Source organism: Panthera leo, chromosome A2 (assembly GCF_018350215.1).
Source record: "Panthera leo isolate Ple1 chromosome A2, P.leo_Ple1_pat1.1, whole genome shotgun sequence".
Taxonomy (NCBI): domain Eukaryota; kingdom Metazoa; phylum Chordata; class Mammalia; order Carnivora; family Felidae; genus Panthera; species Panthera leo.
In genome coordinates, this window is record NC_056680.1 from 114936036 (window position 1) to 115008124 (window position 72089).

Here is a 72089-nt window from a genome sequence, read left to right on the forward strand (position 1 = left end):
GCATGGATAATGTCCCATGCACAGGAACAGTGAGTGCAAAGGCCCTCAGCAGATGGTGAAGTGGCATTTTGGAGGTGCAGAAGGAAGGCCAGGGTGGTTGGAGTACAGTGACCAGTGGGAAAGGTGCAGATATAAGATGAGGCTGGAAAGATAAGGTCATGGTAAGGCTCTTACTAATAAATAAATGTCCAGGATATTCCTATATGTTTGTGACAAGTTTTGCTCTCGTGAGTGTGAATGTATTTTACGTGTATGAGAAAGCAGTTATTCTCATTTCTTTGCTTTTTTGGATTTCATAGCTGTTTTTCTGTCCTTGTTTTGTTCAGATGACTTAAGACTACAGCCATGTTGAGACAGACATGTTGACTTAGCAAAGCTGTCTGGGAAAAATGTGATTGTCAACTTCTGTAGAGCTGAATGAGTGGAAGGAACGTCCTCAACCAGCTAATGTACTCCAGCACGTGTCAGAGTGTGCCGTGACATCATTTGGTCTGCATCACTGACTCTTCAATGTCTCTGCTGCCCTTATAACTTAATGTTCTAGGCAGCCCAGGTCCCAATTTATCAGTAAGGACGATAAATTGCTAATGACTGTTGGCCTCTCCCTATTCTTAAGTTATCTGCTAACACAAAGAGACAGATTCATTCAATTTGGAAAATGTTAATAAGATGCCAAAAATGTGTTCAGGGAGAATAAAAGGGAAAGCATTTTCAAATGGCTGTATCATTTTTTCCAAAATTGAATTCCAACTATCCCTGTTTGTGCAGGTGAATTAAAAGACTATCAAAACCTTAAATGTTTCTATTAACCTAATTAAACAGTGTCTAAATAGAGAAATGGTAAAGATGAAAGGCATTCATGCTCTATCAAATGAACCTCTGTGACAAAAGATAATGAACACTTGCTTTCCTTTCCCTCCTCCTCCCCAAAAAAGTCAGTTCTAATGCTGTGATTTGACTCTTTGGGGAGTACTGATTTTCTACGATTTTAGGAAACTGCTTTAAGTAGGTTTAGCTCATTTTTTTACTTTACAGGAATGGACTTTAGTGTTTTCAATACCTAGATTCCTGATGTTCCTGCTGTTTTTTCCATTACCCTACTCTCCAGTTTGTGAACCATGTAACTACTTACTGAGATCCTTCTATGAAGAGATAGGAAAATCTGGGTGATAGGACTGAAATCAGTTCAGTTTTGAAAGCTGAGAGCATTTCACATTGTTGCAAAAAGGATGATGAACATAATTTTCCAAACTGAAGTTTGGGGGTTATAAATATTTCAATAATCTGCTTTGTGCCCAAGTAGAAGTGAATATTCCTATGGAAAAAGTCCCCCAGACATTGGATCCAATAAAAAGGATGTTGAAGATATTGTTTGATGGACTTTGTATGAGGACATAGAAGGTAAATATCTTTTAGAGTTTTATACAGGAAAATGTTTTCCTCTCTTGAGGAACTTATTTATGGAAAGATTTATTTATGTACTTATTTAATGCTTTTTTTGGGTTAGGAAATGAGTCATTTGTAAGCCATCTTATTCTCCTTTTGCCTTTGCTGCAAGTACCATATGTAATGCTCAACAGTGTTGTTTACTGATATCTTATATATTTAATATATTATCTTATTCTACACAGTGTTTTTTTTTTGTATGTATGATTCTTATTATAAACTTCTTGATGTAGTTTTGGAAGTAGATCAGATACAAGTAAAATGCACACATACATACATATATACAATGTTTAGTTCTATGTCCTTCAGAGAGAATTTCCTACTGGATTTTGTTTGTTTCTGATATATTTTACTATGGTAGTGATTTGTTATATTTGCTTTCTCTGAGTTCAGTTATTTGTAGCATGATTCCCTCTAAATGGTGGGAGAAACATTTACGACTGTATTTCCAAGTAGATCCTTTGATTTGGCATCAGTCATTAGGACTTAAAAAATACCCTCAATTCCTTTTGATTTAGTACTATAAATTACAGCAAAGAGTAGTAAGGACATTTTAGTAGGCATGCCAGCCATCAGGTAAGGCTTTGACATGTTGAATCATGCAGTTGGGCCATAATAAAGTTTACTTCTCCTGACAGCCATGTAAATAACGATGCAATCAATGCCTTTCTGTTATAAATGGCATAAAGAACTGCTTTTCTGTACATTGATTTTTCAAATCAAGATGTCTCAGAGTATCAGATAGTTAATATAGTTCTGATTGCTCAAGTGTTTGATGAGTCAAGTAGAAACCTCTCTCTATCAAACTAAGGAAGTGCATTTAGATTGGAGCTGAATGCATAGTGGCAGCTAACTCACTCATGAGTTAGGTGACTCATTGGCTAAACTGTGATTTTGTAATTTTGATGTTGATACCTGGTAATATAAGCTTACAACTCATGACAACCCAACCAGTGGTTGTTCAGCTGCCTCAGGGGTTTGGGTGAGCTTTAGTAGAGAATTACAATTACTTTCTCACTAAGAGATCAGATTTCTCTCTGGATGGCTCCTTGCCTCCCTCATTCTGGTAAAATATATGCTAGTCTATACATCATGAGACAAAAAAAGTTTTGGCACATCTTCTTAGCTGGAGTTAAGTTATAGGTCTTTATGGTCCCTCTCTTTGGGTTTTTACAGTTTACTCCAACAAACCAAAAGCATGTGTCTTTGACATTACTCTCAACCAGATATACCTTGAAGTTTCAGTTTCTCTCTCTCTCTCTGTATGTATATGTGTATGTGAATATATACATATATATACATTTATAATTGGTTACAGATGTGTATGTGTATATGTAAGTGTGTACACCTTCCCATCATGCTTCTTCCCCCATGCCTTCTTCACATCTGTGCTCCTCCAGGTAGCTCTTTCTGGATCTTTCTCTCTAGATCTTTCTCTTTTCTCAGCAATGCAACTTATTCCTCCCTGGGCTTCTCTAAAATGTATCCCTCTATGTCCTCAGCCAAAAAAAAAAAAAAAAAAAGAAGAAAAAAGAAAAAAGTCTTTTCTAATATCTACTTTCCTCACAAGGTGAGGAGGGATGAACATAAACAACGAGTAATTTAATTCTTTATTTTGAATATTCTTCTTTTATTTTTTGAACATTCTGAAAGGTCGCTAGCTTCCCACCCTATGTGTAAGATGAAACTTTTGAAACCATTCTTTCTTGACTCAACAAGAATTATCTGTTATTCATGAACTAATAACAGAGAAAAATGTAAAACCATGTGCTCATTCTTTTCCTCCTTTTCTCTGCCACCCCACTCTCTCCCCCAATCCCTGTCTTTCAGTAAATGTGTCTATTTTCACACTCTCTCTCCTTCTTCTTGACTCCCCTCTATTTCATCTTTCTGTCTTTTTAAGTGATGGAAATTGCAAGCCTTCCTTTCTTGACAGTTATGATTAAAGGACTGTGCACCTGCTCAGGTAGAATAAATGGGGGAAATGCTGAAGCAAGTATTTATGCTAACTAATATAGTCTTCTTTTTTGCCTTCAAAAACAAGCCTGAAATTCAGAAAAGCTGCCCTTCAAACAAGCACAGTAAAACCTTTTACATTCAAGTTCTCTCTGATGTCGATGAGGTCCTTGAGTTTCAACTTCATGAGGTTCATTGGGGGCACAGGTGCCATTTTCTCAGAGATGAATGGATGTTCAGTTTAAAGGAAAAGGAGAAATTGTCTTTTCTTTGTAAGAAGGAAATAAGAAAAGCAGAGGAGAGGGCAAAGACAGGAATGTTTTAATAATAAATGGCGTAGAAACACCTTCTTTCTCCCCAAGATCTCATAAACTCCAGGGTTTCTAGGTTAGATTCAAATACACTTTAAAAAATAGAGTACCAGGGGCACTTGGGTGGCTCGGTCAGTTAAGCATCTGACTTCGGCTTAGGTCATGATCTCACAGTTTGTGGGGTTGAGCCCTGCCTCAGGCTCTGTGCTGACAGCTCAGAGTCTGGAGCCTGATTTGGATTCTGTGTCTTCCTCTCTCTGCCCCTCCTCTGCTCTCAAAAATGAATAAACGTGAAAAAAATAAAAAAAGATAGAGTACCAAATGCTCATTAAGTTTGCATTCTCACTTTCAAAGCCTTTTCCAACTCCACTTACACTTCTCATCTCTTTTTTTTACTCTCTGATGCAAAGAAGCAGTCATGCTATGACAACTAGTCAATTAGTAGGTAAATCTTATTGAATAAACAGTCTTTTCTTTCAAGGACAAGTCACTTGAAAATAGGACAAAGATCCCATCTCCTCCCTCTGTTCTCCTCCCCTCTGCTTTTCTTCCCACTGCTTCCCTCCTTTTCCCTCATGGATAATCAAAAAAAAAAAAAAAGTTCATTATCACAGCTGATTAAAATGTCCTTTAGTTGCATAGTATTGTCATAATTTGGAATTTGCTGATTGCCTCCCTGGAGTAGGGTTTAATATGTTCCTTATTACTTGCATTTCCTGTAAACTGGTAGTTAGGTCTAGAGTCTTGATCAGATTCAGCACGAGTTTTGGGAAACAAAACTACATCACAGGTAATGTTGTGTGCTTCCAATACGAGGCATATCAGGATATCCAGTTGTCTCTGTTTTGAGGCTAGAAGTCATTGATGATCATTGCCTATTATCATGCAATAATTCTTTAGTAGTTTTCAAATGATGATATTTAATTCAATCATTTCTTCTTCATTTATTTGTTGGAGGTCTTCTATTAAAAAAAAAAGTTTCCTTGTCCAATATTTGTTATTTCATTCTATATAGGATAGGCAGGATAAATGCTTGTTTCTTTCTCCTTCTTTGCAAATATTTATTTATTTATTTATTTATTTATTTATTTATTTTTCCAATATATGAAATTTATCATCAAATTGGTTTCTTTCTTTTTTTTTCAATATATGAAGTTTATTGTCAAATTGGTTTCCATACAACACCCAGTGCTCATCCAAAAAGGTGCCCTCCTCAATACCCATCACCCACCCTGCCCTCCCTCCCACCCCCCATCAACCCTCAGTTTGTTCTCAGTTTTTAAGAGTCTCTTATGCTTTGGTTCTCTTCCACTCTAACCTCTTTTTTTTTTTCTTTCCCCTCCCCCATGGATTTCTGTTAAGTTTCTCAGGATCCACATAAGAGTGAAAACATATGGTATCTGTCTTTCTCTGTATGGCTTATTTCACTTAGCATAACACTCTCCAGTTCCATCCACGTTGCTACAAAGGGCCATATTTCATTCTTTCTCATTGCCGCGTAGTACTCCATTGTGTATATAAACCACAATTTCTTTATCCATTCATCAGTTGATGGACATTTAGGCTCTTTCCATAATTTGGCTATTGTTGAGAGTGCTGCTATAAACATTGGGGTACAAGTGCCCCTATCTTTGCAAGTTTTTAAAGTAATGAGTTGTTTTTCCAGCAGCTCTGAAGGTGTCTGTCTTAGATAGGCTTCTGGAAAATCAAACCCAGATACAGGAGTTTGAAAGCACAGGAATTGCCAGCAAACAGAATAGAGAAGTAAGAAAGAGAGAGGAAGGCAGCCCAAACAAGTGCGAGTGGGTGACTGCCCAGGGAAACTTGCAGGGGCTAGAGTAGAATGCTGCCCTGTTGTCCTTCTTGAGGAGATAGGTAGATGGATGTTTTATACTTTGGCTTTTATGTCCTGATGCCAGCTCTGGAAGCTAGACAAAGCTCTCAGGTGAAGAAATGCATGTGCTGGCAGTTGGAAGTCAAGTCACTATGCCCTGACATAGTCAGGGTGAGAGGACGTAGACAAGGAGCTGACAGAGACTGCTACAGTTCACCGCTTCCCCCACTCAGAGCCCTATTCCTATCCCTGAAAAGCCAAAGCCCTCAAAATGAAGGTAGGACAGCCTACTTTCCTAGTGCTGTTGGGGGGAAGCTAACACTGGTGAGAGTGGAGCAGAAAAATGAATGGAGGTCCTTGATGGCACTGCTGAATCAACCAACCCTGAATTCTGCCTAACCTCTCAACTATGAGATATGTGAGACAATGAATTATTTTATGGTTTATTCAGTTTTGAGTTGAGCTTTATAGAAATTGTATTCAAAAGCATGCTATTATAGTAGTATTATTAACCCCCACTTAATGGATGAGAGAACTGAGTCAGAAGTTAAAGGAATTTGCCAAAGGTTAGTACAAATAACAAATGACTAAGCTGGAGTCCGAGTATGTCTGCTTCTAGAAACTTAATTGCATAATTTCAGTGTTCTTTACAGCAAGATGTGAATCTCTAAGAGAAAGATAAAGCCTCTTTAAAGGAGTTTCCTCAGTGTTCCTTCTAATTTATATACGGGCTTCAAGGACCCATGCACATATGAATAAAACCATTGGGGGATGGAGCCTGCCTTCTCAGTCAAGTTCTAGTCATGTGAAGGCAGTCATGAGTCACCTGCTAAGAATCCTGAAATTGCCTTTATTGATGGACCAAGAGTGTGCACAGCACCCTTCTTAGGCTTCTGGGTAAGACTTGCATGGAGAATGTAGCTTGGACCTAAGGCCCAAGTGTGGTTCTCTACTTTTACCTCCCAGAAGTCTGAACAGAGGGACTTGCTAGTGGCAGAGCTGACTTGGTAAAGTAGACCTCTGTCTAGCACCTGGTCTCATAAACGCACTCACCAGGCACAGCCAGTGGGAGGGAAAGAGCTGACTTTCCTTCTGAGCAAAGTAATGCCAGCTCTCATTACGTGGGACAGAGCCCAACTTATGGTGTTCCTCACCACTCATTAACCATTCATTTCTCAGGAGTAGGAATGGGAAAAAAGTGGAAGCTCTCACCCAACACTTTTCAAAGAGATGGGCAGGGTTGGTGGGCTGAGGTAGGAATGTGGAGAGAAGGAAGTATTTTCTCTCAGGTCAGCCAATTTATTTTTTCTGTAAACACCAAATAGTACTATTTTAAGCTTTTGAGGTCACACATAGTCTATGTTGCATATTCTTATTTATTTGTTTTTCTCCCAACCCTTTAAAACTGTAAGAAACTATTCTTAGTTGATTTGACAGTCCAAAAGAAGGATGTGGACTAAATTTGGCTGGGGATGAGGGGGGTCTGGCCCCTTCATCCACTAATTGCCAAATCAGGTGCCAGTGCTTAATGCCCTCTGACATGGGTCAGGACAGGATTTGACTTAAAGCAGCTCCAAGGCCATAGTGTACCCTAGGCCAAAAATTCATTCCCTTTTCTATATCCTAAATCCACTTAGGTCCAGGCATGCAGCTCAATACAGCTCGCCAGAGATGATTAAGTAAACTTAAAAGCCAGCCTGCCTAAACTTAGCTCAAATAACACAGTGCCTGCAGTGTTCCAGTGCCTCAAATTTGAATATGCACTCTCATTTTTAAAGTCCTCAAAGACTCAAAACTAAAATTTTTGGCTTGCTAATTGCAGTTAAAAGATTAATGCCCAATTCCTGCTTTCCTGTTTTCTCTCTCTGCAGTAAGAAAGACCTCCTTCTGCAAAGCCTGGCTTACTCTGCAGTGCTGACACTCTGGGCACATGCTAGAATGTCCTATTCTCTTCAAAGTTGATGTAATCTTATGCAGTCAGTAGGATTAACAAGATTATTATGGCACCAGCACCAAACTCATCATACTGAAGAAACACATATACACAAGCTCAAGTTTTGTTTTGTTTTGTTTTTTTCCTGCCAATGAAAGGGCGGGCCTACGCTGGCCGACTCCATCTTGTTCTGTGTTCTCCACCTTGAGTGACTATGTCCCCAACATGACCCCTTTTCCGGGAAAATCACAGAAACCTCAGACTGCGCCTCCTCCCGTTGAGTAACCTCCCGCTCACCCGTTCAAACTTCCTGATCAAAACACGCCCAGCGACCTGCGTAACAGGACTCCGACCCTTCCCCAGCCAATCAGCCGAGGCCACGACCCTTCCCCAGCCAATCGGCTGAGGCCACAGCCATTACCTCACCAACTGCCCCTAGACCCCTATAAAACCTTTGTGCTTTTGAAACTCGCTCTCTCTCCCTGTATCTCATCGCTGCGTCGGTGCAGGTAGGGGATTGAGCTCGAGCTAGCTCGAATAAAGGTTCTTTTGCTTTTGCATCGGACTCGGCTCCCTGGTGGTCTTTGGGGATCACGAATTCTGGGCATAACATTTGGGGGCTCGGCCCGGGATCCCCAAGACCCCTGAGGGACCCCCAACCCGGAGAGCCTGACTGGCCACGGTTAGTGTCTGTCTGTTTGTTCTGTCTTTTCTGTGTGAGCTCACTTCTGGAATTCTGGTAGTGCCCGACGCGGTCTAAGTGGACGCACTGGAGGACCACGGGCTGGGAGTTTCGGAAGACGTTCCGATTCTCCCTTCTGGAGGGACGTGGAATCCCCTCAAAGGTCTGAGACGAGGCGGGTCGCTCCCGCTGGTCGGCGTGAGGCCGTCGTATTTGGAGGGACGTGGAATCCCCTCATCGGTTTTGGAGGGACGTGGAATCCCCTCATCGGTTTTGTAGGGACGTGGAATCCCCTCAAATGTCTAAGCTAGCTTTCAGTTTTGCTTCCATGGAGTTGGAAGATTTTCTAGGGGCCCTGTGTTTGTCTGTTTTTGTGTTTCTCTGTTTTGTTCTGTGGACTTACTGGACGGACGTTATGGGACAGACTCAGACTACTCCTCTAAGTATTATGATTGATCACTTTAAGGATGTGAGGGGAAGAGCTAACAACCTCAGTGTGGAAGTCCGAAAGGGTTGGTGGCAGTTTTTTTGTTCTAGCGAGTGGCCAACTTTCAATGTCGGATGGCCACCAGAGGGGACCTTCGACCTCCCTACCATCCACCGAGTCAGGAGTATCATCTCTCAGCCTAAGACGGGCCATCTTGATTAGCTCCCTTACATTATCACTTGGCAGGACCTTGTAGAAGACCCACCCTCTTGGCTTAAGCCCTTCCTAGCCCTGCTCCCTCCGGAGCCAAAACCCATTCTTGCTTTGCAGGGGACAGAGAAGAAGAAAAGTCTTATCCAGCCTTCAGCACCCCTCTACCCTGTCTTACAGGGGGGTACTGAAGAAGAATTAATTTTTCCTCCCCCGTATAACCCCTCTAGGATGCTGGAAGAACACCATCCTCCCCCTCCGGGGGAGACAGACGTTGTTCTGAGAGCGGGAGGCGGAAAGGCTCCAGTGGGAAGCCCGCCCTTCACCAGACAAAGGGCTCAGAGGGAGCAATCCGCCTCCGCCGCCGACTCCACTATTCTGCCCCTGCGAGCCACCGGACCCCCAGACGCGGAGGGGAATCAGCCCCATCACTATTGGCCTTTCGCCACTAGTGACCTCTACAATTGGAAAGCTCAGAATCCTAAGTTTTCCGAGAAACCAGCAGGGCTTATTGATTTATTAGACTCTGTTCTTTTTACCCATCAGCCCACGTGGGAAGATTGCCAGCAGCTTTTGCAGGTCCTGTTTACGACTGAAGAAAGAGAAAGAATCCTCAATGGGGCCCGAAAACTAGTTCCGGGCACAGACGGGAATCCCACCACCAACCAGGCTCAGATAGATGCCTCCTTCCCCTTAACTCGGCCCCAGTGGGATTTCAACACGGCAGAAGGTAAGGAGAGGCTCCGGGTCTACCGCCAGACTCTAATGGGGGGTCTCCGAATGGCTGCTAGAAAGCCAACCAATTTGGCCAAGGTAGGAAATGTACAACAGGGAAAAGATGAATCTCCAGCTGCCTTTTTAGAACGGATCATGGAGGCATTCCGTACCTATACCCCCATGGATCCAGAGGCTCCGGAAAGCAAGGCAGCTGTTATCATGGCCTTTGTAAACCAATCGGCCATAGACATTAGGAGAAAATTACAGAAAATAGATAGACTAGGAGAAAAAAGTCTGCAGGACTTACTGGTGGTAGCCGAAAAGGTATATAATAACCGGGAGCTTCCTGAGGACAAGCAGGCTCGCGCCATGGCGGCTGCCAGCAGTAAGCAGACTCGAGACCTGGCCAGAATACTACTAGCTACCACTGCTGACTCCCCTGAGGAACGAGACCGCCGTCTCCGGCAGCTGGCAGACAACACAAGAAAAGGTAAAAGAACCACCAAGGGGGGGAAGCAGAGGCTGCAGAAGGATCAGTGCGCATACTGCAAGGAGATAGGGCATTGGGCCCGAGATTGTCTGAAAAGGGCCGGCGGGAAAGGAAGCAAGACTGATCGAGTAAAAGTCCTAGAGCTAGATGAACTAAGTGATTAGGGGAGTCGGGGTTTGGACCCTCTCCCCGAACCCAGGGTAACTCTTAAAGTGGAGGGGACCCCTGTTGACTTACTTGTCGACACCGGAGCACAACATTCGGTCCTCCGCACCCCACAAGGAAAACTAGCCAGCAAGAAGTCCTGGGTACAAGGGGCAACTGGTATGAGCCAGTATTCATGGACTACCCGAAGAACAGTAGATTTGGGAACGGGCCGGGTATCCCACTCCTTTATGGTAATACCAGAATGCCCCTACCCGCTGTTAGGACGGGACTTACTGACCAAGATTGGAGCTCAGATAACTTTCAGACAAGGGGGGCCTCAGGTCACCGATGGCAAGGGCCACCCCATCCAGGTACTGACCATGAAACTGGAGGATGAATACCTCCTCCACCAGGAGGCGCTCCCGAGAGAGGATAATATAGACAGATGGCTACAAGAATTCCCCTCAGTTTGGGCAGAGACTGGGGGGGGATGGGACTAGCTGCTCATAGGACCCCAGTCCTGGTAGAGCTCAAGCCAGGAGAGAGTCCGGTAAGGATCAAACAATACCCCATGTCCCAGGAGGCCCGGAAGGGGATCCAGCCACACATCCGGAGACTACAAAGCCTAGGGGTACTAGTTCCTTTCCAGTCTGCCTGGAACACCCCCTTACTGCCGGTCAAAAAGCCTCACAAATGACTACCGACCGGTACAAGACCGCCGGGAAGTAAATAAGAGGGTCGCGGACATACACCCAACTGTTCCCAACCCATATACTCTCTTGAGCTCCTTGGCGCCCTCCAGGGTCTGGTATACTGTACTAGATTTAAAGGACACCTTCTTCAGTCTGCCGCTGGCAGCCCAGAGCCAACCCCTGTTCGCCTTCGAGTGGCATGATCCGGAGGAGGGCTACAGTGGGCAACTCACCTGGACACGGCTACCTCAGGGATTCAAAAATTCACCCACCATCTTCGACGAGGCACTACACGAGGACCTGGGTGAGTACAGAAGGGAGCACCCTGGCCTCACCCTCCTACAGTACGTAGATGACATCCTGATTGCTGCCAACACGGCCAAAGACTGTGAGCGAGGGACCCAGGACCTGCTGGCTACCCTGGGGGCTTTAGGGTACCGGGCATCCGCGAAGAAGGCTCAGATATGCAGGGAGAGGGTAAGTTACCTGGGATATATCCTGGAGGGTGGACAGCAGCGGTTATCAGATGCCAGAAAAGAAACTGTCCTAAAGATCCCTACTCCCACCTCCCGAAGAGAAGTGAGGGAATTCCTAGGATCAGCCGGCTACTGCCGCCTCTGGGTTCCAGGTTTTGCTGAGATCGCCAGGCCCCTATATGAAGCTACCAAAGAGGGGAAAACATTTAAATGGACTGAAAAAGAAGAAATTGCCTTTAATCGGTTAAAAAAGGCCCTCCTAAGTGCCCCAGCCCTGGGCCTACCAGACATTACGAAACCCTTCCACCTCTTTGTAGACGAACATAAGGGAATAGCAAAAGGGGTTCTAACTCAAGCCTTAGGCCCCTGGAACCGCCCAGTGGCTTACCTGTCTAAGAAACTAGACCCAGTGGCTGCCGGCTGGCCGCCATGCCCAAGAATTATTGCGGCGACAGCACTCCTAGTCAAGGATGCAGACAAACTGACCCTAGGACAGGAGATCTGGATCACGACCCCACACACCATTGAAGGGGTCCTGAAACAGCCTCCGGATAGATGGATGAGCAACACATGTGTGACTCATTACCAGAGCCTCCTACTCAACCCTCCATGAGTGCGGTTCCACCCCAGTGCAGCCCTCAATCCTGCAACCCTGCTGCCCGACCCTGACCTAGGTGCTCCACTACATGACTGTGCGGGAATCCTGGAACAAGTACATGGATTCCGGATGGACCTGACCGACCAGCCCCTCCCCGATGCCGAGGCTACTTGGTTCACTGATGGCAGCAGCTTTGTGCGAGATGGACACAGGTATGCGGGTGCAGCGGTGGTCACCGAAATGGACACCGTATGGGCGGAGGCTCTACCCTCCGGAACGTCAGCCCAGCGAGCGGAGTTCATAGCCCTCACCAAGGCGCTGATGCTGGGAGCTGGAAAACGGCTTAACATCTACACAGACAGCCGTTATGCATTTGCCACAGCTCATATTCATGGGACAATTTATCAGGAGAGGGGGTTACTGATGGCAGAAGGACGGACTATAAAAAATAAGCAGGAGATACTTAACCTGCTTACGGCCTTATGGCTTCCTGCCAAGCTAGCCATTATCCACTGCCAAGGGCACCAAAAAGCTGATAACCCAGTAGCTAGAGGTAATCGAAAGGCTGACCAGGCAGCCAAGGCAGTAGCCCTTACTCCAGTCCCCACCATGACCATACAACTACCGGACCCGGGAGACCCAGTTTTACCAGACCAGCCCAAATACTCCCAGGAGGAGTTACAGCGGATCAAGAAACTCCCCATGGCCCAGGAGATAAAGGAATGGTGGTATACACCTAACAAGGAGCTCGTGCTGCCAGACCGGCTCGGAGTCTCAATATTAGAGCATATGCATCGGTCTACTCACATGGGGGCCCGAAAATTAAAAGACTTAATCCGACATGCCGGAATCAAGATTCACCAACAGGACACCAAAATAGAGCAAGTTGTATCTGCCTGCAAGACCTGCCAACTCACCAACGCGAGAGCCACATCAAATAAAAAAGGAACCAGGCTCAGAGGCACCAGACTGGGAGCCCAATGGGAAGTCGACTTCACTGAAGTCAAACCAGGAAAGTATGGTTATAAATATCTTTTAGTATTTACAGACACCTTCTCTGGCTGGGTGGAGGCATACCCAACCAAGCATGAAACGGCTCAGACGGTGGCTAAGAAGCTACTAGAAGACATCTTACCCAGGTATGGTTTTCCTGCCATGGTAGGATCAGACAATGGACCAGCTTTTATCTCGCAGGTAACACAGGCAGTAGCCAAGGCGGTGGGGGCAAACTGGAAATTACATTTTGCTTATAGGCCCCAGAGCTCAGGACAGGTAGAAAGAATGAATAGAACCCTAAAAGAGACCCTTACCAAATTAACCATGGAGACTGGCGGGGACTGGGTGACTCTCCTACCGTACGCCCTTTACCGGGTTAGAAACACTCCTTACACTCTGGGTTTTACTCCCTACGAGATCATGTTTGGCAGGCCACCCCCTGTTATTCCCAGCCTTCGAGCTGAACTTCTTGCAGAGTTTAAAGATCAAGAACTTTTTCTTTTCTTGAGAGGGCTCCAGAGGGCGCACGAGGACATTTGGCCGCGCCTCCGTGCCATCTATGAGGCTGGCCCGACCCCGACACCTCATCAGTACAAGCCGGGAGACTGGGTCTATGTCAAGAGGCACCACCGAGAGACTCTCGAGCCGCGCTGGAAGGGACCCTACATTGTAGTGCTGACAACCCCCACCGCTCTCAAAGTAGACGGCATCGCGACCTGGGTCCATCACACCCACGTTCGGCCAGCGGACCCCTCCTCGATCCGGAAGGACTTCGTCACGCGATGGGCCATCAGTCGGGACCAACACAACCCGCTCAAGCTCAAGCTCAAGCTACAGCGCATTCGACCCACCTAATATTGGTAACTCTGTTAACTCTGCTTGTCATTGCTCATGCTGCTGGGAGTCCCCACGTCCCCCAAAACATCACCTGGCAGATCATAGATACCAGCTCAGGGACAATACTTAATTAGACCTCCCAGAGCCACCCCAGGGACACATGCTTCCCAGAACTTAGCGTAAACCTCCAAACTCTGTTCCCCTTGTCACCATAAATGCAACCGGTCCCATGATTGGGTCCGTAAGTTACATGACAAGGGGGGAATGAAAGGGCGGGCCTACACCGGCCAACTCCATCTTGTTCTGTGTTCTCCACCTTGAGTGACTATGTCCCCAACATGACCCCTTTTCCGGGAAAATCACAGAAACCTCAGACTGCGCCTCCTCCCGTTGAGTAACCTCCCGCTCACCCGTTCAAACTTCCTGATCAAAACACGCCCAGCGACCTGCGTAACAGGACTCCGACCCTTCCCCAGCCAATCAGCCGAGGCCACGACCCTTCCCCAGCCAATCGGCTGAGGCCACAGCCATTACCTCACCAACTGCCCCTAGACCCCTATAAAACCTTTGTGCTTTTGAAACTCGCTCTCTCTCCCTGTATCTCATCGCTGCGTCGGTGCAGGTAGGGGATTGAGCTCGAGCTAGCTCGAATAAAGGTTCTTTTGCTTTTGCATCGGACTCGGCTCCCTGGTGGTCTTTGGGGATCACGAATTCTGGGCATAACACCAACAAGGACTTCTTCCCTTTCAAGCTGGCTCAGTTTCTGACTCATACGGGCCTCATGGAATTCTCCATTGTTTAAAGAAATCCTGCTACCTTCCCTCCCTAGGTTCAGGCTATTAATTCCACAATACACCCAGCCTGTAACTCAGTCCAGGACTCAACCTGCGAGTATCCTGCCAGGCTGTACGTTACCCCATCGTCTTTTCTTCCGTACACCTACTCCCCTGCATATCTCAGGCATTTATCTCTCATGATGCAAGCTCTGTCTATATTCAGGTCTTGACCTTCATTTACTAATTCCTGAAGTATTTCATACTGATTTTCCTGGTCTTCCCCTCTCAAGTCAGTGCACATGTCCTGTAAGTCTCCTGTGAGTGTTCCAATCACTTAAGGGTAGTTTGCCCATTGTTCATATCAATTTGCCACCTGAGGCTTAGAGAGGGTGGCCCTGAAGAGTTTCCCGAACCATGGTGTCCCCAGGTCATTATTCCCTTGCTCTCTGTGGTCTCCCCATTTTCCTCTGTGGGGTCACCCTTATTCCATCACCCTCTCTGATCTAGCAATAACCAAACCATCCCTGATTGCAGCTTTTTGAGAAGTTAGGTCTGAGTATAGCCTTTTTTCCTTTCAAATCTGTTTTGAGATCTCTGGCCTTTGTGGCCTCCAACTTTTCTCCTAAGGCAAGTCTTTTCTCCCTGCAGGTTAGTCAGTATGTCTTTTTATTTTATATGTATTTTTTTCTTTTCCTTTCCCACAGCCAGTGTTCTGATTGAAGGACTAAAACTTGTTTCTTAAGCTGATCTGATTCTCCCTTGAGTCACTGAGTAAATCTAATTTGTAGAGACAGCATGTTCCTGCTAAAGTCTTTCTAATTCCTTTCTAAGACTCTGGGTTTGAAATAAATTTCATGGACTTTTTTTTTCTGATTTTCATTCTAGGAAGATGACTTATTTCCTCTGTGATAAACCACTCCACCCCTCTTGTGCTAGCCACTCAGTTCCTCTGTATTTGTTCATTCATAAAAATCTGCCACTTCTTGTATACTTTTTCTAGAACTGCAGGACCTGAAATAGGAGGACATAATTTGGGGCAGTTGGTGGTGCCTCCTACGATGCTTTGCACTAAGGGTTTAAAGATCAAGTTCACATGTTAATGTTCAGTGGCCCATGGGGAACTTAAGTACTCTTTACTGTTTACAGTAGTTCTGGCTAAGACACATTTAGAAGAAAGAAAACGTGCTCTGGTTGCAAAAATTATTCCATACACCTGTCACTAAAAAGTCTGTATGCTAAAGCTTCACCTTTTTTGGAGGTGAGGATTCCCTGGAATAAAGAGACTCCCTCCCAGGGACATACCTGCTCAGCTGAGGCCGCAGACCCAGAACCATGTCCAGCCGCTGTTCCAACAGGGATCAAAGGTTTGTGTGCACTCCAGCTGGCTGATGTGGCCCCAGCATGGGGCTTGGTAATTCAGATGCTGGGCCTTGTATTTGCTCACAAGGTTTTCTCTATACATTGGGTGCTAGGACTGTGAATCACAAACCTTCACAACCTTCACAAAACTTCTCTGAGTTTTGACCAGTTGAGATCAGACACATGGAACCAAATTAGGGACAAACTGCATCATCAGGTTTAGGCCCAGTGTGGCAGGCCCCTTCGAGTTCATAATTGATGGGACCACTGGGTGGCTCAGTCGGTTATGCATCTGACTTCAGCTCAGGTCATGATACGATGGTTCGCGGATTTGAGTCCCACATTGGGCTCTATGCTGCCATCTCAGAGCCTGGACCCTGCTTCAGATTCTGTGTCTCCGTCTGTCTCTGCCCCTCCCCCTCTCGTGCTCTGTCTCTCAAAAATGAATAAACATTAAAAAAATTCATAATTAATGTGCCATTTCCTGCTTGACATGGTACAGATGCAAACCTTTGCAGCTAACCAGTGCGGAAGAGAAGAGCAGCCCCTGGTATCTGGAAGCCTGCCTGGCACTACTGATTAAGCCTTGGTGTTCTCTTGCTGAACATGATCAATATTACAGAACTTCAACATTAGGCGAGGCCACTCTGTGGTTGTGATGGAGCAAGACAAAAACAAGCCCATTTTATAACCATGATTGACTCCCCACAAAATATGATTGTGTTGCCTAAACCACAAAATAGGAACCATTTCCTCTTCTGGCTAATGTGAAAGACTGTTGTTCTTAACCAAATATGATTTTAGCCTCGATCTAGTCTTCTCTCCTTCCAGAAAAGATTCATTAAGATACCCAAAGATAGAGTTATCTTACCCCTGCTTTCTGCAGTAGCCAGTTCAGAGCAAAAGTCTGCTTTCTTCAATCCTCCCCCAAATCACCTAATATAAGCCAAAATCCTATAGCAAGTTCTTAATAACCCCCTTTTAATGAGATGTAACACAGTTCTCCAAAGTGTGGCTTCCCCTACTCCTGCAACAAGCAATAAACTCAACTTGTTTAACTACAAATGTTAAACAAATGTGTTCCTGATGGTCTTTGGCTGGTGAACATTGACACCAGGAACGGTTTACCTCAGGGCAAAGACACTTTATTTTTTAGCTTTTAAGTTAAAAAGCAAAAGCCCCTTCCTCTGATGTGGTACAGTATGGATTTACTCACCAGCATGGACAGACACAGCAAGGGATTGGTACTAGATATGCACTGAGGACTAGAGGAAATGGGCTAGAGACTGGGGAGAGGAAGAGAAATTTGGATAGAAAAAATAGGGGCACCTGGGAGGCTCAGTCAGTCAAGTGTCTGACTCTTGGTTTTAGTTCAGGTCATGATGCCAGGGTCATGGAATTGAGCCCCACATTGGGCTCCATGCTGAGCTTGGGACCTGCTTGGGATTTTCTCTCTTTCTCCCTCTGCCCTTCTCCTCTGCCTTTCTCTTTTTCCCTTCTCCCCTTTTTGTGCTCTCACTCTCTGTAAGATAAAAATTAAAAAAAAGAAAAAGAAAAAGAAAAAAAACTAGGAACTGCATTCTGACCCTTCTCCCCCCAAACCTTCAGAGGTTAGCAGGAAGCAAGGGTCTGGGCTCAAAGCAAATGCAACCTCAACATTTGGGGATCCAGGAGTGAATGATCACTCGTGCCCTGCTGCCCATGGGGTCTTTACAAATGACAGCTCCATCTGTGCCATTGCACATGGGTGATGGCACAGAGAAGTAGAGATTTAGTGCATGTAGACAAGTGAGGACCCCTGGACCCTACCACATCACAAAGAGAGATCTCATAATTTCCTCTGTCTCTTGTGGGACATGGAGATTAGCAAAGAGAGAGACATGCTGGCTCTCTCTCTCTAACCCTCCCTCCCTCTCTCTCAGAACGGCAAGCTCGCAGTAGAGCTCTCTTTCCTCCCCTGGTTACCATACCCATGGGGTTCCCCTACTAGAACAAACCCCACTCCAGCTTTCTTCTCTAACACTGGACTTGTCACCTGGAGCCAGATGGAAGGCAGGAACTTCTGCCATTCCTTCAATGAAGCTGTACTAGTGTGATGGCATGAATTCTCACTTCCATAGGCAAATGCACATGTGTGTGTATTAAATTTCTAGAACTGAACTTATTTAAAAATTTTTAAAATTTATTATTTTGAGAGAGAGAAAGAGAGACAGAGTATGAACGGGGTAGGGGCAAAGAGAGGGAGACACAGAATCTAAAGCAGGCTCCAGACTCTGAGCTGTCAGCATGGAGCCCGATGCAGGGCTTGAACCCACAAACTGTGAGCCTAATTGGATGCTTAACTGACTGAGCCACCCAGGTGCCCCTGTAGAACTGAATTTAAATTCTAAGCACCCAATATCATAGTGTTTTTCCATTCTGATTTTCTCCATCTGCAGCAGCAGTGACCTTTGAAGTCACTTCATGCACATGCTTCTGTCACCGTCTAATCCTTCCTTCCCATTCCCATTTCCCACCTCCTGGGTTGACTCAAATGCCCTGGGAAACTTTTTCTTTTTAATTTTTTAAATGTTTACTTATTATTTTTGAGAGAGAGACAGAGTGCGAGCTGGGGAGGGGCAGAGAGAGAGAGGAAGACACAGAATCTGAAGCAGGTTCCAGGCTCTGAGCTGTCAGCACAGAGCCTGACGTGGGGCTTGAACTCATGAACTGTGAGATCATGACCTGAGCTGAAGTCGGACGCTTAACCGACTGAGCCACCCAGGCACCCCGAGGCTATATTTTTTGCAACCTGACTTTCTCTGGAGCAGTATATTATGAATATTTTCCTTAGTCATTAAATGTTTAAAAATTATTTAAAATTTTTATCCATGTATACATGTATATTTAAAATTTAAAGTGATAACTTAAGGCTTATGAGGAAGAATATCGGTCATCCCTGTATGTCCCCTTCCCCAAACTTTTAGCTGTTGCTTTTGGTAATTACCTTTAAAACAGTATGCGTACACTACTTCTTAATTTATCACTTTTAAACATGTCTAATGAGTTCCTGTTATAAAAGAAGAAGAAAAAGTGCCTGGGTGGCTCAGTCGGTTAAGTGTTCAACTCTTGATTTCTGCTCAGGTCATGATCTTACGGTTTGCGAGTTTGAGCCCTGTGTAGGGCTCTACACTGACAACACAGAGCCTGCTTGGGATCCTTGATCTCCCTCTCTCTCTGCTCCTCCACTGCTCGTGTGCTCTCTCTGTCTCAAAATAAATAAACATTAAACAAAGAAGAAAAATTTGGGGTGCCTGGTGGCTCAGTAGGTTGAGCTTCCAACTTTGGCTCACGTCATGATCTCATAGTTCATGGGTTCGAGCCCCATGTTGGGCTCTGTGCTGACAGCTCAGAGCCTGGAGCCTGCTTCAGAGTCTGTGTCTCCCTCTCTCTCTGCCCTTCCCCCACTTGTGCTTTGTCTCTCAGAAATAAATAAACATTAAAAATTAAAAAGAAGAAGAATTAGAGCTCTTCTATCTCCCATGCTTCTACTTCATACATCCTATGAATATAATAGTAGTCTTTGATTAAAAATATTCAATGTTCTCCATATTATGAAAATGTATTGTCCACTGATGAACCAAGATGTATGCTATGATTACATTTCCTTTTTTGTATAATCCACCCCCCACCTTTACTTAGCTTTCTATCACATTAACCAACAGAATTTTAAACACTTTAAAACTTCTGTATCTGGTTAAACACATCAGGCATGGCAATCACTTGTAGACACCTCTCTCTTGGAGGCCCCCATCTAGACTAGCTGTTCTCTGTACGGGGCTTTCCATCAGCTCCCCCACTGTGTTAGCTTATCTGTGTCTCAAATACCATGCCTCCTTTTTTCTTGGTTTTCTCCCTCATTTAGTGGAGTGTATCTTTCATTACACTTCCAGTTGCCTAACCAATATTCATTATCCTCTTCTTGCCACCTAATGGAATTACATTATTAGGTTCAGCAAGTCACAAAACCATGTTTCCTAGGCTCTTTTATGGATAGATGTGGTCAATGAAACATAAATAGTAGGATTTCTGAGTTAGCTTTTTCCCCCTCTGTGCTCTCTTCTTTCTTCTTCCTGGGATATGGATGTGATGCTGCTGCTCTGATAGCTATATAGTGTCCATGAGGATGAATGTACTAATAATAGCAATCATAAAGACAAAATATAGTATGTCCTTGATGATTTCTTGGAGTCACATGCTGGCTTGACTATCTCTAGACCTACTTTCACTAGAGAGACAAAGAAACCTTTATGTGTTTAATCTGACAGTAATTGGTTCTATACAATTGTAACTATATAATTCATGACTGATAAAATTGCTTCCTGAGAAAGTGCATTGGGATATCTTTTTTTAAATGTTTATTTATTATTTTGAGAGAGAGAGAGAGAGAGAGAATAGGGGAGGGGCAGAGAGAGAGGGAGAGGAGAGAATCTCAAGAAGTCTCCATGCTCAGCTCGAAGCCTGACTTGGGGCTTGATTCCATGAACCTGAGTTCATGACCTGAGCCAAAACCAAGAGTTGGATGCTTAACCAACTGAGCCACCTAGGGGCCCCAAGATAACTTTTAAAAGACATTGTAGGTCTGAGGGGTGCCTGGGTGGTTCAGTCGGTTGAGCAATTGACTCTTGATTTTGGCTCAGGTCACAATCCCATGGTTTGTGGGTTTGAGCCCTGTGTTGGCTCTGCTCTGCTCTGGTGGTGGGGATCCTGCTTGAGATTCTCTCTTCCCTGACCCTGTCCTCTCTTCTGTATCTCAAAATAAATAAATGAACTAAAAAAAAAGACATTGTAGGTCTGAAATGATCTTATTTCCCCATACAAACTGATAGTTTAAATGGGTGTAGAGTCATAGAAATCACTCTATATGACTTCTGAAGGTGTTGGTTGATTGCCTGCAAAATTCAGTGTTTCTGTTTGCAGAATCTTTCTTTTATAACTAATTTCAGAAACCTCACAGTCATGTGTACTAAAGGGGATCTCTTTTCATTAATTGTGCTGGGCACTCAGTGGGCCCTTTTACACTGGAAATTTATGCTCTTTTGTTATTTTCTTGTATTATTTAATAGTGATTTGTTGTTTTCTCTATTTTCTCTTTCTTTAACTATGAGTCAGATTTGGTCATGGGAAAAATTCTCTACTTTTCTAGTCTTCTCCCCCACCCCCACCCCAATTTCCCTTTTCTTTGTCTTTTGCTTCTACTTTCTGAGAGATTTTCTCAACTTCATCTTCCAACACATTCTTTCTAGTTTTCAAAATTTCAGGGGATTTTTTTTCTTTTTTTTTTTGGTCAGAGTTTTTCTTGTTCTTGTATATTCTCCTCTCTACTCTTTACCCTCCCTTCCTTTATCCTTCCTTTTTCTACTTCTCTCCTTTTTCTCTTTCTTACACACACTGATCTTGTTTTGGGGATCCAATATCTTCTCTTACTGCTCTGATATTAATTATAGTTTATGTTGGTCTGTTATTCATATTTCACTTTTTGGTTATTGCCTCTCTTTCATTTGAGTTTCTTTCTTCTCTTTGTATGTTTGGTTCTTAGTCTTTCATATTAGGCTATCCCCAAATATCTGAGGATGCTTTGATGTTTTCATATTTAGGAGCAAGGTCCTAAAAAGTTAACTGAAAGCTGTGTTTATGTAAACTTTCCATTTGATAGAGTTCATATAGAATGATTGGCCATCTCTTCGGGAAACCCAAATCCTCAGCACTTATGGATCATTTTTATGGATTATATAGGGTATCAGAATAGGCCGTTCCCAAATATGACACTTTGGCATGAGGATTATTTTGGGCTGAAGGCAATTGGGAAGAAGCAGATAAAAGGAAAGCTCTCTACCCTCCCTCTATTTGCCCAAGAACTGGACATATATTTGTAAAGCTGTCTCTTTTTCCTATATCAGGAAGGGAAGAACTCTTAATCACTGGAGAGAACTCTAGACTCTTATTAACCCACAGACAGGCACCAAGAAGAATCTACCTAACAGATAATTAAATAATTCTTATCTTCCATTAGTTTCCCCCATTTATTTACCTTCCCACAGTCTGCCATCTCTAAAAGCCTAAACCTCTTTTCCTATGTCCCCTCACTTCTCCAAAATTTATTGTTGTTTGTTAAGATGCTTCATAAACCTCACGTTCTGACCACTGCTTTGAGTGATCATCACTGAGTTCTCCCACACATATGCATGATACACATATTAATAAATTCTGTTTTTGTTTTGTTGATATGTCTTCCTGTCACTTTGTTTCACAAACCCAGGCACTGAATCTAAGAGAGTAGAGGATTTTTTTCCTCCCCTACAGTCATTTTTCTGGGACCATTTTATTTCTCTAGAGAAGAATCTACCAATGCCCTTCTGCCTGGCTACCCTCTGATTAGCTGGGAAGTTTTGAAGTTGAGTAGGGGGCTGGTGGTCTTCTGGTTCAGTAGGTAGAGTTCCAATTATCTATTTCGCTGTACTTTATAGTAGATGCCTCTGCTCTAGCTGGTGCACTGGGGTTTGGAGACATTCTAATTCAATTCCCCACCCCACCCCAGAATAAAGCTCAGTGTTCTGCAATGGAAGACAGGAGGGGGGTAGGTATGTAGACTGGCTGGTGGGCAGGAGGGGGCCGAGGTTCAACGTTCTGCTGATGACTTGCTTTTTTTCCTTTTATTCTTTTTTAAAATATGTTTTTATTTTAAGTAATCTCTATATCCAACATGGGGCTCAAACTCATGACTCCAAGATCAAGAGCCAGATGCTCCACTGACTGAGCTCACCAGGTGCCCCCCTGCTGATGACTTTCAATGCCCTTCCCTTCCCCTCTGTCTTTTCAGCCTCCTGCCTTGTCCCCGCCTTCTGTGGCTATTTGTCTTCAGTTTATGAGTCCTCTGAGGGTCTGCAGTGTGAGATGACTGGTTCTCACTTTCATCCCTCTCTGGTGCAATCCTCACTTGGGATTTACCTTCTCTATTAATTCCTTGATCCACATCTCAGCTTCTAAATTTTGTGGACCTCTCTTGTCTGCTCTTCCTTTATTTTCTTTGTTTCCTTTCCCATGTACTCATTTTAGTGTGCCTTTAGAATAGAATAAAGAGAATAAGTTTGTATTTGTAGCTCTAAGTTAAACAGAAGACCCCTAATCTTATAAACAAACAAATAAACAAACAAACAAAAAACTGCACTCAAAATATGATTTGACTTTACTCAAAGTCACTCAGTTACTGGCAGAACTAGAACTGAACTCTAGAAATTTTGAATTAACTTCTGAGGTGAGATTTACTGATCTCAGTAAAGTGGGTTCAACTAGTCGTCTTTTATAATTGAAAAAGAGGACCTGATTCCTCCCTCTTCTCTTTTAAATTTTGTTTTTAAAGCTAGAATCTGCTTTGAGGACTAGTTCCATCTAAACTCCTTAGGCCTGCAGGGTCAGGAGGCCTGACCTCACTTAGGTCTCACTTAGGACTGTCTCAGGACAGTTAGAGACTCCTGGTGGCACAGGAGAAAGCTCTCATCTTCTAACATTCCTAACATGCAAATGTGTCTGGACCAACTGGAAAAGGCATCCTTCCTGTCAGCCCTTCACCCCCTGTGGAATAATACAGCTTGAGACATTGTGGGCTACAGTTTTAGCAAAAGTGCTTTGGAGGGAGGGCAGACAGGAGGAAGGGGGCTGGCATGCTCCCGGAAATTAAAGAATGTCTGAACAGTGAAGTGACAAGATGGTAATCACCACTAGGCTGGCTAATTGAGACTTGGCTTACTGGGATGACAGCAAAGGAAGAGCAGCAGTCTGGTTTCAGAACCAAGATTAACAGGAGGAAAAAAAGATCTAATTGGGAGCTGCATTAACTTTTTGAAGAGGCAGATAACAGCTGAGAGGCAGGGTGACTATGTTCATATAGACCGGCTCATAATGGAAAGGAAATAGAAGATTTATCCACGGTGGATTTTCTATGCTTGGGCTGATTTAATGTCCAAAGACCTCGTCTGAGGCTGCCTTCTCTTTCCTCCCTCTCAGGGTCATTTTTAAACTGGAAGGGGAGCATGCTGAAAGAAGCTTGTGGGGCTGAAAAGGGATGATAACCCTCTGGTGCCAGAGAGATGGCTGTGTGTTACTGCCAGATGCAAAAAACAAATCCTTAGAGTTGTTCAAGGCTTTCTAGGACCTTGGGGTAGACATCCCATGGGCTGTAAAGGGGCAGCTGCCTGCTAGTTGTAACTGTGCCAGGGTCAGGGTATCTAAAGCAAGTTCACAATGAGTTTGTCAAGGCTACTTTGCAGGGGCTACATGTTGAAAAGCAGGGGGTTTAAATGTGGAAGGAAGCCACAGAGACAAAAGCATTTAGAACAGAAAAGGAGCTTACTTGCAAAGAGATTCTGCACGGGATTCCAGGCTTTTAGAGACTGCTCTCCAAATAAAATACATAACAATAATTTAAAGAAAATAAAGTTGCCAAGACTACTGTAGTATGTTGATGGTAGAAAAACAACACTTTTCTTACTTGATTATCATATACTCCAAGGGATCCTGTATCTGGGGACAGCAGGATTTCATAAGTCATGAATAAAGTTTTGTTGTTGTTTTTAAGGAGTAGTGACTTGGTGGCTCAAAGTCTCATTTATTTTGAGAATCAGAGCTAGACAGGGCAGTCCTGGTTGTTTTCTTGTTAGTATTGTTCTCAGGTGCAAAGTGCTCAATGGCATAGTTTGCGGTAACTCATCAAAGATGCAAAGCAAGGTGGCAATTTTGCTTTCATAGACCCTCCTCAAAGCACCTTCTTCCTTAAAGGTGCTGGTTTGATCACATATGTTTGCTTAGAACTTTTATGAAAAACATAATTAATTTGATGTTTTATTTGGCTGATTTTATAAGTATACAAGGAATGTTGATTAATGCACAAATATCTCCTTTTGAAGTGATTAATAAAACTAGAGCCATAGGATACTAAGGCTTGGGAGTTAGTTTCTCTCTGAAAATTTTATGAAGGCTTCAGGGCTGAATTTTTATCCTTTTTATGTGCAAGAATGACGTTTACTCCCTTATTAGTCTTCTGAGGTACAAAGAATTGTCCAATTCTCTTTTCCCAGGTTGTACCTGTAGTACTTATAAACTCCAGGGCTTTCCTACCATTTTTCATTGTTCTCACCAGTCAGGACACTACATTCTGTAACATCAATAAAGCTAGGATCTCAGAAGCCACAAGACAGGTGCCAACCCAATAAAATGTATAGACATCATTTTTACCTATGATGTATAGTTTCTACTCCTTAATCATATGCTTATTATTATACCCAATTAAATGACATTTGTTTTTCTATGTGACATTTCTAGCATGGCAAAGGTTATAAATTTGATTTTTTCAATTATATTCTGGTAGAAATGAGGACACATTCTTATTAAATCTATGTAAATAACATGATCTGGGAAAGTAAAAAGATTTAGTAAAGTACTTTGCATAATATTTAATCATGGTTATCCCTTTTTTATTTTATAAAAAAGCCAATCAATTTTTGTCACTTTTTCCAGAATCATAGATCTTAGATTTTTTCTGATTATTTATTAGCTTATAATTTTAAGATCTTTCATAGATTTTTTTTCTGAATTTTGAGTTTGATTGAAACAAGGTACTATTTGAAGAGTATTTTATTTTAGTTTAATATATGTATATGTACATATGTATACCCTATTAAATTGAGGTATAAAGACAGATTGAGAGGAAAGGATTTTCTCATGTTAAAATTACATCATTAATCACACCTGAGTCAGTTTCATTTGTCTCCAGGCAATTCTTGTTTTGCTGATCTTAGGTTAGTCAGCAGCCGGCTTTCATGAATTTTTCTGCTTCTGGATTAGGAGTCCTGGTATTACTGATTTACATCTTTGGTACAGACTGATAGATGTCTGTTAGTTACGACAAGGTCAGCTTACCCTGGCAAGCCTATGCCCATTAGTCTATTACTTTAATATAACTAGTTAAAAGAACATAGAATTTACTGAAGCTTTTTTGATATTTCTTCCAGAAGACTCAAATTCCTGCTCTGAATTTTGTAGCAGAAAACTTTAGGCAACTTTGAGGGAAAAGCAAAAAATACCTGTCAGTGATAAGATGAAATGACTTCAGTTGATTTATTATGACAAATAATCTCACAAAGAACGGTGGACTCCTCTCTTGATGTATAATGTATTATGGAATTTATAAGGAGTTACTCAGTGATTACCCGTAGACTAAAAATATGTTGTGGACATTGACAAATTTTCAGGTCCTTTTACGTCATACTGTATTGTGAGCTAATTAGCAAGGATATTTAAGCCTAGAAACAATTTTAATTAAAAAACTTCATTTGTGGGGCACCTGGGTGGCTCAGTCAGTTGAGCAACTGACTTCGGCTCAGGTCATGATCTCACGGTTTGTGAGTTCGAGCCCCGCGTCGGGCTCTGTGCTGACAGCTGGGAGCCTGGAGCCTGCTTCCAATTCTGTGTCTCCCTCTCTCTCTGCCCCTCCCCTACTCATGCTCTGTCTCTCTCTGTCAGAAATAAATAAACGTTAAAAAAATTTTTTTTAATTAAAAAAAAAAACAAAAAAAAACCCTTCATTTGTTGGGAGTTATTGTGCCAGTCTTTGTACATGACTGTCAATATATTTCTATCCAATCTAAAAGATACTCAATTCCAAAACATATTTATGTTAATAACATTTTACTTGTATATAATTAACTTAGGGAGGTTGAGCTTCCCTTTTGATAGTAGCTTATTCATTATTATGGGCTTTGACAAATATTGTGGAGGTAAGTAAAATTGTGGAGACTTTCCAACATATCCAATTATTTCTAGCAATTCTTCTTTATAAGGTGGGGTGGTGTGGGGTGGGAGCAAATCTTTGATATTATCCAGTCTGGGTAATCCCAAAGATTAGGTTATAAAGGGTGAATTATTTTGAATGTGGGACTCAATTGGGAAAGGCAATATCCAAAATATTTGTCAGAGGAAATAGAGTATGAGCTTAAGTCACAGGCACCTAAAGGCAAGAAATGATTAGCTTCAGACCACAGCATACTAGATGTTCTAGCTTTTTCAAAAGTGGACTTTTGTTAAAATTGATTCAAGAACAAATAAAGGAAGTACAGAGAGTTAAGAGGCTGCTGAGTATAGAGAAGGTATAGAATGATTTTTACTATTTCTTAAGAGCAAACTGTTACTCAAAGATCAATTTGTCATTTTCATAGGAAGAAAACCAAATTCTAGTTTTACTCTTTTTATATATCACCCATGTAACATTTTTCTTTAAAGAATTCACAGCCATTTTTTGTTTGTATGTTTAAGTTTTTATTAAATTCGTTAGTTAACATACAGTATAATATTGGTTTCAGGAGTAGAATTTAGTGATTCATCACTTACATACAACACCCAGTGGTTATCACAGACTTTTATCTGTCTCTGGGCTCCACAACTAGGGCCATCTGGTCAAGAATGGCTACATCCATTTGTTTATTTGTTGTCTGTAACTGCTTTTGTGGCTACAAGAGAGGAATTGAATAGTTGCCGTAGCGACCTATGGCTCACAAAACTGAAGGTATTTACTATCTGGCCCTTTACAGAACCAGGTTACCAATCCCTGGATTCTACCTTATAAATTAGTTCTTCAAAGTAAGCCAATTTTGCTAAATATTTTAATACTTGTTAGTACTTCTTTCAAACTCATTATTTACAGATATAAGACCAAGGAAAATACAATTTACTTCCCTCTGATCTTATACAACTCATTGTATATTCTCAAAATTTGTTTTTTAGTATTTCTTTTCACATTCTTGCATGATCAAATTTAAAAAAAAAATTTTTTTTTTTTATGTTTTATTTTATTTTTGAGACAGAGAGAGACAGAGCATGAGTTGGGGAGGGTTAGAGAGAGAGGGAGACACAGAATCCGAAGCAGGCTCCAGGCTCTGAGCGGTCAGCACAGAGCCCGACGCGGGGCTTGAACTCACAGACGGTGAGATCGTGACCTGGGCCGAAGTCGGAAGCGCAACCGACTGAGCCACCCAGGCGCCCCTCAAATTTTAAGACAAAATTCATTTTTTCTTGTATAAAGCAACAGCGAAGTCACATCCCTTATTTTATAAATGCATTTATATTCTTTTGTAATGATTATACCTACTGTAGTCTCAATCTTTTTCTTAATTGGTTTCAACCTTTAATTGAGGTAATTGACTTTCTTCCACAGGTATAGGGACTTCTGGGAAACAAACAGGTAGTTGAGAACAGGTTGTCAACACAAGCTCCTTTCAGATCAGAGCCCCAGTTTGGGCTGCTGTGCCTCGTAGGCACACATGGTAGGCATTTATTTGCCTGTGGTCACCTACATCCACTTCACCCTTCTTAAGGTAAGAAAAAGAAACATGTATGCTAATATGCCCCCAAGGTATTTGCATGACCTTGTCCACCTATTCATTGATAGCTTCTCTTTAATGTATAAAAAGAGGCATGTATATAAACTATGCTTGGTGTTTTTGCATTGTCTTTATTTCTATGAATTTAAATTAAAAAAAATTTTTTTTAAACGTTTATTTATTTTTGAGACAGAGAGAGACAGAGCATGAACGGGGGAGGGTCAGAGAGAGGGAGACACAGAATCTGAAACAGGCTCCAGGCTCTGAGCCGTCAGCACAGAACCCGGCGAGGAGCTCAAACTCACGGACCGCGAGATCATGACCTGAGCCGAAGTCAGCCGCTTAACCGACTGAGCCACCCAGGCGCCCCTCTGTGAATTTTAATTTTTAAAGGATTGTTCAAGTAACCAAAAACTTCTCAGTTTATTATTAGTCAAAGTTCTTATAATTAACTGAGGATTTTGGAAATTATTTATGCTTATGCAATACAGAAAAACACAGTTCCTTTTGGTATTATGAATTTACCAGAGAGGTGACATTTAAATTTGTTGGTATATGGGTGCCTGGGTGGCTCAGTTGGTTAAGCGTCAGACTCTTGATTTCAGCTCAGGTCATGATCTCACAGTTTGTGAGTTCTAAGCTCCATGTCAGGCTGTGTGCTGGCAGTGTGAAGTCTGCCTGGGATTCTCTCTCTCTCCCCCTCTCCTGCTCTCTCTCCCTGCCCCCTAAAATAAAATTTAAAAAAATATTTTTTTTGGTACAGCTTCATAGTATTTAATCCTTTTTAATAAAGACATGGTTTATTATAATTTAATTTAGAATTTATGATTTTTATTTTCTATAATTCTAAATATTTTGCAGAAATGATGATTTACTTAACCCATAAAATTATTTTAGAGAATTTGGATAGTTTAAAGGGTTAGACTTTTCATGGGAAAATTAAACCAAATTTGTGTTAACATTTTTCATGCTGAGAAAAGTTTATTTTGTCAAGGATTCACCTTGGTTAGCAATACTGTCTGAATGTCATTTTATAGTTGTATGCATACTTAAAAACTCTTTTAACTTTTATTTAAAAGTACTGAAGTTCTCTTACAATTATTTTTCCCTAACAACTTATATTTCTTTGCATCTTATTTTGGAACTTAGCAACCAAGGGCAATGATTTAATTTAAAGCTAAATTCCCCTCCCCTCCCCCATCCTTTATTTTTTTTCTTGAAATACTGTTTCAGTGACTGTCTGAAGCTTTCTCAAAGGACTAGCTTATTTAAAAGCATTAGAAGTTCAAATAATTATTTTCTGGAAACTCTTATTTTACTTTATTTTTTATTTATATTCAAGTTTGTTAACATACAATGTGGTCTTGGCTTCAGGAGTAGAACACAGTGATTCATCTCTTAAATATGAGACCCAGTGCCCATCCTGAAAAGTGCCCTCCTTAATGCCCATCACCCATTTAACCCACCCTGCCACTCTCCCTCCCTTCTAGCAACCCTCAATTTGTTCTCGGTATTTAAGAGTCGTTTATGGTTTACCATCCTCTGTTTTTATCTTATTTTTCCTTCCCTTCCCCTATGTTCATCTGTTGTGTTTCTCAAATTCCACATATGATATCTGTCTTTCTCTGACTGACTTATTTCACTTAGCATAATAAGTCAGTTCCACCCACATTGTTGCAAATGACAAGATTTCATTCTTTTTCATCACTAAGCAATATTCCATTATATATGTATACTACATCTTCTTTATCCATTCATCAGTTAATGGACATTTGGGCTCTTTCCATACTTTGGCTATTGTTGATAGTGCTCCTATAAACATTGGGGTGCATGTGCCCCTTCGAATCAGCATTTTTTTATCCTTTGGGTAAATACCTAGTAGTGAGATTTCTGGGTCCTACAGTAGTTCCATTTTTAAATTTTTGAGGAGCCTCCATACTGTTCTCCAGATTGACTGTACCGGTTTGCATTCCCACCAAGAATGCAAAGGGGTTCCCCTTTCTCCACATCCTAGCCAACATCTGTTGTTTCCTGAATTATTAATTTTAGACATTCTGGTTTTGATTTGTATCTCATTGTGGTTTTGCTTTGTATTTCCTGATGATGAGTGATGTTGAGCATCTTTTCATGTGTCTGTTTGCTATCTGGATGTCTTCTTTGGAAAAGGGTCTATTCATGTCTTCTGCCCCTTTCTTCACTGGATTATTTTTTTATTGTGTGCTAAGTTTGGTAAGTTCTTTATAGATATTGTACACTAACCTTTTATTCAATATGTCATTTGCAAATATCTTCTCTCATTCTCTTGGTTGCCTTTTAGTTTTGTTGATTGTTTCCTTTGCTGTCCAGAAGCTTCTTATCTTGATGAGGTCCCAATAGTTCATTTTTGCTTTTATTTCCCTTGCCCCTGGAGACATGTCAAGTAAGAACTTGGTTCAGCCAAGGTCAGAGAGGTTGTTGCCTGTTTTCTTCTGTAGGATTTTGATGGTTTCCTGTCTCACATGTAGATTTTTCATCCATTTTGAATTTGTGTGTATGGTATAAGAAAGTGGTCCAGTTTCATTCAGCATGTTGCTGTCCAGTTCTCCCAGAATCATTTGCTAGAGACTGTCTTTTTCCCATTGGATATTCTTTCCTGAAATTCCTCATTTCTTTTACTTTTAAACATACATATGCTTATTAGTCTTTATAAGCCAATCAAAACAGGAGAACTGATAAATTTTAGAGAATTTATAACCTAATTTATTTATTTATTTATTTTTAATTTTTTAATGTTTATTTATTTTTGAGAGGGGGGAGGGGCAGAGAGAGAGGGAGACACAGAATCCCAAGCAGGCTCCAGGCTCTGAGCTGTCAGCCAGAGCCTGGACAATGCGGGGTTCAAACTCATGAACCATGAGATCATGACCTGAGTCGAAGTCCAACGCTTAACTGACTGAGCCAGCCAGGTGCTCCTATAACCTAATTTATTAATTTGCACTGGAGGTAGACAAGATATACCAAGATATATTTCTCAGAAAATACTTCCCACTCACACAATTGAGGAATCTGATCAACTCCTGGGCAAGCTAGAGTTTATAGCTGGATTTTTCTTTATTTTATTGTAAACCATGTGGTGCTTGTTCCATCCGACTGTGAGTGAAGTTAAGGGCTGAACTCTAAGGTTTATTTTTCTTTATATCTTGACTTGTCTCATTTGGGTACTTCTCTGTAATTATTTTCTTTTGAGTGAGAAGAGAAAAAGTGGTGTACAATAGCCCCCCACCCCCCATCTGCCCTTTCACTTTCTGCAGTTTCCATTACCTGAGGGTAACCTCGGTCAAGAAGTGGATGATCTTCCTTCTGACTTATTGTCAGAAAGGAGGCCAATAGTAGTTTAATACTATGTCACAGTGCCTGTGTCATTCACCTCCCTCCATCTCATCATGTAGCCATTTTACCATTTCACATCATCACTAGAAGAAGGGTGAGTACAGTACAATAAGATATTTTGAGAAACCATATTTACATAACTTTTACTACAGTATATTGTTATAATTGCTCTATTTAATTATTATTGTTATTAATCTCTTACTATGCCTAATTCATAAATTAAATGTTATCACAGGTATGTACGTATAGGAAAAATTGTGGTATATGTAAGGTTCAGTATTATCTGTGGTTTCAGACATCCGCTGGGAGTCTTGGAATGTATCCCCCATGGGTAATGGAGGCTACTGTATTCAGAACCTTCTGTTTTCTCTGGAGGTCATAAAATACCAGACAAGCTAGCAGTGATCCTGCTTTGTGCATTCTAACTCAAATTCTGGCTTATTCCCACAGTTGATTTCAAAATTGTACAAACTACATGAAGCTCTTTCAGAGGTCAGAGCTATCTGTTTTCAAGTCCACACAAAACCAATGTCATGAATTTAAGTCTTTGTGTGCATTTTCTTCCCCTTGATGGTACATCTGTCTGATTGAATTATATACCCTATAGTGTGTACACATTTATTTTCTAAATTTTTGAGAGAAAGTAAGCACAACCACTATTACTGGACACAGATATAGAAAGAACTATAATTATTCATAAATCATTTAACAAGGCTAATTACTTTTGTGAAGTAGGATAAAGACAATATTCATCTACACACACATAGTAAAAGGACTAGTGACCTCTATGTCACAACTACAGCATTGAGTTTGCAAAACTCACTGGTAGGTTGCAGCTGGGTAACAGGATGACTAAGAATATACAATGGATCTCAAAGCCACTCAAGTTGGCTATTCTTTGATCCACAGGCTACTCTCCATTCTAGTGGGAATAACTTTATTTTCTTCTTAAGTGATTTTAACTCATAATGGTGCACAAACAAGACAAAACACAGAGAGAAAGCCAGGAGATGTCAGAATCCTCCAGACAAACAAATAAATATGAACCGACAAGATTTCTTTTCATCTTTCATTGAACAGAAACCAGATTCTCTGTCATCTTCCGGTCAAAAGAGACCAGATTCTTGGACCATATAATCAATGCCATGCTTCCAGTGAAAGTCATAAAAAATGGTGGGCAATGCAAACTCACCCAGAAACAAGATATCAAAAAAGAAACAGAAAAAGAGAAATAGTGAGTGAGACTGAAAGCAGTATTGTGGCACAAGATATCCCCCCAGGAGCTGGAAGACTTGCCTTGACATAGGTTCTCATGTGTGGTATGCCTGTCTGGCAATGCAATTTTGTTGGTGCTCATGAATGACACCCCAGGATATCTCAGTGAAACCTCCAAATCACTTGTACACTGTGTTTTCTTTTCATGATATTTTATATTTCCCATGCATTATCCATGGCCATGCTTTCAAAATCCCAGCCTAATGTGTTTCTGCCACAGGAAACAGTTTTCAACTCACTGCTTCAAGAACATTCCCCAGAACGGTGTTTTCCAAACTGAGAACAGGATGAAGAATTATTGAAAAGGATCCATCAGCACTTACACATATTGACTGTGAATGAAGTAAATAATAGACTTCACACATGAATTAAACAATACTTTATAAGTCTTTTATGCTGCTGTGGTGAATAAGATACAAATTAACTTAGAAATGACTAAATTCATAGTCCCTTTTTTGTACATTATCTATTTGCCACTCAGATACTAAGTCCAGATACTAAAAGTTGATGCCACTTGGCAGGAGTGAAGGGGGCAAATAATGCTCTGAATATGTTCTACATGAATATTTTCATATATGCTTGGAGAGAAATTTAAAAAAAATTGTAATGTTTATTTTTGAGAGAGAGAGAGAGAGACAGAGAGTGAGCATGAGAGGCAGAGGGGCAGAGAAAGGAGACACAGAATCTGAAGCAGGCTTCAGGCTCTGAGCTATCAGCACAGAGCCCAATGTGGGGCTTGACCTCACAGAGTGAGAGATCATGACCTGAGCGAAGTCAGATGCTTAACTGACTGAACCACCCAGGTGCCCCTGCATTGAGAGAAATTATTTGGGGATGGGGGAGACTATCATAAATTAACCTATAGATTTTTTCTTGACACAGTAGAAGTAGGGACAGCTTACTGAAGGTGGTTCTCCCTGAAAAGATGGGGGCAGGGAAAGGAGCTTGACTTTCCTATGTGCAATTTCTTGTGAAGAGAGGTAGGATCCCAGAGAAGAAAGGTAGTCCTTCTTCTTAGTCTTTGATGTTGAAAATGGGGAAGCTAGCTTCAATTCCATGTTCCTGGGGCCTGCTCTGTCCTGGAAGGGGCTGTAAGTTGAGAGTATTGTGTCTTAAGCTTTTACTCATCCATTGGGGCTCAACACAGGTGGAATGTAAGGATTTCATGATTAGGTTTGAGTGGGATTTGATTTTCTTTAAGGATCTGTGTGAAAGGCTTTCTCTACACACAGGGAATACAGTTTTAAATTTTAGGTAACATACAGTGCAATATTGGTTTCAGGAGTAGAATTCAGTGATTCATCACTTACATACAATATCCAGTGCTCATTACAATAAGTGCCCTCCTTAATACCCATCACCCATCTAGCCTGTCTCCCACCCACCTCCCTCTATAAACCCTCAGTTTGTTCTCTGTTGTTCAGAGCCTCTTGTAGTTTGCTTCCCTCTCTCCTCTTATCCCCCTTTCCATATGTTCATGTGTTTTGTTTCTTAAATTCCACATGTGAGTGAAATAATATGGTATTTGTCTTTCTCTGACTGATTTAATTCACTTAGCATAATATATTCTAGTTCCATCCACATTGTTGTAAATACCAATATTTCATTCTTTTTGATTGGTGAGTAATATTCTGTTGTATACCATATCTTCTTTATCCATTCATCAGTCGATGGATGTTTGGACTCTCTCCAAAGTTTGGCTATTGTTGATATTGCTGCTATAAACATTGGGGTGCATGTACCCCTTTGTGTATTTTTGTATCCTTTGGGTAAATACCTAGTAGTGCGATTGCTGGGTCATAGGGTAGTTCTATTTGCACTTTTGAGGAGCCTCCATACTGTTTTCCAGAGTGGCTGCACCAGTTTGCATTCTTACCAACAGTGCAAGAGGGTTCCCTTTTCTCTGCATCCTCACCAACACCTCTTGTTTCTTGTGTTGTTAATTTTAGCCATTCTGACAGGTATGAGGTCTCATTGTGGTTTTGATTTGTATTTCCCTGATGATGAGTGATGTTGAACATCTTTTCATGTGTCTGTTAGCCATCTGGATGTCTTCTTTCAAAAAGTGTCTATTCATGTCTTCTGCCCATTTCTCAACTGGGTTGTTTATCTTTTGGGTATTGAGTTTGATAAGTTTTTTATAGATTTTGGATACTAACCCTTTATCTGATATGTAATTTACCAATATCTTCTCCCATTCCATAAACTGCCTTTTTAGTTTGGTTTGATTGTTTATTTTTCTGTGCAGAAGCTTTTTATCTTGATGAAGTCCCAGTGCTTCATGTTTGCTTTTATTATAGTGAAGTGATTTGAAACCCATAATTCAAGGAAGGGGAATAGAAAACAAAGAAGAGTAGGAAAAACTCATCAGAAAATGACAGCTTGAGAAGATGAGGCAAAATTAATTGTGCTGAATAAATGAGAGCACAGACTACTAACTTAGGAAGATTTGTGCTAATGTTAATGTGAAGGAAATTAAAATACCCAGGGGATATTTGCAAATAGGAGCACTTACAGATAGTCTTATTTTCCTAATTCATTTTCATTACTCTTTTAGGGAATTCTGTATTTATGTTTATAATTCACTGAGAGCCTAAAAGGTCTTTATTCCTATTGCATTATCCTAATTTACTTCGCAGTTCCAACATTTCCTGTTCTTCTCACTAGCTCTCTCGTCAGAGTCAAATACCCATTCTTGGAAGGTTCCTTGTGCTCTCAGCATGTTTTGCCTTCTGAGCTTTTTACCAGACTTTATCTATAATGCATTCTATAGATCATCAAAGTTTCCTGAATTATCCAAGTTGGAGCTGAATCCAAGCAGACACTTAACTCCTTTGATCTAAGGGAAGGAGAAAATTTTCTGAACTCTTAACTCACTGTGTGTATCCAGTGGGAGAATATGGTCTTTACGTTTAGAGAGTTTTGAAATCCAGAGAATGTATATTTGAATTGTGGACAATTGGTTCAAATTAGACTGAGAACTAGTATGCAAATTTTTAAATGTAGCCAGTATTAGAGTTAATGAAGCAGTTGTTTGCCATATAATATCTCTTTTAAAATACTATTAGAAACTTTAATTTGTCTAACAGTCTTATGTTATGCTTGGCTTTCTTCAATGATATAAATTTTAGACATTTTAATTTGGACCAGAAGATTTTATAGAGCTAATTTTCCCCTATTGTTATATTAGTAGATGTTTTCATTTAATACATAATTTAATCTAAACGGAAGTCTATAAACCAAGAAAAATAGGCCTCTGTTGTTTGATATTGAAGATTTGAAGAAGTTACTTTTCAATTTCTTTTATGTGAAAAGGAAGAGTAGGAGATACAGATAGGGGTTGGGGAGAGGGGTTGTTTTCTTTCTTTTTAAAAAACTTTATTTATTTAAATTATTTTTTAAACTTTTTATTTTTAAATAATTATTCACAACAAAGTACAAAGAAGTGTACACGGAGCTTCTGTGTACCACTAAACTAGCCTCCCCTTGGGGTGCCTGGGTGGCTCAGTCAGTTAAGCGTCTGACTTCGGCTCAGGTCATGATCTCACAGTTTGTGGGTTTGAGCCCCGCATCAGGCTCTGTGCTGGTGGCTTAGAGCCTGGAGCCTGCTTCAAATTCTGTGTCTCCCTCTCTCTCTGCTCCTCCCCCGCTCATGCTCTGTCTCTCTCTCTCCTTCAAAAATAAATAAAAACATTAAAAAAAATAAAAAAAATAAACTAGCCTCCACTTGTGTTAACATATTATGTAACTGTAATACAGTATCAATGCCTGGAGACTGACGTTGGTATAACCTATAGAACTTATTCTGATTTCAGCTATTATATAAGTATCATTTGTGCATGCGTGCATATTTGTGGGTGTGTATATCTGTATAATTTATCACAGGCACATCTCTATATAACCACCAGTAGGATAAAGATTCTTGATTGTTGATTCTTGATTCAAGATTCTTCATTACAAGACTCTCTTGTGATACCCCTTTATAGCTACCATCATACCTCTTCCCTGAATCCCTAACCCCTGGCAACCACTCATCTGTTCTCTATCACTATAATTATGTTATTTCATGAATGTATAAATGTAATCATACAGTATGTATCCTTTTGAGATTTTTCCATTCAAAATTTCCTTGACTTTCATCTAAGTTGCTGTATCAATAGTTGGTCCTTTCAATTGCTGAGTAATATTCCATGGTATATATGTACCATGGTTTACTTAACCATTTATCTGTTGAGGAGCATTTGGGTACTCAGAAGGTTTTAGATATTATGAAAAAAGCTGTACAAGTTTCTACATGAAAATAAGTTTTGATTCTGCTGGGATATATACTCAAGAGTACAATTTCTAAGTGGTAAGATCATTTTTAGTTTTGGAAGGAAATTGCTAAACTATTTTCCAGAGTGGCTATATCATTTTATATTCCAACCAGCAATGAATGAGTAATGCAGATTCTTCACATCCTTGCCAGCATTTGGTGTTATTACTATTTTTTATTTTAATCATTCTGACACATGCATAATGATGTCATTATGGTTTTAATTTGCATTCCCCTAATGCTATTGAATATCTTTTTATGTGTTCGTCATATATATATATATATATATATATATATATATATATATATATATATCCTCTTTGAAATGTACATACTTTTTGTTTACTTTCTCATTGGATTTTTTTTACTTTTGAGTTTTGAGGGTTTTTAATGCATTATAGATATTAGTCCTTTGTTGGATATGTTGTTTGTAATGTTATTTTCCATTCTTTAGCTAGTCTTTTTGTCCTCTTAGCAGGGTCTTTTGCAGAGTCAAAGATTTTCATTTGCTGAAGTCCTATTTATCAATTTTTCCTTTCCTGGAATATTTATACAGGAACTTTTTAAAGAGCCTCTAGAACAGTGTTTTGGGAATTTTTGGGTATTTTTTTAACCTTTTATTTTGAAATAACCAATGATTCATAAGAAGTTGCAAAGATAGTGCACAGGGGTACCCTTACCTACTTTCTACCAGTGGCTACATCTTATATAACTTTAGTACAATATTATAATTAGGAAATTGACATTGTTACTGTGTGTGTGTGTGTGTGTGTGTGTGTGTGGTCCTATGTCAGTTTATCACACTTAGATTCATGTAACCACCAACTTACTCAAGACATAGAATGATCTCATCACAACAAAACTCTCCATGGTGCTACCTCTTCATAGTCACACCCTCCTCCTACCCTCTCTCCATCCCTAACCATTGGCAATCACTAATTTGTTTTCCATTTCTATAATTTTGTCATTTCAAGAATGTTATATAATTAGAATTATATGGTATATGAACTTTTGAGACTGGCATTTTTCACTCAGCATTAAGATCAACTAAGATCCATCCAAGTTGTTGTATGTATCAAAAATTCATTCCTTTTTATTGCTGAGTAGTATTTCATGGTATGTATCAGTTTGTTCAACTATTCATTCTTTGTCAGACCTTTTGGCTCTTTCCAGTATTTGGTTATTACAAATAAGATTGCTAGAAACAATAATTGTACAGATTTTTGTGTGGACATAAATTTTCACTCTGCAGTAAATGCCTAGGTATGTGATTGCTGGATGGTATGATAAGTATACATTTAGTTTTTAAAGAAACTGTCAATCTATCTTCCAGGAATAATTGTAGTATTTTACTTTCTCATCAGCAGTGTGTGAGAGTTCCAGTTTCTCTGCATCCTTGCAAATGTTTCACATCATCACTATTTTCTCAATACCAGCTTTATTGAGATATAATTCACATATTATAAAATTTCTCCTTTTAAAGTGCACAATTCAGTCATTTTTAGTATATTCACGGAATTGTGCACCCATCACCACTATTTAATTTTAGAACATTTTCATGATTCAAAAAGAAACTCCTTACTCATTAGCAGTCACTTTCCATCCCTTATTCCTCACCAGCCTAGGGCTACCGCTAATCTTCTTTCTGTTTGTATGAATTTTCCTATTCTGAACATTTTATGTAAATGGAACTATACAATATGGCCTTTGGGTCTGGTTTCTTGCACTTGGCTAAATGCTTTCAAGGCTCATCAATGTTGTAGCATGTATCAAAACTTCATTCCTTTTTATAGTTGGATAACATCCCTTTGTGTGGATGTACCACATTTTGTTTATCCATTCATCTGTTGGTAGACATTTGGGTCATTTCCACATTTTTTGTAATCATGCACAATGCTGCTATGAAAATTAGTGTACAAGTTCTTGTGTGGATATGTGTTTTCATGATTCTTTGGCATATACCTAGGATTGAAGTTGATGGGTCATATGGTACCTCTATGTTTAGCATTTTGAGGAAATGTTTTCCAAAACAAGCCATTTTTCAAAGTGGCTTACCCCACTTATATTTTTCCACCAGCAGTATATGAGGATTTTGGTTTTATTTTTTTTTTACATCCTTGCAAACATTTGTTATTGTCTATGTATTTTTTAAATTATAGCAATACCAGTGAGTGTGAAAATCATATCTCACTGTGGTTTTGATTTGATAATCTTAATGACTAATGACTAATGATACTGAACAGATTTTCCATGCACATGTTATCCATTTGTATATCTTCTTTGGGGAAATGTCAGTTGAAGTCTTCTGTGCATTTTATAAATATGTTATGTGACATCTTATATAACTTTAGTACAATATTATATCTTTTTAAAAGTTTATTTATTTTGAGAGACACAGAGAGAGAGAGAGTGTGAGGGAGAGCAAAGAGAAGGAGACAGAGAATCACAAGTAGGCTTTGCACTGCCAGCACAGAGCCTGACAAAGTGCTCAAACCCATGAATCATGAGATCATGACCTGAGCTGAAATCAAGAGTCAGACGCTCAACTGACTGAGCCACACAGGCCCCTCATCATAACTTTTAAATTATTGATTTCTAAGAGTTTTTATATATTCTGAATACAAGTTCCTTATCAGATATTTATTTACATTTTCTCTCATTCTGTTGGTTACCTTCTCTCAGAATAAGCTCTATAGATTGTACCAATGTCAATGTTGATAGCATCCTTTGAAGCACAAAAGTTTTTAATTTTGATGAAGTCCAATTTGTTTTTCTTGTGTTGCTAGTGCTTTTGGTACTATATCTAAAAAACTAATGCTTACTCCTAGGTCATAAAGATTCATTTCTACTTTCTTCCAAGAGTTTTTTAGCTTTAACTATTACATTTAGGTCTATCACTCATTTTGAGTTAATTTCTAACTTATGGTGTGATGTAGGGGTCCAACTTCATTCTTTTTCATGTGGATATTTAGTAGTTCCAGAAATGACTACTCTTTCCCCAGTAATTAGTTTTTGCATTTCTTTTTTTATTGAAATAGAAATTATTTATTTTTATTGTTTTTAATTTTATTTCCAATATTGTTAGCATACAATGTTATATTAGTTCCAGGTGTACAATATAGTGATTCAACAATTGTATACATTACTCAGTGTCATCAAGATAAGTGTACTTAATCCCCTTCACCCATCCCTCACCCATCTCCCCTCTGGTAACCATCAGTTTGCTCTTTATAGTTAAGAGTCTGTTTCTTGGTTTCTCTCTCTCTCTTTTCCTTTGCTTGTTTGTTTTGTTTCTTAAATTCTACATATGAGTGAGATCATATGGTATTTGTCTTTTTCTTTTTTTAAAGTTTACTCATGGCACAAAAGTATTTAACAAGCACCACACATCAGTTACAGAAATACATATAGTCTATAGCTTATACTTTAAAACCAGAAGAGCTGATTGGAGTCAGTATAGAGTCTTATTTCTACTTGAAAGATATAGAAGATACACACTGAGAATTGAAATACTATGTTTTTTCTTTCTAGAGATGTGACATCCATGTTTTCTGGTCAGTAATTTCTATGAAACATTATGCTAAATAAAAGCATTGATGACCAGCAAAGCTGTTTGCTATTTCCTACTTGTGCTGAGCCAGCCCAGTGGAACATTGGGGACACTTGGTAGGGACATTTTGATAGGAGGAAGGAACTACAGAGCCTTTACCCCAACAGAAAACCTAAACTAACTGATTATACAGAAAGGATTTTAGCAAACCTGTACACGTAACATGCCGTAAGAAAGAGAGATCTTTTATACTTCTAGCATAAGCACACACTCACTGGTACCCAGTGAAATAAGAATTCCAACACAGAAAGCATTTTTGCTTTCATAGAACTAACAGCTAAAAAGCACACAACATATAATAACTTGATCTTTAAGTGGGTAGTCATGGAAGCTCCAAGATTATATCCACTAGGTTAGCCTGAGGATTCATCTATACAAATATTTTTCTAAAAATGCTTTAAAGAGAACTCTAGAAACAGATTACATCAGGACTAGCAGAAGACAGTGATGCAAGGACTAACAAGTGTAAGACAAGGAACTGATTTTCATATGTAGCTTCAGGTAAAGGATCTCTCTCTCTGTTGATTCCTATAGCCAATACTAGCTGGAAAGGGAGCTGCTTCAGAAAGCTCAGCTGGCTTGAGTAACACCCTAGAGAAATGTTCCCAAACAGACAAAAACCCCTTTGTGGCTGTGGGACTGAAACTGATGCATGTAGAAAGCTGTGAGCACACAAAAGGCCTGGTGGACATGTGGAGCCTGCTGAGACAAAGAGGGCTGGAAGTGGTGGGTTCTTCCAAATGCTGTTGACCTACCAATATGTATGTTGGGGAAGGGGCCAGGGTGGAATGCTGGCTTTGGACTTGCTCCAGAGGAGCCTGAGTCAGAGGCCTGAGAGAGGGGTCTACTTGGGGGAGGAGTGCTAGGATTACTGAAGACAAGAAGGTGCTTCAGGGTCCCAGGAGGGTTAGATGATTGTCTTCTGACCCGTCAATACTTAAAATTAATGAAGAGTTGAGGAACAGAGTCAGTATTTCCAAGATGTATTCTGTCACATTAGCCAAAGCCTCTTCCAGTCTATTGGGCTGGCAATGTCCAGAAAGATCCCATTGTCTGATGGTGGGACCTAGGGCTGCAGGTCACGCAGGGAAGGTGGCAGAGAAGGTGATTTGCACAATGAAGTCACCACTAAACCACTGCTTAAATCTAGTTCCCACTTTTCTGTTTCTGCTCTATAGTCCAGAAACATTTCTTTAAAGGCCAGAAAATCTGTAAATGTGAGCAGCATGTCAACTGTGTCACCAGCCACTTCATCTTTATGGTGCTATAGAGTTGTTGGGAAAGTCACCATGTTAAATCCAGGAATCTGCTCCAGCAGCTGTTCTTCAATATACTTTTCTAGCAAAGACATACATTTGTTAAAAATAGGCACTTAAGTGAGTTTATTTTCTTCCATGTCTTCAAACTCCTGATAGTACTTGTCCATAGACTTCCTCTGTAATAACTGGAACTCATCATCCATAATAAAGTCCTGTAAATATCCGATCACAGCATCAAATTCTGCATTGGAGGTGGAAGAGAAGGACAGCGCAAAGCTCTCTTCCTCTACATCCATCCCTATCGCTGCAATCACCTGCGGGACCCTACCCTGGGTGCAGCTGGGCCCAGCCAAGAGCCCAATATGCATCTGTGAGGCCTCCATTACCCACACTGGGGTTGCTCCCAGCCAAGCCTCACTGCTCGCTTGTGCCACATACCTACTGTCCTGCCCTGGGCTCCTCTAAGGCTATTGTATAGGACATCCCCTTAGACTCACACATGTACTACCCAATTTGGCAGGTGGGTGGGTAGACAACAGGCCCTTGGAGCATCCATTGATCACTGGGAGACAGAAGCTAATGCTTTTTCCCTTCTCCCAGGTGCATGGTTCTGAGATGTATTCATGGTGCCCCTTACAAGTTCCCCTGAGGACAAAGCATCAGTTGATTGAGTTACACTTTTCTTTTGTTGACTCTACCTCCTTTCCTATTTCAATGTCTATTCCTTACTTCTGCTCTCTGGGACACAGAAACCTTTGTCTCATACTTTACCATCAGGATCCTCAGGCAGAGATACAGAGGGTTTAGGAAATTACTGGGAAAAAGCGACAAACAAGGGAAAAGTGGAAAGAGCAATTAGAGATGATTCAATTCTTCAGGGAGAGGTGATAGAGGATAATGAGTTCCAGTTATTACAGAGGAATTTCATGAGAGTGGGAAGCATGGTTGGATATTGTGGTTGTTTTGGGGGTAGAGCCAACAGGATTTGTAAATGGATTGGATGTAGGGTATAAGAGAGCAGAGTCAAGGGAGACAGAACCCAAGTGTCTGGATGAGCCATTACAGCATGGAGTTACTGATGCCATTGTCATGGGCTAGTTTGGAGAATTTGATTCAGTACAGTTAGCTTCAAGAAGCTCATCGAGCATTCAAGTGGAAATTTCTTATGTTACAGATATTGAAATGGAGACCAAGAAATGTGAAAAAAAATCACCTAGTTTAAGGTCATATCATTAAGAAACCAAAATAGAAGAAAAGAAGGCAAAACAAAAACCCTTATCTACATCAATATATATCCTAAATGCTTCACCTCCTCTTTTACCTGAACTTCATCTGTTCCCAGAAATTTTCCCAAAAAAGTTTTCTGAAGCAAACGTGTGCTCTGGATTTGATGTGGTCTTAGGGACATAGTGGTAGGTAAAATGAAGGCTGAATAGTTTAAGGCTATCATTTTACGTCTTCTTGAACATCCTTTGATTATGTTACCTATCCCTCAGAATAGCTGAGCGACGGTGGTTCAGGATCTTTGTTATCACCTGAGGGGGAAGAAGGGAGGCTCAGAAATGCTGAATAATTTGACTGAAACTGCATAATTAAGTCAAGTTGCTGCCTAAATGAAGATTTGTGCCATCAAGCTCCCCTGTGCTATCTCTGCCTGGATGAATGTTCCAGCAGAGCCAAAGCCATTACCTGGGCAGTTCTTCTCAGCTTGGCTTAGGAGTCTTGGAGCCTGGATCTCTTCACACTGCCTCTTTGATAGACTATCTGAGACCAAGTATGAGCCACCATGGGGCCCCAGGACTCTGGGCTCCCTTACTGAGAGGGTGGTGTCCACTGACATTTCTAAACTGTGTTTCTGTGTAACATCTTGCAAAAACTTGCAACTGATGGAACAAAAGACCCTTTCATTACCTTGGCAGTAACTGAGTAAGTGAGTCACTCTGGCCCAAGGCCAAGTTCAGGTGTCAGGTACCTGAAAGCTGTGAAGAGAAGATAATGCATTTTCCTCTCCAGGAGAAGAGAAAACATGTTTCCTTCTTTCATCTGTATCAAGATTATCAATTTAGCAGTTATCTGAACTTATAAAACTGAACTTAAACTTCAAGGAACATTTATTGTCTTTTTAATTTTTAGTACAATAATGTATTTTTAATTTTGTTTTGTGAAGTGTTAACTGTCTTTGTTCAGTACCTTGCACATAGGAGTTTCTGTCCTATATGCATTATAAAATGCTTATATGATATGAAACACCTAGCATAGATTTGGTGTTGACATATGGTCAACAGATGTAAGAATGAATTCTTTTACTAGTCATTGAGAACTGAGTCCTTGAGACCATCCTGGGAAATCTTAAGAATGTGATTTGGCTTTACAGATAGTGATAAAATCCTAAGGACAAGGAATGGAAGGAACCATATGAAGTATAGAGAATGGAAGGGGCAAAAAGAGTATTTTAAAATTTTCTCTATTCAAAGCATTATGAACTAAAGAGCACTTTGATAATACCCAAAGATAATACACCTTGATAATAACACAAAGAGCAAACACAGGCTTTTTATGTTCAGTGAGGATGAACAGCCCAGTGCATAAAGCCTTGAGTGTTCAAAAACCACGATAATTATTGTGTCTTTGCTTGTCACTAAGTGGGACTCTGACCTTGTTCCAACACCAGTACCTTTCCATGAGGTGGGGTTTGGTTTTGCTTTATTAGTAAAATAAGGTGATCAGTATCAATTGTTGGTAGAACTTGTGAAGAGGTGGATAGACACGTGGATACTTTTGTAAATGTCTTAGAACAATGCAAAATTCATATATGAATGATTATGATGGTTTGAAAGATGGTCTCCTTGCTTCTAATCTGGGTGTAGCGACCAATCAGAATGGCTAAAATTAACAACTCAGGAAACAACAAATGTTGGCCAGAATGTGGAGAAATGGGAATGCTCTTACACTGTTGGTGGAAATAAAAACTGGTGCAGTAACTCTGGAAAACAGTGTGTAGGTTCCTCAAAAAATTAAAAATAGAATTACCCTATGACCCAGGAATAGCACTGCTAGGAATTTATCCTAAGGATACAGGAGTGCTGATTCATAGGCACAGATGTACCCCAATGTTTATAGCAGCACTTTCAACAATAGCCAAATTATGGAAAGAGCCTAATATCCATCACCTGATGAATGGATAAAGTAGATGTGGTATGTATGTGTGTGTGTGTGTGTGTGTGTATGTGTATACAAATGTACACACACGCACACAATGGAATACTACTTGGCAACGAAAAAGAATGAAATCTTGCCATTTGCAACAACGTGGATGAAACGGGAGGGTATTATGCTAAGTGAGATAAATCAGTCAGAGAAAGACATATCATGTTTTCACTCCTATGTGGAATTTAGAAACTGAACAGAAGACCTTGGAGGAAGGGAAAGAAAAAAATAGTTACAAATAGAGAGGAAGGCAAACCATGAGAGACTCTTAAATACAGAAAAACTGAGGGTTGATGAAGGTGTGAGTGTGGGGAATATGGGTGATTGGCATTGAGGAGGGCACTTGTGGGGATGAACACTGGGTGTTGAATGTAAGTGATGAATCGTGGGAATCTATTCCCAAAGCCAAGAGCACACTGCATACCTCGTATGTTAGCTAACTTGACAATTATCTATATCTATATCTATATCTATATCTATATCTATATCTATATCTATCTATATACCTACATCTGGGTGTAGTGAGAAGCAAAGTTTTGTCTGTCTGTGGACTGAGCACAGGATCAGCTTCTCTTTAGTTTCACAATGGCCACTCTGCTGGGTCCACAGTTACAGAACTTTTCACCAGTTCAGGGAATTCTCAGAGAATTGAAGCAAAACAGAAAATAAAGGTAAATAAAGCTAAAAGTAGAAGAGGGGAATTCAGCATGGAATACAAATGTAAAAAAGGAGTTGTTATTACCCTCAGAGCTGATGTTCAAGTTGTCCAACCTATTTCTTTGTCAGAGTTTTGGGATTTCCTGGTAGGTTTGAGAGCTCAGAGGAGAAGTGAGTATGGAGAACCAGAGATCCAGGCTGCATCTTATATATGAACCAGCCACCCAGCCTGCTCTCACCTCAGCAGACCTAGTCCCTAACCAGCAAGGATAGAACTCTTTTATCTGCCACACCAGAGGGCTTCAAATTTCTGAGACAGATTCATGTTATGAATCCTACAAAAAGAAGATCATAGCTATTAGAATAGATACAAATAAAATAGGATGTCTAGTTCTATGTACATGTCAGGCCATGTAACGTTTGGGACATACTTGTACTAAAAATTATTTATTTAAATTTCAAATTTAACTGGGCATTTTGTTTTTTATTTGGTATATCTGACAACTTTGCATCTGACTGACCCATTACAAATGATGGTAAGGGAGTTTGGCTCCCTTGTACCTGCCACTATGTCCAGCCTGGTCCAGCCAGCATGTCTACATACTTAAGCTCCCAGGTCTTCATCTCCAGTTCCATCACTTTATTGGGGTGGGCCACCCAGGTGCACCTGAGCTCCTTAGCCCCAGAAACTTCAGCAACAGCCACCTTTATGGTCTGGGTGCCTCTTGGCCATGCCTGTTCTCAGCCTAGAGGTGTCCAGTTAGCACTGAGATCCGTGAGGTCACCATCAATCAGAATCTGCTTGGCTCTGCTGCAGGTGGACATAGGCCCCTCTATGCAGATGTACCAGGAGGAGCACAAGCAGATCAAGACCCTCAACAACAAGTTTGTCTCCTTCATTGATGAGGTGTGGTTTCTGGAGCAGCAGAACAAGCTGCTGGAGACCAAGCAGGCCCTGCTGTAGGAGCAGAAGTCAGCCTAGAGCAGCCATCTCCATGATACCTTTGAGGCCCACATTGCTGGCCTGTGGAGGCAGCTTGAGTTGCTGCAGCTGGACGGGGGCCACCTGGAGGCAGATCTTTGAAACATGCAGGATGTTGTGGAAGACTTTAAGACAAGTAGGAGGTTGAAATTAACTGTTGAATGGCTATTGAGAATGAGTTCATGCTGCTGAAAAGGATGTGAACTCCTTCCGCATGAACAAGGTGGAGGTGGAGGCCAAGGTGGATGCCCTGAATGGTGAGATCAACTTCTTCAAGACCTTGTCTGAGCCAGAGTAGGCACTCCCAGATCTTGGACACATCTGTGGTGCTGTCCATGGACCTGGATGGCATCATAACGGAGATAAAGGCCAAGTATGCACCCAGGCTGAGGCTGAGGCCCGGTACCAGACCGAGTTTGAGACCCTCCAGGCCCAGGCCAGGAAGCACGAGGATGACCTCTGGAAAACCCCAATGGAGACTCTGGAGATGAACTGTGAGATTCAGAGGCTGCAGACTGATATCAACAATATAAAGAACCAATGTGCTGTGTTGGAGGCTGCCGTTGCTAAGGAGGAAGAATGGGGGTGGGGGGGAGGCGCTGGCACTCAAGGATGCACATGCCAAGCAGGAGGAGCTAGAGGCTGCCCTGCAGCAAGCCAAGCAGGACGTGGCACTGCAGCTGTGTGAGTACCAGGAGCTCATGAACGTCAAGTTGGCCCTGGACATTGAGATCACCACCTACTGCAAGCTGCTGGAGGGCAAGGAGAGCCACTTGGCCAGAGATGGTGTGTGAGGTGTGAACATCTCTGTGGTGAACTCCACTGGCAGAGGTGGCAGTGGGCTGGTCATGTTGGCCTTTGGGGGAGCCATGCAGGGCAATGCCCTGAGCTTTTCCCGCGGTGGAGGGCCTGGGACCATCAAGTCCTATTCCATCAAGTCCTCAGCTGCCATTCACAGGAGCTATAGGAAAATGAGCCCTGGTGTGTGGAGACCCTACCCCTGCCCCCCCATGGTCATAGGAGGACTCCCATCCCTGGGCCCAAGACTGCCAGGGAGTCTGAAAAATGATGTCAGAATAGTTTCCAATAAAGCAGCCTTTCTGGAAAACAAAACAAAACACCCCCCAAAACAAAAACAAAAACCAAAACCAAATGATGGTAATAAACTTTACCTGCTTAGGAATAATAAAATCAAATGTCTAGAGATGTTATATATTGGTGGGAATGCCACTAAGTATTATGTGTCTGTGGGAAAAATCAAGTACTGGTTCACCTTTTTATCAGTGAATGGATAGTAAACATTATTAAAAATAATACAAACTCCTTTAAAAAATATATTTCAATAGAGGCATCTGGGTGGCTCAGTTGGTTGCATGTCTGACTTCAGCTGAGGTCATGATCTTGCAGTTCATGTGTTTGAGTTCTATATCGGACTTGTTGCTGTCCGTGCAGAGCCTGCTTTGGATCCTCTGTCCCCCTCTCTCTCTGCCCCTGCCCCGCTTGCACTCTCTGTCTCTCAAAAAGAAATAAACATTTAAAAATTTAAATATGTATGTATGTATATATATTTTTCAATAATCTTCATTTTATCCTAAATTCTGGTATCCCAGAAATCACTGGTTTGGGATTTTTGCAGCTAAATATGGATTTGAAGTAGCCTGGCTTTCTTTGTAATGAACCCAGCTAGTGTACGTTTTCAGGGATGCTGTGTCTGTACAAGGTCCCATCAGTAAGTGAAGTGGGCAGGAAAAGTCTCTGACAGGGGTGGGATTCAAGTCATGCCTTGTGTGATAGGCAGAGCCTGGTAGGGTTTGCACTGGCCAGCCAGACTCTATCCTCCCCTCATTCGTATTCTTCACTGTCCAAGTCATCCTTTTATTTAGAAGTCTTGCTGGGTATTTTCTCATAGCAGATTAGATGCTTAGTTATAAACTAAGTGTTGATAATTTTAATCAATGCTGATAATTTTTCTATTTCCTATCTTGTCACCCTCCTTTCCTCACCACCAGGTAAGGAGGGAAGTATTGCTTTCCATATTTTATAGATGGAGGATTTAAAATACGTTGAATGAACACCCTTGTGGCTGATCTTCCTGTGTGTACTCCTCAGATGTTGGTTCTTTCTCAGATAGAATCTACCACTGATCCATTTCTCTTCTTACATTATATTCTTTTCCTGAGTGATCACAAGTCCTCTCATAGTTTCTGTTGATGACTCCCAAATTTCCAGTCATCGAATGCACACTTATTAAGTACCTACTAACAGTTGAGGTGCTGAGGACTTAAATGTGAGTAAGACACAGTCTCCCTCCAGTTGCCAAGGTGCCAACTGCCTATTTGACATCTCTCCTTAGATGTCTAGTGGGCGTGTGAAAGTCACGTTCTCCCAAACAAGTCCATCATCCTCTGCAATTCCTTTTTCTTCATTATCAACTCAGTTATCCAAGACTAGACATAACCCTTGACTTCTCCCTCTATCAAAACTCCACAACCAATTTGGTAATTCCTTCCATTAATCTCCTAGGAGCACAGGATGATGGTTAGAACTTTGGAGCAGATTGCCCAAGTTGGAATTCTGGCTCTGTGTGCTTGCTGTCTGTGTGACCCTGCCTCATTTTCCCCATCTGATAATTTGGAATAATAAAGAAACCTGACAGAAAGAGCTTAGATGAACTTTAAATGACTTAACCCATAAAAAGGCCTTGGAACAGTGTCTGACATATAGGAAACAAAAATATTATCTATTATAATTATTATTATGCACCCTCTCTTTGCCATCACCACTGACTTAGTTTGGAGCACTATCACCTCTTACCTGGATTACTACAATTGCTTCCTATCTGTTTTCCTACTACAGGTCTTTCTGCTTCCTACTCATTTCCCACACTAACACCAGATTTCATTTTTAAAATTAAATCTAACTATTTCACTTCTTAACATCCTTTGGTGACTTCCTAGTAGCTTCAGAATAAAGTCTAAAGTTCTCAGTATGATCTTCAAGGCTCTTTATGACCTGACTTCCATTTTCACTTTCTACTTTGCATGCTCTAAAGTTACTGTTTTGAATCTCCCTCATTCTCATCTCTCCAACCCACCTGGAAACTTTCAACTCTTTCTTCCAGACTGGTTTTAGGCATCATGCTTTCTAAGAGCCTTCTGCAACCCTCCACGTTGGGATTGAGAGTGCTTCTATTATGCTGGTGAAGCTGTACATGCATTAGTAGCGTCCAATGCAATGTCTAGTGAATTATCACCTGACATGTCATTGGGAGACCAAATGTAGTATTCCTCGTTCCTGAGATTGCACCATGGGCACCATGTTACTTGCTTTTCCTTTTTAAAGTTTGTTTATTTTGAGAGTGAGATAGAGGGATGGGCAGAGAGAGAGAGGAAGAGAGAGAATCCCAAGCAGGCTCTGTGCTTTCAGCACAAAGCCCAATGTGGGGTTTGATCTCATGAACTATGAGATCATGACCTGAGCTGAAGCCAAGAGTCACTTAACCGACTGAGCCACCTAGATACCTCTGCTTTGTCTTTTTTGTAACCATATGTCTGCTTTGTCTTTTTTGTAACCAATATGTCTTTTTAGATCCCCATGGACAGGAAGGGGCCAGAAGAGCTTCAGAAGAGTTTGGGGCACATATACTAGATAATCTTCTTTTAAATTTTTTATTTTTTAAGATTTACATCCAAATTAGTTAGTATATAGTACAACAATGATTTCAGGAGTAGATTCCTTAATGCCCCTTACCCATTTAGCCTATCCCCCCTCCCACAATCTCTCCCAGTAGCCCTCTGTTTGTTCTGCATATTTAAGAGTCTCTTACGTTTTGTCCCCCTCTCCATTTTTATATTATATTTTGCTTCCCTTTCCTTGTGTTCATCTCTTCTGTGTCTTAAAGTACTCATATGAGTGAAGTCATATGATATTTGTCTTTCTGTGACTAATTTTGCTTAGCATAATACCCTCTAGTTCCATCCACATAGTTGCAAATAGCAAGATTTCATTTTTTTATTGCTGAGTAATACTCCATTGTGTGTGTATATATATTGACGAGTAATACTCCATTTTGTGTGTGTGTGTGTATCTATCTATCTATCTATCTATCTACCTACATATCTATCTATCTATCTATCTATCTATACATCTTCTTTACCCATTCATCCATTGATGGACATTTGGGCTCTTTCCATACATTGCCTATTCTTGATAGTGCTGCTATAAACATTGGGGTGCATGTGCCCCTTCAAAACAGCACACCTATATCCCCTGCATAAATGCCTAGTAGTACAATTGCTAGGTCGTAGGGTAGTTCTATTTTAAATTTTTTGAGGAACCTTCATACTGTTTTCCAGAGTGGCTGCACCAGCTTGCGTTCCTACCAACAATGCAAAAGAGATCCTCTTTCTCCGCATCCTTGCCAACATCTGTTGTTGCCTGAGTTGTTAATGCTAGCCATTCTGACAGGTGTGAGGTGGTATCTCATGGCGGTTTTGGTTTGTATTTCCCTGATGATAAGTGATGTTGAGCATTTTTTTTCATGTGTCGGTTGGCCATTTGGATATCTTCCTTGGAGAACTGTTTATTCATGTCTTTTGCCCATTTCTTCACTGGATTATTTGTTTTTTGGGTATTGAGTTTGATAAGTTCTTTATAGATTTTGGATACTAACTCTTTATCTGATATGTCATTTGCAAATATCTTCTTTCATTCTGTCAGTTGCCTTTTAGTTTTGCTGATTGTTTCCTTCGTTGTGCAGAAGCTTTTTATTTTGATGTGGTCCCAGTAGTTCATTTTTGCTTTTGTTTCCCTTGCCTCCAGAGACATGTTGAGTAAGAAGTTGCTGTGGCCAAGATGAAAGAGGTTTTTGCCTGCTTTCTTTTCAAGGATTTTGATGGCTTCCTGCCTTATATTGAGGTCTTTCATCCATTTTGAGTTTATTTTTGTGTATGGGGTAAGAAAGAGGTCCAGGTTCTTTTTTCTGTGTGTCGCTGTTGAGTTTTCCCAGCACCACTTGCTGAAGAGACTGTCTTTATTCCATTGGATATTCTTTCCTGCTTTGTCAAAGATGAGTTGGCCATATGTCTGTGGGTCCATTTCTGGGTTCTCTATTCTGTTCCATTGATCTGAGTGTCTGTTCTTGTGCCAGTACCATACTGTCTTGATGATTACAGCTGTGTAGTATAGCTTGAAGTCTGGGATTGTGATGCCTCCTGCTTTGGTTTTCTTTTTCAAGATTGCTTTGGCTATTTGGGGTCTTTTGTTCTCATTATCAAGGAGCATGGAATCTTTTCCCATTGTTTTTGTGCCTTCTCCAATTCCTGTCATAAGCTTTCTATAATTTTCAGTGTGTAGATTTTTTCACCTCTTTGGCTAGATTTATTCCTAGGTATATGGTTTTTGGTACAACTGTAAATAGGATCGATTCCTTGATTTCTCTGTCGCTTCATTGTTGGTGTATAGGAATGCAACCAATTTCTGTGCACTGATTTTATATCCTGCAACTTTGCTGAATTCATGAATCAGTTCTAGCAGTTTTTTTGGTGGAATCTTTTGGGTTTTCCATATAGAGTATCATGTCATCTGCGAAGAGTGGAAGTTTGACCTTCTCCGGACCAAATTGGATGCTTTTATTTCTTTGTGTTGTGTGACTGCAGAGGCTAAGACTTCCAATACTATGTTGAATAACAGTGGCAAGAGTGGACATCCCTGTCTTGTTCCTGACCTTAGGGGGAAAGGTCTCAGTTTTTCCCCATTGAGGATAATATTAGCATTGGGTCGTTCATATATGGCTTTTATGATCTCTAGGTATGCTCCTTCTATCCCTACTTTCTTGAGGGTTTTTAGCAAGAAAGGATGATGTATTTTGTCACATGCTTTCTCTGCATCTATTGAGAGGATCATAAAGTTCTTGTCCTTTCTTTTATTGTTGTGATTAATCACATGGTCTTTTATGGATATGGAGCCAGCCCTGCATCCAGGTATAAATCCCACTTGGTCATGGTGAATAATTTTTTTAATGTATTGTTGGATCCGATTGGCTAATATCTTGTTGAGGACTTTTGCATCCATGTTCATCAGGGAAATTGGTCAATATTCTGCTTTTTGGTGGGGTCTCTGTCTGGTTTTGGAATCAAGGTAATACTGGCTTCATAGAAAGAGTTTGGAAGTTTTCCTTCCATTTATATTTTTTGGAACAGCTTCAAGAGAATAGGTGTTAACTCTTCCTTAAATGTTTGGAAAGATTCCCCTGGAATGCCATCTGGCCGCAGACTCTTGTTTTTTGGGAGATTTTTGATTACTAATTCGATTTCCTTACTGGTTATGGGGTCTGTTCAAATTTTCTCTTTCTTCCTGTTTCAGTTTTGGTAGTGTATACGTTTCTAGGAATTTGTCCATTTCTTCCAGATTGCCTATTTTATTGGCATATAATAGCTCATAATATTCTCTTATTATTGTTTTTATTTCTGCTGTGTTGGTTGTGATCTCCCCTCTTTCATTCTTGATTTTATTTATTTGGGTCCTTTCCTTTTTCTTCTTGATCCAACTGGCTAGTGGTTTATCAATTTTGTTAATTCTTTCAAAGAACCAGCTTCTGGTTTCATTGATCTGTTCTATTGTTTTTTGTTTGTTTGCTTCAATAGCATTAATTTCTGCTCTAATATTTATTAGTTCCTGTCTTCTGCTGATTTTTGGTTTTATTTCCTTTTATTTTCCAGCTCCTTAAGGTGTAAGGTTATGTTGTGCATTTGAGATCTTTCTTCCTTCTTTAGTAAGGCCTGGATTGCTATATACTTTCCTCTTATGACTGCCTTTGTTGCGTCCCAGAGGTTTTGGGTTGTGGTGTTATCATTTTCATTGGCTTCCATGTACTTTTTAACTTAATCTTTAACTTCTTGGTTAGCCCATTCATTCTTTAGTAGGATGGTCTTTAGTCTTCAAGTATTTGTTACCTTTCCAAATTTTTTCTTGTGGTTGATTTCGAGTTTCATAGCATTGTGTTCTGAAAATATGCATCGTATGATCTCGATCTTTTTGTACTTGCTGAGGGATGATTTGTGTCCCAGTGTGTGGTCTATTCTGGAGAATGTGTACACTGGAGAAGAATGTATATACCATTGCTTTAGGATGAAATGTTTTGAAAATATCTGGTAAGTCTATCTGGTCCAGTGTGTCCTTCAAAGCCATTGTTTCCTTATTGATTTTTTGATTAGATGATCTGTCAATTGCTGTGAGTGGGGTGTTGAAGTCTCCTACTATTATGGTATTACTATCGATGAGTTTCTTTATGTTTGTGATTAGCTGATTTATATATTTGGTTGCCTTCACATTTAGCCTATAAATGTTTACAGTGTTAGGTCCTCTTCGTGGATAGACCCCTTCATTATGATATAATGCCCTTCTTCATCTCTTGATATAGTGTTTATTTTAAAGTCTAGATTGTCTGATTTAAGTGGCTACTCTGGCTTTCTTTGGTTGACCATTAGCATCATAGATGGTTCTCCATCCCTTACTTTCAATCTGAAGGTGTCTTTAGGTCTAAAGTGGGTATCTTGTAAACAGCATATAAATGGATCTTGTTTTATTATCCTTTCTGTTACCCTATGTCTTTTGATTGGAACATTGAGTCCATTGACATTTAGAGTGAGTACTGAAAGATATGAATTTACTGCCATTATGTTGCTTGTAGAGTTGGAATTTCTGGTGGTGTTCTCTAGTCCTTTCTAATATTTGTTGCTTTTGGTATTCATTCATTCATTCATTCATCTTTTCTCCCCTTACAGAGTCACCCTTAAAATTTCTTGCAGGACTGGGTTAGTGGTCACAAACTCCTTTAATTTTTGTTTGTCTGGGAAACTTTTTAATCTCTCCTTCTATTTTGAATGACAGCCTTGCTGGATAAAGAATTCTGCCTGCATATTTTTCTGATTCAGCACGTTGAATATATCCTGCCATTCCTTTCTGGCCTGCCAAGTTTCTGTGGATGGGTCTGCTACAAACCTGATCTGTCTTCCATTGTATGTTAGGGACTTTTTTTCCCTTGGTGCTTTCATGATTCTCTCCTTGCCTGAGTGTTTTGTGACTTTGACTATGATATGCCTTGCTGATGGTCGGTTTTTGTTGAATCTAATGGGAGTCCTCTGTGCTTCCTGGATTTTGATGTATATGTCTCCCCAGGTTAGGAAAGTTTTCTGCTATGATTTGCTCACATAATCCTTCTATCCCTATTTCTCTCTCTTCCTCTTCCGGGACCCCTATGATTCTGATGTTATTCCTTTTTAATGAGTCACTGATTTCTCTAATTCTTAAATCGTGCTCTTTTGCCTTAGTCTCCCTCTTTTTTTTCTGCTTTGTTATCCTCCAGTAGTTTGTCCTCTATATCACTGATTCTCTGTTCTGCCTAATGCATCCTTGCTGCTGCGGCATCCATTTGAGATTGCAGCTCAGTTATAGCATTTTTTATTTCATCCTGACTAGATTTTACTTCTTTTATCTCCGCAGAAAAGGATTCTAATGTATTTTCGGCTCCAGCTAGTATTCTTATTATTGTGATTCTAAATTCTGGTTCAGACATCTTACTTGTATCTGTGTTGGTTAGGTCCCTGGCTGTCATTTCTTCCTGCTTTTTCTTTTGGAGTGAATTCCTTCATTTCATCATTTTGAAGGGAGAAAAGGAATTAATGAGGTAAAAAAATAAAAAAAATAAAAATTAAAAAAAATGTTAAAGTTAAAAAATTAAAAACACACATGCACACAAAATCAAATAAATGATGTTATTTCCTAGGTGTGTTTTGGTCTGGGTGTTGAAAGGGGCTTGATAGATTAGAGAAAAAAGGGGAAAGAAAAGAAAAAGGAAATCATTTAAAATTTGAAAAAATGAATACACTGAAGCAGAATAAAATGAAATGATGGAAGAAAAATAGAATTTGAAAAATTTACACAAAAGTAAAAAATATAGTTGAGAAAAATTAAAGAAAAATATTTTAATAAAAATTGAAGATAAAAATAAGTTTTCTCTCTTTCTGTATTTAAGAAAAAGAATACCAATGAAAAAGAGATAAAAGAAAAAAAAGAAATTAAATAGATGGACTGGCAAACAGACTGAAATACGACTGAAATTACTTCATTTCCCCTAGAAATCAAACTACGAACTGCTTTATAGTCCATAAACTAAGCAGGTGAAGAGACTCTTGTTCCTGAAGAATGAGGTTGGCCCAGTTGCGCAGGGGTTAGTGTAACGGCTCTGTTCTCCAGTAGATGGCGCTGCTTAGCTTACTGGGGTGGATTGTTGTGGTGCTTGTAGGTGTGTATGTGCATGCACAGGAGCTATGATAATGGCATCACCCAGCTAGCCAGACTGTAGTATCGGAACTCTGTTCTCCCTGATCAGCAATCAAGCACCTGTCCTTTGTTTTTGGCTTCCATCCACTCTCTGCTTTTACACAGTCCATGTCCAAGCCCCATGCAGTGCCTCCCTCCTGAGTTTTATCTCAGATGCGGCTGTTTTTTCTGACCCCTTATTTTTGAGGAACTGTGGATTTGACCTGTTCTGCCCCTCTGTGGGAAAGTCTTATTGAGCAATGGCCAGGTATGGCCACACCCAGGAATGTTTGCAGGACCGTGCTGCTGCCAATGCCCAGAGTCTGTGGCCGGGTGCCAGCCTGCATGCCCCAGAAAAATTTCACGCGATCATGTAGCAGCAGTGTTTCTGGGATTGTGGCCTATCACAACACACATCTGGCACCAGGCTTCATCCCCAGCGACTTTGTTCCAGCACCAGCAAATATGATTGTTCTCCCAGATCCACTGGGTCACTGCCTGTAGCGGGAGATGGGGGTGACACACCACCTCTACCAGGTGTCCTCCCAGCAGGGGAACCGCCTCTCTTGTGTGGACCAAAGACCCCTGGACTTCACTCTGCTCCTGGGATTCACTCTTCCCACCAGAACACAGCCAGGTATTGAGCTATGGTGTTTCAGACTCTGCGCTCCCCCTGTTTATAGAGTCTTAATGGAATTTAAACCCTCTCCTTTCTCCTTTCTCCCTTTTTAGTTCAGTCCCTGCAGCTGTTTCCACTTTCTGCTTTCTCTCCAGCTGCATTTGGGTTGGGGGGTGTTTTTCCCATATTCTCCCCCCATTTCCATTCTCTCTTCACACACAAAAATGGCTCCCTGCCCTCCACAGCTTCTCTCTCCCCCAGTTCACCTCTCTGCACGAGGTACCTGCTGAGTTGTGTGGTTCAGGTTGTGCATATTGTTGTGTTAATCCTCCAATCAGTTTTCTAGGTGTGCAGTATGGTTTAGTGTTGGTCTGGCTGTATTTCATGGATGTGAGACACAAAAAAACTTCCATGCTGTTCTGCCATCTTGGCTCCTCTAGATAGTCTTAATGAAGGCAAGGATAACCTATTGAGCACTTGAATGCTAAAGATGGTGCATTGTGTACACTCTCATGTTTCATGGCAGCAAGTAGGTACTGTTGCTATATACATTTTACAGTAGAGGGAACTGAGGCCTAAAATCACACTGTTCATGGTTGGCAAAGTGGGAGTTTGGACTCAAAACCTGCCTGCAGGAAAGCCTGTGCTTTTGATTTGAGCTTTGTTTAAGATTCTTTCCCTGTCTCCCTTTCAGTGGCACTCCCAGGCTGTTTGGATTATTTCCTTAGCACCAGTCTAAGAGAGCACTAGGATGCTTTGAGAGACCCCCGACAATTGTATCTAGGGCCCAGTGGGCTGCCGGTTGGGAATGGGTGCACGATGGAAATGCTCACAAAACTCAGTAAACATGTGTCCCTGTGTTGTTAAGTTATCTGTGTAAGGAAAGTGTTTAACACTTATTGTTAAAGCTATGTAGTGGTGGAGGTGAGGTTGGGAGGTTGACATTAGCTAAAATGTGAACTGAAGAAAGTATACATCAGTTGTGATAAGAATGGTGTTACTCTGAAGCTTTGAATGTGTAATCTATTTTCATATTTCTCTCTCAGCCCCTTCCTTTTTCCTTCCCATATTCAAGCAATGGGCTAGTGCTGTGCTTATTGAATCAGGGGAAGCAGGTGGTAGGGCAGAAAAATCCTGACTTTTGCCTTTAAAAGCCTAAGCCCAAAGAGAGGAGAAGATTCAGGGCATGGATAATGTGTCTTGATCAGAAACAGGAAGGAGAAGGATTTCCTCCCTTTTGAAGACTGTAATTCCTGTTTAGAGTGGATGAGAGCAGAGGAGTCTGTGAATCCTGAAGAAGGAACCTGGCCCTCTCTTCCTGGAAGTGTGCTGAGAAGGCAATGCCTCTGTGGTTTATCCAAGGAGGCCTATAAAAAGATCCAAGGTCTGAGGAACAGCCTTGAAGAAGCAGCAAGGAGGCTCACTCAGATCTGAAGAGGCCATGTTATGAAGTATGACTTGATGACCAGAAGGTCCTCTAGTGCCTTGGTGACCCAGAAATAGCCTTCTCTGTAGACACAGATATGAAGGATGCCAAAACAGACTGAAATTAAGTTTCCTGCCAGCCCTGGAATGAGTGCTCAAATAGAAATTAAGCAAACATTCAGATCATGTCAGCAGTTCTGGCAGGCAATCTCTACCTTGTGCCTAGCTGGAAGAACCCCAGATATCCTTTCTGCCAGCTGCTCATCCATTCCAGGTGGACTGCTTTTTGAGGTGTCTTACTCCAGTAGAGTACTGATAGCCTGCAGAGGTAGAGGCTTCTTGGCATTAGGCTCAGAAGCTGCTGATCAGCCTTGATGCTGTTCGGGTCTTCGAATAAACAATTGAGGCTATAGGACCAAGACATATGTATTTCTTGTACCCCCAATAGTCTTGGGAAGTGACACACAAAGGACAGGAGTCAATAAGAAGTAGTAAATGAAGGAGGAAGTAGGAGGTGAGTTTGGAAAAGAGGGAAAAGAACTGGAGAGCAAAGAGGGCAGGAAAGCAAAGTCGTTTTGGGACTTGAAATCAGTTTGGGCTTCCAAAAGCTTGTTGGTGGCTCTGGTGCTCTAAGCTGTCCCTGTCAGTGAGTATTATCTAAGTAGGGATGATCACCCTGCATCTCTCTGCAAAGACTCAAAGCAGGGGCGGGAAATGAAATTTAAGAAAATGTTTGGCCCAACAGGCTGTCAACTCAAGTTCATTCTGCTGAAACATTTCCTTCAGAAGGAATGAAAATGGGAAGGCAAACATCTGTAGCTTTCTCTTAAAAGGAGCATCTTTAAACAGATGTGCTGAAAAAACTTGAGGATTCCACCCTGTCTCAGGATCAAGTGGATTGAAGAATCTTCAAGGTGGATGAAACTTTGAATGTCATCTGTCTTTCCCTCACTTAATAGTAAACTGAGGCTCATGGAGAAGTGGTTTGTTTTGGCACTTGCAGCTTGTTAGGGGCAGCTTGTTAGGGGCAGTGTCTGATGATTCAACTGAAGGGACTTTCATGAGGTCATTTTTATAGAGGTGTGGGTAAACTTAAGGAAACCCACATGGCAGGCACCTAGAAACTAGTGACAGCAGGAAGCTATTGTCTCCCTGAGGCCTTAAATCCTCTGAGAGCCACAGTCTGGGGGAGATGTTACCTGACACCTGTCGTAGAGGGACACAGCCACTGCCCCAAATGTGGCACCAATGCAGGAAGGAAAGGAGGGAGAAATTCCCCAATTTCTTGCTTTCCTTATTCCCATCTCCTGTCAGTGCCTCCCATTGGACAAACCCAACTGGATGCCTGGGTAAAATAATCCAGAGAGTCCAGCCTCTCAGAACTTGGAGTAGGGCAGAGAATAAATCTGGGGTGGGAGCAAATGGAGAATAATCACAAGCCCAGATCTCCTGATTTCCCATTGAATATTCTTCCCAACATATTTTTCCCTTAGACTCTGGAAATTTGGTAAAGTGGGTTGAGTGTAATGTTCTCCCCTAAAGGGGAGGAAGCACTGAACCCTCTCTCTTAAGAGTAAAGATTTTCTAGTCTTCCTTTCTGCATTGTGGATTCTTTTCCACTCACCAATGGATGAATGCATAGTTAACTGCTAAGGATTTTAAATCCACATATTAAAATTTCATTTTCTCTGAGTACTCTGAGTAGTTTCTTGGAGCTAAAGTATATTAGCATCGTTCTCAGTTTTTCTTTTTTTCATCACTAACGTGTGGTCAAAGAATTACTTAGACATTCTTCAGGGGTATCTAGATGTAGGGTTTGAACTTCTCCATGTGATAGAAACTTGAGAACTGTATGGGACAGAACCTCTGGGCTCTTGTCTTCCTGCTTATGGAAATTTGTTCACAGTTCCTGAGCTTCATACCAGAATAAGCCATACAAAGACAGTACAGGGATGCCTGGCTGGCTCAATAGTCAGAGCATGAAACTCTTGATATCAAAGTTGTAAGTTTGAGCCCCATGTTGGGTGTAGAGATTACTTAAAAATAAAATCTTAAAAAAAATAAAGACAGAACAGAAGTTAGAGGTAAATTGGGGTTAAGGGAAGAGTCCTTATTATTTTTTAAATTTATTTTTCTTTAAAAAAATTTACCTAGATTTTTAGTGAAAAGACAATCCATTGACTAATAATTGTGCTTTGATTTATTCATTTTAATTGCTATATTATATTCTAGCATATGAATTAAGTAGTTTATGTCTATATCTACTCACTGATAGACAAATTAGGTGGTTGTTAGTTTTTCACAGTTGTAAGTAAAGTTGCAGTGAACATCCTTATGCATGGCTCCTTGTGCAGTATGGGGTGCTCAAGAGATGGTGAGGATGAATGGGCAATGAGGAGCATTTTTCAGTAGAGTGTGCAGCTAGCAATGCATACTTTTCCTTACAGATTCAGCAACATTTATTGAGCATGCTTAATGAATGTACACCTTTTTGAAGGGGATATCATCACAAAATAAATGGAATTCAGCATAAGTTTAGATTATGACTGCTATAATGTACATATAACTGTGAGAGTATGAAAGAGAATGACTAACTCTGTTGGGGAAAATCTGGGAAGACCTCCAAAGGCAGCGACTGCCTGGCCTGGGCTAGGGGAGACTGTGCTAAAGAGAAGGTAGAGCAGATGGTGTGCAGGCAGAGGCAACAGCGTGGATAGTCATGTACCATGAAAATGCAACATACACGCAGAGAACTAAGCTGAAGGAATAGAAACTGAATGGAAATAACCTTAGTAATGCTGTGAATTTTGCAGCTAATCAGTCTTTTTGATGGCCTAAGCTGCCACCTGCTAAAAGTCACTTATCAAAGCAGTGCCAGCTTCTTCTTAGACCCGTTTATACCCTTACATTTGTTTTTAAAAAGTTTCTTATGTAGGTCTAATTTGTTACCTTCTGTATTTATATATCCTCATTGTGTTTCCATCATTACTTTTTGGAATAAGATGGGTTAGTAATAGCAACAATAATTAGATACTTAAATAATAGAGAATAAGACCTTCACCCTTTGCATTTGCCCTGAATTGGACTAGTTTTTACCTTTTGTTCCTTTGCAGTTGTTGTCATAGTAGGTAATGTTCTAGCAATAATTGTAGTTGGTCGTTTTCATTATACCTATCAAATGAGGCTCTTAAGTCTCAATGCCGTCCAGCCTTCTCTATGTTATTCTTGCTTTTCTACAACTGTACTACTCAAGTGAATTTGTGAGTAGTTCTCTTCAGTCCTATAGAGTGAATTTCATGTAGAGTTAAATGACAAATATTAAAAGCTGATTGGTTTAGAATTGATTTGCCAATAAACACATATTTAAAGAGTAGGTAAAGATTTAGGTTTATGGTTTATGAAACTTGGTTTGGCTTTACCTGAAAACCTAGCTTGACAGAAACTGTTCCTACCTCCCAGTATTTCTTACTCTCTGCTGTCTTTTAGTATTACAACTCCCTCTGTGGGTTTTATCAGTGCTCATGGGTGCCCCAGGAGAGGTGGTGTAATTGAGTGGAAGTGATTTGTACAACTTTTGGGACATGTTCTTAAAATCAATCTACTCCCCCTCTTTCTTTTGCCTCTTGAGAAGTGGTGGCAACTGGAACAGACACTTTGACACACAGATGTAAGCCTGTGTGTAGGATGGCTGAACTGCTCTACCACCTTGGATACCAGAGAGAGCTCATGGAGCAGAGCTGCCCAATGATGTGGACTGTCTACCTACTTCTGGTCTCTTAGAGAAATAAAGTTCTGTCTTATTTAACCCGCTGAATTTTCAGGTTTTTTTGGTTACAGTAGCTTAACCTAGAGCCTAACTAAAATACCTAGTTGAAAAAGAAAAAAAAAACTGGGTGGATCAAATATATCTTTTTAAGAATATAGATTAATGTGGCAGGATGGCAGTTCAGCAGATTTTATATTTTAGGGACTTCTAGCAATTTTATTTTTCAATTTGAATACCTTTTGGTGAAATATATTTTCCTTTCCCCACAATTCCCACCAAGCCCTATTTTCTTATATCTACTAGATTCACACATTTATATTATCCTCCAGGTTCCTGTTGACATTTGAGTTTGTTACTCCTGGAAACAATCTATTTTCTTTTCATGTTGAAAACTCCTATAACATCCTGTGATAATAAGCAGGGTTTCTTTAATGTTCTACAGGCTGGACATGATAATGTACATCTGATCACATCACTTACTGACATTCACTGAGGCCTGAAAATAACTCTTAGGAGTGCCATTCTGCTGGGACCATCTTGATATTGTATAAACAGGCTAGATCTAACTTACTTGTGTTCCTGGGGGAACCAGACAAGAAAACAAATTTAGTGGGATTCATCAAGGGGGATAACGATAAAACATGCCACATCCCAGGAAGCAGCAGAGCCTTGGGATTCCTCTTCACTTGACACGACATTTAATGGGATAGTGGTTAATGAAGCTAGAGAACTCAGATATTTCAGCCCCTTAAACCAACATCAAGTGAAACAAAAATGTCAGTTTTATAACTAAAAAAGAGGTGAATTTTTCTTCAAAGCTTGCATTCATTTTGCTTCTTACCACACAGCATTTTAGGAAGGACTGTGGATGTGAGGAAAAACTTATATAGAAGAGACCTTTGGGAACCTTGGGCAGAGAGTGGCTTTCAAGGTCCAGGAAGTCCTGTGGTTTTATTATGGAAAATTACATGGGTGGAGATATTGCTGAGAGTCTCAGATAGCTGATTTAGAATTGGGATTAGAAACCATGAAGTATGGGAATTAAAAATCAAAATGAGAATGAGTTGACACAGGACATAAAATCACATAAAATTCTAAAGTAGAGTTCAACAAAACAATTGAGGCCTCAAAGTCTCTGTGGAAATCCAACTAAGAAAGTGGCAATCTGCATCAAAATGCCGAAGCAGCAAAGCAGAACTGTAGGGGATGTCTGCCTTGTTTTATAGAGGCTGATTAGCTAGAGAAGACTAGCCAAGACTGGAATGGATGAGGAATGTAGTGAAAGTTTAAAATGGTCTGGAACAGTGTTTCGCAAAATTTGTCCCAGAATCACAAGGGATGTTTGTTCAAAATGCAGATCTTTGGGCCACAATGTCAAATGAATGAATTAAAATATCCTAAGCCTAATAGGATATTTTATTTTTTAATATTTAAAAAGAGTTTTTATTGACTTCCCTGGTATTGAGAGTCAGTAACACGTAGTTGAGAGAAGTTTGACCAGAGAGCACCAATTGGCTCTGATGCCCTAGGGTATTGTCAACATAAAGGTCTTCTAATATGTTCCAGGCACTGTGCTAGGTATTGGGGATACAGTGATGAACATGAACATTATAGTGAGAAGACCAGAGATATAACCAAAGAATTCATTACAATATGGTAAGGGTCTCTATGGTAGAGATAGGCAGAAGAGGCTATGGGGCTCTGCATAGGGATGAAGGGAAAGTTTCATAGAGCAGGTAACATTTGAGCAGGTTATGAAAAGATAAGCAGCCAAATCAAGAAGAGCCATTCTCAGTATGTACTTGGTGGAGGACGAAGAGGTAAGGTGTATATCTGAAAGGGAGCAGCTGGGGACAGTGAGCCCAGGAGAGCCAGATCTTGAAAATCGTTTCAACAATAACATGTGGAAGAACGGATGTGCTTTTATTGTCTCAGGCTAATTTGAAGAGTCGTGCCTAGGTCAATCATTTGTCAGACCTCTGGTAGCAAAGGTTCTTTGTGGCCATGCTTGCTTTTTCCTTGGGATGGGATATAATGGTTCCTTGGGATGGGATATAATGGTGACGAAGGCATTTGAGCCCTGTCATCTCAATTTTCAGTCTAGTGCAGGGAGACAGAAAGTAAAGAAATATATAGGCTTTTTAGGAAGAGGTAAGGGCTATGAAGAGAATAAAGCAGGAATTTCTCTTTATGGAAATAGGGTCATCTAGATTATTTGGACAAACTCTCCCATTGAAAACAAATCTTGAAAATATGGAAGAACTGACAAGAGGGTAAACCAAGGGAAAGCAGGAACCCATAGAGGCAATTGGAAAAATGGAACTACTGATTCTGCCAAACCTAAACTTGGGGAGGCCAAGGATGTTCGAGGCTTTCCAGGTGGAGATTCTAAGAGGAGGCTCCAAAGAGCTTCGGCCTCAGGATAGGGTTGAACCAGATTTCTCAGTGCTGCCTTATGCGTTTCTTCTCTGAAGCTGTGTTTTTTATTCAAGGCTTCCTTATGCTTATCCAGTCTCCTGCCAGTAAATACATTTCTTTATTTTTCAAGTTGGTCACCATCAGTTTCTTTGCGTTCAGGCAATGATCCCCAACCAGCATATTCTATTTCACATTTCCCCTTTTTAGTTTGAAATCTTTTTGAACTTACAGAAATCTTGCAAGAACATTTTTTCCCCTGAATTATTTGTAAGGTGCGTACCTAGTACCATTACCCTGGAATACACTAGCATATAGTTGCTACCTATTAGAACATTCTCTCACATAGCTATAATAGAACCATCAAAATCAGGAAATTAACATTTATTCATTACTATTATCTAACCATTGGACCCTCTTCAGGTTTTACCAATTATCCTAATGTTATCCTACTTACGAAAGAATTCAGTCTGAGATCTTGTCTTGTATTTACTGTCATGTCTTTTTAACCACTTTCAGTCTGGGACAGTTTCCTAGTCTTTCCTTGACCAGCATGACTTGACACTTGGGAAGATTACAGAACAATTGTTTTGCAGAATGCCCTTTAAATTAGGTTTGTCTGATATGTCCTCCTGATTAGATTCAGATTATACATTTGGCGGGGAGTGTTGTGTGTGAGCAGGAATATCACAGAAATGATGCTGTGTTCTCATCGCCTCCCACCAGGTGGTACATGATTTTGATTTAACCCATTACTAGCAATATTATCTTTGGTCACTTGCTGTTGTTTGCCAGGCTTCTCCACTATAAAGTTACTATTTTTTCTCCTTGTAATTAATAAGAATTTTGTGAGTAGGCACTTTGATATTATGAAATATTCTATTTCTCACCAAAATGTTATCCACTACTGTAAGCATCCCTTGATGCTTCTTTGCTTAGTTAATTATTACTATAATAATTGTTATATGGTGATTTTTCTAATTCTATCATTACTTCTACATTTATCAGTTGGCATTGTATTAGGAGGAATAACTTTTTCTTCTCCTGGCTTTTTTGTTTGTTTGTTTATATCATGGGTTTCTGTTGTAGTTAATGGATTATAATATACTAATATAATTATTTATTTTGATTCTGAAATGGTCCGAGATTTAGCCAGTGAGATACCCTTAAAGCTGGATCCTGTTTCCCTTTGACATGTATCCATTATTCTTTGAACTCATCCTTACTTTCAAGCCTAATATGATTTTTCAGACCAACTTGTTCTTGCCCTGCTTCAACTCTGGAATCCAACATTTCTCCAAGGAGCACTGGTTCCTTTTTTTAATTTTTTTTTATTTAAAAAAAAAAATTTTTTTAATGTTTATTTATTTTTGAGACAGAGAGAGACAGAGCATGAATGGGGGAGGGTCAGAGAGAGAGGGAGGCACAGAATCCGAAACGGGCTCCAGGCTCTGAGCTGTCAGCACAGAGCCCGACGCGGGGCTCGAACTCACGGACCGTGAGATCATGACCTGAGCCGAAGTTGGACGCTTAACTGACTGAGCCACCCAGGCGCCCCAGCACTGGTTCCTTTTAAAGACAATGACATTTAAAAACCAAGATCTGATAACCAGGTTTTCTGGAATATCTGTATTCCTACATCTCTATACTGAGACCTATGAGTTCAATATTCGTGAACTAATAAATGAACTTAATGCTTTCAGTTTCAGTCCAACACATTTGTAATTCCTTTATCCAACAGCAAGAAACTTGGTTCCAATCATCCTTAACACATTTAGTAATTAGATTAACTCTCCCTGTGTGTAATCAGTCTCCTATAGCCATCACTTTCTCCCGCTCCTGTCCCAAGCAGCTGCTGTACTTCTCTGGCTCTTATACTCAACTTTGGGCTGCCATAGCCCTCTTCCCACCACTCCTTCCTTACCCCACTCAGCTCCAGTGCTGCACATTAGGCTATATCATTACTCCCCAACCTGTTTAGGAGCCCTTGCCATCCCACTGAGGCTCCAACGCCTGCAGTTGACCCTGACAGCACCCTACCCTCAACACAGATGCCTGGCTTGCTTGGCCCACATAATGGCTTTCAGACTATATTATTTAGAAATGCAGGAACACAGCCAGGAAAATCAGGAATGTAGGAAGATAGGCAGGAAGCAAATAAGGTCTTGTTGGGGATACTTAGAAAATGAGTAAACTAGGGAATGGTCATACAAAGTTGATAATAGTAGATGGTAGAGAAGTAGATATTTGTTTCATAAGGCTCCGGAAGAACTTAAGGATGATTCAGGCAGACCTCAGAACTGAACAGGGCACATCAGAGGAGAGAGGAGCTGAATGGTGTGTCAGGGAAGGGGGAGGAGAATCGCAGTTGATGTTTTGGCAAAAGGTTATTTATTATGGATAGAGCTAAATCTACATTGTTGAAGAGGGAACTGAGAGATATGCAACAAATAGGTTGAACAGCGTTATCCAAAACATCTTATAGCCAGGTTATTCTGGGCCTTTTGAAATGAGGCAATTTCCCAGAAGCAGGATGTAGGAACTCTGAGTCATAATCCGCATTATTGTGCAAATTTCTACAACAAAACAAAACGAATTTATAAACATCACACTGAATCTCCAAGAAAAGTAAGCAAAAAAGTTTTCAGTGAGAAATAGTACCTGGAAATTGGTAATACAGTACTTACTGTTGCTAATTTAAGGTTTGGATAGTATTATTCATATTTTTTTATTTTAGGAGATTTAAAAAAATAGACTGTATTTTAGAGTATTTTTAGGTTCACAGCAAAACTGAACAAAAGATACAGAGATTTCTTATATACTCCCTGTACTCACACATGAATAGCCTCCCCTATACCAACCCCATTCCCCAAGTAAAACATTTTTTTTACAGTTGATGAACTTACATTGTCCATAGTTTCCCAACCAAAGTACATACTTTCCATTAGTGTTCTTTCTTGATGTTGTACATTCTATGGGTTTGGACACATAAATAGTAACATATGTTCACCACTTATAGTACCATATAGAGTCGTCTCACTGCTCTGAAAATCCTCTATGCTCTGCCCATCTTAATACCTTCTTTCAAGAATAGAAGGACTATTCATAAAACTATTTCTATTTTGTTATAAATTTCTCAAACATGAATTCTCTTGCTAAGAGATTTCTCAGGAATTGAACCTCATTGCTGGCAAGCAAATACTGTGATAACAAAGAGACCAATTCCATCTGTCACTGAAGTCCACAACCCACAATCAGACAAGTTAAAACCTTTATACCATTTGACCTTTCTGTGGTTCATGTATAAATCTCTACTTTATCAGTTTCCTCAAGGTTGCCTTGATGTCTCAAGTGGGTCCCTAAGTCTTAAGCTATTTCTTTAAGGAGTCAATCCCTAATAGTTCTAAGAAATGTAAACTATACAGAGCGACCAGCTCTAGAAACTTCTATACTGCAGTAAAATCCTACAGGAACATCTAATAGAGATATGACTGGTGAATAATTGGCTCTTCTTCCACAAAAGTTAACATTAAAAAAAATAATTTCATCACTTACATTTTAATATGTTTGTTGCTATTTCATTTTGTTTTCTATTTTATTTATTTTTTAATATGAAATTTATTGTCAAATTGGTTTCCATACAATACCCAGTGCTCATCCCAACAGGTGCCCTCCTCAATGCCCATCACCCACCCTCCCCTCCCTTCCACCCCCCCATCAACCCTCAGTTTATTCTCAATTTTTAAGAGTCTCTTATGCTCTGCATAAGAGTCTCTTATGCTTCAATTTCCTTCATAAGCTTTCTATAGTTTTCAGCATACAGATCTTTATGCTATTTGTTGCTATTTCAAATGTGACATTAAATTTATAAATGATGAAAATTCTAACAGCTTAGCTATATACTATTTTTCTGTCTCATAAATGAGAACAATGATGTTTTAGAAAGAAGAAGCAGAAGCAGAAGGAGAAAAAAAAGAGACAGATTAGCTACTTAACTATGCCCAGAGACTAGCTAAGAATCAAGATGCTTTATCTCCATTCTTTTTCTTTTTCTTTTTCTTTTTCTTTTTCTTTTTCTTTTTCTTTTTCTTTTTCTTTTTCTTTTGTCTTAAGTTTAATTTATTTATTTTGAGAGAGAGAGAGGGAGCACACACATAGGTAGGCAAGCAGGAGACAGGCAGGGGTGGGGTGGGTGCGGGGGAGACAGGAATCCAAAGCAAGCTCTATGTTGCCAGTGCAGAACCTGAGGCAGGGATCCAACTCACAAACCGTGAGATCAAGACCTGAGCCAAAGTCAAGAGTCAGACGCTTACCTGACTGAGCCACCCAGGTGCCCCTATCCATTATTTTTCTACTAAAAGAAAATGTAGGAATATTTTAGCCTTTACAAAATAACTATTTTAACCAAAATTATGAATATTTTGTGTTTTACACAGGTTTTTAAAAAACCCCTCTTTTTTGTTTGTATATGTCTCAAAGTGCTTCAGAGTCTATAAATCTGAAACTGATTCTTTTTTTTAAATGTTTATTGTATTTCTGAGTGAGAGAGAAAGGGAGAGACAAAGCATGAATGGAAGAGGCACAGAGAGAGACAGAGAGAGAGAGAGACAGACAGACAGAATCTATAACAGTCTCCAGATTCCGAGCTGTCAGCAGAGAGACTGATATGGGGCTTGAACTCGTGAACTGTGAGATCATGACCTAAGCTGAAGTCGGTGCTTAACTGATTGAGCCACTCAGGTGCCCCTGAAACTGTTCTTAAAGTAAGGTTTATTTTTAAAAATGCCTCAGAGGACTTGAAGAAAAATGAAAATATAATGGCCAAAGAACAATGGCATTTCAATAGTTTGGGGAAGAAATTGAGACAATCAATAAAAGAATCACCCCAGGAATTGAGAAAAAGGCAAATGGTGGGAAATAAAGTTTAGAGAAATTATGCTTCCTCAACTGTGTGTCAGCCATTTAACAGACCACACTCCCCACCTCACTAAGAAGAATAAAATTGAAGGAAAGGACTGAGAAATCTTGTAGCTCAACTCTACCATATGAAACTTGAGGAATCTGAAGTTCAGAGAGAGTGAGGAACTTGTCTGAGGTAAGGAAACTTTAGGGCTGAGTTGGTTCTTGAGCCTGGAATGTGGCTTCTTGGGTAGTCATCTTTCCTCATACCTCTCTACCTTTTTAGTGAGTCTCTGCAGTTCTCATTACCTCAAATCGTTCATGGTGTTTTCTTTCTAGACTCAAAAAAGTGTAACTACTTCATAGAGATCAAGGCCTAATAATCCCTACAAATTTTGAACTAATCTTGCTTAATTATAAATCAGTAGCAGAAATGACTAGTGAGAGGAGGGGTGTGGTGGGCCACTGGCCAAGGAGTGAGGGGAGATGGGAGAGGGATGTGTGTGCATGTGGCTGGGAAAGAATGTGTGATGGAGGATGTGTTGTTGTAACCACTGAATACCCCCTCTTTTTTTTAATTAGTTGGCTTTTACTTAATAAAACAATTCTAGCATGGTACATTAAATAATAATGATTGTAATCATAATAGCCAGCAATCAGCTTTATGTACATTGCATACCAATTAAAATGCCTGTACAGACATTTTCCTTTTAGACCCTTCTTATCTTTTCCCCCTAAAATACTTGAGGTGGGGGAAAGCAGTTTTATCACAGAAGCTGGGGAAGATCAAAAGCTAAGCAGGATATAGTATCTCTGAATACCCTTCTGACCTTTATGTGGCAGCAAACACTGTGTACATGTTTTAGATTTTGCATTTTTCTCCTTTCCGTACTTTATATCAGGCTCCCACATTGGGACATAGTCCATATTAATGCTACTCTAACAGATGCCCAGTGCAGTTATACCATAATTCTATCAACTGGCACTTGGATTGATCCAGTTTTTATAATCCCTAAATAGCTTAGTTACGAACTTCTTTATAAAACTCATCCTTGGCTTTCTAATGAGATTAATTCCTTAGGATGTAACCCTCAAAGTGAAATTGTAAAGTATCATGTATGAACATATTCTAGTTTTTTTTCTCATCTTGCCAGATTGCTCTCCAGGCTGAAGCAACTTATAATGTCAACAGTAATAATTGCATTTTCCCACAGAATTATAAATATGTGGGTTTATTATTTTTATTTATTTTAATATATGATGTCACCTCCAGACTTTTAAAATATCCATTTCTGGAATTGTTACTGAAGCAGTGGATTTTTTTTTACAGTTTGTATGCTTTAGCATAGATCTCTCTTTTCCAATTATGGAATATGGTCTTATATATATTTGTATCATATTTATGTATGTTGAATGCTAAGCTTTAGTTATGTCTATCACATTTCCCTTGCTCTGTTGCATTCCTACTTATTTAAATGGATTTTTACCATCTTTTGTTTTCATTTTATATTTATAAAGATATCTATCTTTGATGACAACTTCAATATTTTCAGTATTTAGAGTAGTTTCTTTACAGAGATTCCAAATTCTTTCTTCAATTTTATTTCATTTCTTAATCGCTGAAGTCTTTCAACCTAGCTGGAACTTACCTCAAGATATTATAAGTAATATTGGATCTATATTACATTTTTTTCAATGTAAGATTTATTGTGTTCCTTCTCTGTGCCCAGCTCTGTGCTAGACATTGACGATATTAAAGAAGGTGATATCTGAAGGGCACTTCCTGCCTTCCAGAATCTTACAGTCTATACGACCATATAGGTGAATGTGCCCGACTACAGAACAGTATGCATAGTGCTAGGCTATTGATAGGGAGCGGCGTGGAGGAACACTAAGCAGTGTTTTAACCCAGTCTTAGGGAGTCAAGGAAAGCTCCCAGAGGAAAAGGTTGTCTAATCTGAGATGAGAAAACCAAGTAGGAGTTGGCCAGGTGACAAAGAAACAGAGAGAGGGACAGTCTTTTCAGGCAGGGGATAGCAAACACAAAGCCTGAGCTTTGTGATTCTACAGGGAAGTATGAAAAGAGATCAAGGGCTGAGCATGTTTCCTGTACTTAAAGTACTTAGAAAAGTAAGCAAATAACCTTGTATTTTTTTGGTGGCCTATCTCAGCTATTTAGTTTCTCTCAAATAAGTCACTGAGGGTAGGGGATCTGGCCATGGCCCAAGAAGAGTCCCTACCACTTGCCATTTCATTCCAGAGAGAAAGTCTAGACCCAAGTGGGGGAGTATAGGGTGGACAGATGTCAATATGTCGTAAGAGGCTCTGAGAAATAGGCTTCTTTCTTAAGAGCCTGGTGCTAAAAATGTTTAATTCAATTGGCTTAAGAGAAGGGGTCAGGAAGGAATCAGGATATTTGGAATAGGGCTTTTGGCAAATTAAAAATATTTGAGCATAGACTATAAGGAGAGGGGAAAGAGTACATATACTGTCTAAGAATTTTCCTACCTCTTTTTTTAATGTTCATGGAGCTAGGCACACTTTAATGCATGACATGAAATTCAGTTTTATTGCACTATAATGGGAGAATATGGAAGACTAAATTTTGACTTTCGATTTTATTAAATACACATTACATGCCAGAATATTATAAGGGAGGAAACACTTTTCCTT

At 40.4% G+C, this 72089-nt stretch overlaps 2 pseudogenes; one reads left to right on the plus strand and one right to left on the minus strand.

Moving 5' to 3' along the window:
• Positions 1-41932: 41932 nt before the first annotated feature.
• Positions 41933-42421, minus strand: LOC122213502 (annotated as a pseudogene).
• Positions 42422-46581: 4160 nt separating this feature from the next.
• Positions 46582-50619, plus strand: LOC122213194 (annotated as a pseudogene).
• Positions 50620-72089: the final 21470 nt, after the last annotated feature.